This window comes from Hyla sarda, chromosome 2 (genome assembly GCF_029499605.1).
Source record: "Hyla sarda isolate aHylSar1 chromosome 2, aHylSar1.hap1, whole genome shotgun sequence".
NCBI lineage: Eukaryota > Metazoa > Chordata > Amphibia > Anura > Hylidae > Hyla > Hyla sarda.
The window spans coordinates 77279180-77351000 of NC_079190.1; the positions used below are offsets into that span (position 1 = coordinate 77279180).

At 46.8% G+C, this 71821-nt stretch overlaps 2 protein-coding genes and 3 non-coding genes across 6 annotated transcripts; 1 reads left to right on the forward strand and 4 right to left on the reverse strand.

The window, feature by feature from the left end:
- Window positions 1–5808: 5808 nt before the first annotated feature.
- Window positions 5809–33867, reverse strand: KANSL2 (KAT8 regulatory NSL complex subunit 2). 2 transcript variants are annotated; one of them, XM_056562156.1, is made up of 10 exons: window positions 33735–33867; window positions 27903–28158; window positions 23870–24048; window positions 22296–22410; window positions 21518–21681; window positions 20333–20499; window positions 19712–19808; window positions 8935–9188; window positions 8661–8843; window positions 5809–6923 (listed from the first exon to the last, which is right to left on the reverse strand). In XM_056562156.1, exons 2-10 carry the CDS (start codon window positions 28148–28150, stop codon window positions 6792–6794), a joined length of 1539 nt encoding a protein of 512 aa, XP_056418131.1. In that variant the 5' UTR covers window positions 28151–28158; window positions 33735–33867; the 3' UTR covers window positions 5809–6791. The 2 variants fall into 2 exon arrangements, with proteins under 2 accessions (XP_056418131.1, XP_056418132.1); XM_056562157.1 differs by lacking the exon at window positions 33735–33867 and adding an exon at window positions 33460–33666.
- Window positions 7004–7138, reverse strand: LOC130359762 (small nucleolar RNA SNORA2/SNORA34 family). Its single transcript, XR_008890444.1, has one exon. It is a non-coding gene; the product is annotated as a small nucleolar RNA SNORA2/SNORA34 family (small nucleolar RNA).
- Window positions 17386–17520, reverse strand: LOC130359763 (small nucleolar RNA SNORA2/SNORA34 family). Its single transcript, XR_008890445.1, has one exon. It is a non-coding gene; the product is annotated as a small nucleolar RNA SNORA2/SNORA34 family (small nucleolar RNA).
- On the reverse strand, window positions 20119–20254 carry LOC130359765 (small nucleolar RNA SNORA2/SNORA34 family). The gene has a single exon (XR_008890448.1). It is a non-coding gene; the product is annotated as a small nucleolar RNA SNORA2/SNORA34 family (small nucleolar RNA).
- A 246-nt stretch (window positions 33868–34113) lies between the features above and the next one.
- On the forward strand, window positions 34114–44593 carry LOC130358638 (nuclear apoptosis-inducing factor 1-like). The gene is made up of 2 exons (XM_056562158.1): window positions 34114–34502; window positions 44291–44593. The coding sequence occupies exons 1-2, from the start codon at window positions 34278–34280 to the stop codon at window positions 44582–44584; spliced, it is 519 nt and encodes a 172-aa protein (XP_056418133.1). The 5' UTR covers window positions 34114–34277; the 3' UTR covers window positions 44585–44593.
- Window positions 44594–71821: the final 27228 nt, after the last annotated feature.

The following is a 71821-nucleotide window of genomic DNA, read 5'->3' on the forward strand; positions in this document are numbered from 1 at the left end:
TGTCAACTTTTTTGCATCACAATAAAAGATATTTTGTACTTTTAAAGCATTATGCATGTTGTCTTGATTAAATGGTAAAAGTTTGTAAAAAAGTCCAAAAGGGAGTGAATACTTATTCAAAGCATTTGTAATTAGTTTTTTTCTTTTCAATTAATTTAGATACATTTCTAAAATTCTGCCGTCACTTTGTCATCATGGGGTATTAAGTACAGAATGATGGGAGAAACATTTAAGCTTAAGACGACAACGTAATTAAATGTGAAAAAAAGTGAAGGGGTCTGAAAACTTTCTGAATGCACAGCATCTCCGATTTGTAGTTCTTAAGGTAGTTCATAGTGTAACATCCAGCAAATTCTTTGGCATCCTGCTTTGTGACTAGCAAATAGATTGCCAGCTAACACCCAATGAATAGAGTGTGGAGGTAGCATACATCTATTAGCTGCTTTCATTATCCTCCCCAATAAACCAGCATGAGCAAGGAATAGACTATAATTCTTGGTAACAACTAATTTGGTAAATGAAGCAGTTATGTTTCTGCTCTTTTCTAACACTTTCAAAATACTAGCGCACCCTTGTGGCTTTGTGTGGAGCTGAAGAGGAATATCACCTCATTGTAATGACTGTTACATAAGTAATGTAATGTTACATAAGCCCGTCACACCATAAACTGTATGAACCATATACTGTATAGCAGTACAGTGCTCCCTCAACATACTATGGTAATCCGTTCCAAATGAACCATCGTTTGTTGAATCCATCGTATGTTGAGGGATCCGTGCAATGTAAAGTATAGGAAGTTGTACTCACCTGTCCCCGCCGCTCCGGACCGTCACCACTGTCCTGGATGTCGCCCTCCATCGCTGTTGCCGCGTCCCCGTGGTGTCCCCGATGCGCCAGATGTTTTCTTCCCCGGATCCTCGCTCTCAGTCATCACGTCACTACGCACGCACGCCGCTCCTATTGGACGACGGGAGGGCGTGCGGGCGACGTGATGACGACAAAGGAGAGTGCCGGCAATGGAGGGGATCCTGAAGGAGCTCTGGAGCCCCGCAGACAGGTAGGAGACCATCACCGGAGCACACGGGGCACAGTAAACGGCTATCCGGTGGCAGCTGAAGCAGTCAACACTGCCGCATAGCAGTTTATGCGATGGCCCCGACATACAAAAGCATCATATGTTGATGCTACCTTCAACATGCGATGGCCTCTGAGAGGCCATCGCATGTTGAAATTATCGTATGTTTGGGCCATTGTAGGTCGGGGGTTACTGTATATTAGGTGCATTGTATAAACTCAAGTTTGAGGCCAAGAGTCTGACCCAAGCAGAAACAGATACCCTGCTCCCTAACTTAAAATGAGTGCTGCACCACAAATACTGCACATAATGCTCAAAAAGTATCAAAGAGAAACAAAATTCTCTGCTTTAATTTATCAGGAAGAAAGTGATTGACATTGTGTAACACCAACATACAAGGAGGAAGACCTGTGCTTCTTGTTAGATTTAAGTTAGGTTCACATTGGAGTCAGGGCTTGGGGACAGAAAACTAAAGCAGACAGTCTCTGTCCCATGTTTCTTTTTTGTCACATCATGCAAACTGGCCTAAATCTGTGATGGAGCCCCCTGAACAGAGCTCCGACACAAATAACCCAGGCTTAGGACAGTCCACGGTCTGCTTGACTAAAATGTTTCCTAAAAGGACCAATAGGGCAAATTCAAAGCTAAAATTTTCAGCTTGTGGATGCCACAGATCTGGATAAGAGCTGATCACTAGGGGGATAGCGCCCCACCAGTCAGATATTGATGGCCTATCCTGGCAGTCTACTGACTACAGTCAGAACCAGCCTATTAGTCAATAGGGGTGATAAAGATTACTTTTGTAGATGTAGGCCAGACCAATGAGATTGATTATCAGGGAGCCCCAATGGTGGGTGATCCTGTCAGCTCTTGAATATAAGTTGCTAAAATAGGGGGGACGTTTTCCTCTGCCCACCTGAAGATCACCGAGGACAGGAGTTGGAGAGGAGCAATTTTCGAAATTCCCTGATGTCTGAGATATTTGGCGGTCATCAGATTGTCATTCAGGACATGGATGTTAGTTTTCTGCAGTACATGTTTTGCCTGAGAGATTCCAGAACTGCTCAAAGTTCTCTGTAATTTAAGGACTGATTCCTCATATTGGGAGATCAAGAACACTCAAAGGAGTTCCTACTTTGTACTCACATCGGTGGGTCATCAACACTTCTAAGGAACTCCCTTTGACAAATTCTGAATGCTCAGGCACCAGGCTAGAGGTCTTCAGCCCTGTGGAGTCATGACTATTAGTTTTTTAGGCCTCACCTGTTTGTTCCACGATGAAAGAATCTGGGTTCATAATGGCTTTAAGGGAGTCTGGCTCTATGGGACTGCAGAGATGTATGCTGTCATGGAGCATGGACATGGCCTCCCTTAGTAGGTCATCCTCTTCCTGAAAACCCATATCTTGGACTGGAGTGCTCCACACTTCTCTTCTGGTAGGAAGGACATCTGGGTTTTGGTATCTAATTGTATTCAAGAATATTTTTTGGGGTAAAAGGAAGGTCTAACTTGTCCTTGTTTATTAACCAACCTAGGGAGGTCAGCAGGTTGCCTCAATGTTCCAGTGTTGTAGGAAGGATGATTCTGCTATCAACAGAAAATCGTTCAGGTATGGTACAATGTTGAAGATGTGATATCACCTCACCTCTCCCATTTTGGTAAATATCCTCAGTGCAGAAGAGATTATGAATAAAAGAGCAGAAAATTCATAGTAACAAATCTTTCCCTTTATTTTTTTTAAAGGCAAATCTCAGAAACTACTGATAGCTATGATGGATGGGAACGGTGTAGTACACATCTCAAAGATCTAGAGTGGCCATACCTGTGTTTTTTTTTTTTTCTGGAATAAAAGGGATGGTAGATTGGACAGATTCCATCTTGAAAAGTTTGTAGGTGATAATTTTGTTTCGCATCTTAAGTTTAATAATCAAACAAAAAGGATCTGTTCAGCTTCTTTACCAGGAATAATGGGGGAGACTTTACCAAAACCAGTGGAGAGGCAAAGTTGCCCATAGCAAACTTCCAGATTGCTTCGTTCATTTTTCAGAGGCCTTTTTAAGGCTTCTTTCACACTGCTGTTGCACCCCGTTGAGAAGGGCAATCATTTTTTTTTTTTTTTAGTTTGACGTCTGTCATTTTGACTGGGCGCAACTGGTTCCAATGGACCCCATTATAGTTAATGGGGGCCGTCAGGCGTCGCGTTTTTTCAGCAGGATGAGCGAAAGAAAAAGACAGCGCAAGCGGTATTTTTTTTCTCCGACAATCTCCCCCGTGGCCATCCCACTACCGTGTTACAAGGGTAGTGTGAAAGGGACCTAGGAATGTAAGAAGCTGATTGGTTGCTATGGGCAACTTTACTTCATAGGGATTAAGGAGATAACGTTTAAAGATAGAAGATTCTGGATGTTTGCTTCCACCTGCTGTTAAAGACTCTTAGAATATTGAAAAGTGATGACATTTCTGTGAGCAGGGAATCAGAAGAAAACTGGACCTTGTAACCTTCCTTGAGAATACTGAGAATCCACAGATTTTGGGTCCTGTCCAGACCTGTAGGTAAACTAAAATCCTGCCCCTAGTCATTGCCTACCCTGTGGTCCTGGAGTTGAAGATGTTCCTTTCTTCACCCCCCTATTTGCTAACTCTAGCAACCACTTTTCCCTTGCTTCAGTGACAGGTCCACTAACCTAAAAATCTGATTTAACACAATTGAAAACTTTCCGATGTCACATTTCCTTTAACCCCCTCAGTGCCCACCTATACATGTTTTTATGTTACATAGGTAGTCACCGTGAAGCCAACTCTATATCCGGCAGATGTATCTGATATCTGCCAGCAATTTCCATCTGATCCTAGCAGTTTTCCCCTCTGGATGACATTAGCAATAGCGACCATAGTATCTAGAAGGGGGACCACCACCCCGCAACGCACCTGCAGGGTGTTTGTCTGTTGCTAAGGTAGCTAGAGACCTCCATGCCAGCAACAGTGAGATGATCTCAGGCAGATTGTACAAGTGCACATCCCACTGATCATTGCTATTTTATAGAATAGCAATGATCAGTAAAAGCAATAAATGCATTAAAGTTCCCTAGTGGAACTTAAAGGTGTGAGGGGCAACCCCTTTACTTATTTGTCACAAGAAAAAAACAAACATGTTTGGTATCGCCATGTGTGGCATTGCTTGATTTATTATGCCTTTAAAAATATTTAAAAAAAAATTTTTTTTTTAAAGGACAGGTGGTTTTTATTTTTGCATTTTCATTTTTCCCCCTCACCTTTTAAAGAGACTTTTTCCATCCACAGACCCAAATACAGGCTTTTTTTTTTTTTTTTTTTTTTTTATACCAATGTCCAGCTTTAACCCTTTGCAATGAAAATGGCTAAAATTAGGATGTCTGTAGCTCAGGACCACCGCAGCAAAACCTGCCTCCTTTCTGTCCGATTAGTGCTCCAACACAGCAGGCAGCCTCATCAGCCTGTAGTAATGGACCTCAGACAACAATGAATGATGCTGTGCTATGGCATCATAGATTGCATGTAATAGTTCTCTATTAGGATTTTTTATTTTTATTTTAATAGTGAATGTTAAAAAAAAAAAAAAAAAAAGCTAGACATGTGGTATTATTGGAGCCAACATTGACCACACTAATAAATTTGATGCATTTTTATTATGGACTCAAATATAATGGCACAATGGAATCCAGTGGAATTTCATGGATGGAATGGGTGTAGGGTGTCAGCAGGGCTGGCTCCAGGAATGGTGGTTGATGCAAACAGCTGATTAGACAATCATTTGCTTTCATCCCGTTTAAAGCCATACAATAAGCCTTACACCTGAGTGATAAGAATGGAGGTGAGCTACAGTTCCTGTTACCTCCTATCGTAAAGCCATAAAACCAGCCCCTGCGGTGTTGGACACAATGGACAACGAATCATCCTGTCAGCCCAGCAAGGTGAGGTTCTCGAGAAACTTGGATGGACATCTGTCAACACAATATGGGACAACAAAGAGGATCCCCCACTCAAGAATACATCAAAGAACAACTGATTGCAATGCAAATAAACCACCTACAGGACACAATTCAACAACCTTGAACTGTTCTGGTTGGCCATGGAGATGTCTTGGGATGGGCAATGTATGGGTTATGTGTGTGGATGACATACATTATTTATATATGTTACATTTAAGATGATGAGCTAGGAAGGGGGCAGGAAGTGCTCTCTCGATCACCTTCCCGTCTTCCTTGCACCCCTATCCCTTAATTTGTTAAGTTCCCCTTTGTATTTATATGTATAGCTTGTAATAAACCCCTATAAAAATATTCAGTTGTCCTCCATTAGTAAGGCACCCCAAAACAAAGCAGTTTCTACAGGTATCGTCCCATGCAGAAATTTCGGGACTATTAAAATATACTACTGTTAATTAAACCAAACGGTCAATGGTGTAAACATGAAAAATTACTGCTTTATGGTCACATCACTTAACAGAACAAAAAAAATGCCCTCATACAGCCCTGTGTACGGAAAAATAAAGTGTTATAGGGGTCAGAAAAAAAGAATTTTTAGCAAACAAATTTTTGTACAAAAAGATAATTAAAAAAAGTAGTGAAATAAAACCTATATAAATAGGGTATTTTAATAATCGTATGAACCTACACTATTAAGTTATGTATAATTTTTTACCAAAAAGTGTACTGCATAGACACGGATTCTCTCCCCCCCCCCCCCCCCCCCCCCCAAATATTGCTAAATGGCAGTGCTTTTATTTCCCTTCAATTTTGCCCCAAAATAATTTTGTATTCATAGTAGATTGGGGGTAAAATGAGTAATGTCAAAGTACAATTGGTGGTGCAAAAAACAAGCCCTCAGGTGGCAAAGGTGTCATTGTTATTACAAAGTAAACAGGGGTCAAAAGGGCTTCAAAAAGCACAGAAGTCCATTTGGCTCCATGCCTCAGATTTATATGAAAACCCTCTGAAGTGTGTGTAAATATGTGTCCAAATGAAAATACACTGTATACTTATTCAGAAGAATTCAGAAGTGGTACAATTTGTTTTAAGACATAGAAACAGTTTTCAAACTGTTTTAATTTGCAAATACTTTTACATTTAGAAAAGTATTCAATTTTATAATGTTAATGCCTTCACAACAGTCTGTACATAAAAAAGCATTTTGGTAAGAGCAATATTTAGGGAAAATATTTTAGTTTTAAAAGGGGTACTCTGGAAAATTATAAAAAAAAAAAAAAAAAAAAAAAAAAAAAAATGTTTAAATCACCTGATGCCAGAAAGTTAAAAAGATTTGTAAATTACTTCTATTTAAAGATCTTTATCCTTTCTGCACTTAGCTGCTGTATGCTCCACAGGAAGTTCTTTTCCGTCTGACCACAGGGCTCTCTGCTGACACCTCTGGCCGTGTCAGGAACTGTCCAGAGCAGGATAGGTTTGCTATGGGGATTTGCTCCTGCTATGGACAGTTCCTGACGCGAACAGAGGTGTCAGCAGAGAGCATGGGGTCAGACAGAAAATAACTATACAACTTCCTTTGTAGTATACAGCAGCTGATAAGGACTGGAATGATTAAGATTTTTAATTAGAAGTAATTTACAAGCCTGTATAACTTTCTGGCACCAGTTGATAAAAACAAAAAAACTTTTTTTCCACCGAAGTACCCCTTTAAAAATGAGAGTGAGTGTCAAGTTATGTAGACAAAAAGAACATTAACTTTCTTTAGCAAAAGTCAGTTGAGGGGCACCATCTGCATTTCCATTGGCCGTTGATGGTGTTTGTGTCAACACATCATCATTAATCTGTTCGAGTTGTGGCGATGTCCTTGCTGACTGGACTTGATTCTAAAAAAAAAAAAAAAAAAATATGGAGAAAGATTTTAGAGAAAGTTTTAGTCAGATTCTCTCCTCACACAGACCACAAACATTGTCTCTTCCAACTGAATTGGCTTGGCCATACAGAAAACCTGCCCAGCCAACAGACCACAGGAAGAAGTTTATTTATGCTCCTGCTTGAAACCAGCAGCTACAACAAGCTACAAGCCTTGATTCAGGGCAATGGCCATTGTTATTCCAGGAGCATAGCGTGTGATTGTCTTTAACAGAAGGGTACCAATGGGATTTTTGACCATCCTTTTGCATCAGTTATGTCTGTTTTTACTAATGTCCACACATCTCTCATCAGTTAGGCTTTTTAACATCCGTTTTTTGTACTGAGCATGTTCAGACAAGCTTTACAAAGAAAGGTTAAAAACCTGGGGGGGGGGGGGGGGGGGAGATAACGGATGATAACAGATCAGGTTTTTGTTAAGAAAAAAAACATTAAAAATAACGGATGACAGTCATCAGTTATCACCCGTCATTACCAGTTACATCCTTTTTTTATTATCAGGTTTTTAATCTTTCTTTGTAAAGCTGTACTGAGCATGTTCAGTACAAAAAAATGGATATTAAAAACCCAAACTGATGAAATGTGTTTTTTTTTTAACATTCGGTTCCCATAGACTTGAATGTTAAATTTTAACGTCCGTTTTTTCACCACTTTTTTGGCCGAACCAAAAATTAGTGCATGCACAGTCTTTTGCGTCGGCAAAAATAACTGACCCTAGTAAAAACGGACATAACTGATGAAAAAATCCCATTGACATGAATGGGATTTTTTCCGGCCGTTTTCAGGACTTTTTGGCGGGAGTAATAAGGGAGGGTTTTTTCCTCTCTTACACACACACACGTAGTGTGAAATGGGCCATATACAGACATGGACACAACTGTTGGTTACCTTCTGTTAAAAGACAATCAAACGTAAAGGGGTACTACAGTGGAAAAAAAAAAATTCTAAAAAAAAAAAAATCAACTGGTGCCAGAAAGTTATTCAGATTTTTAAATTACTTCTATTAAAAAAAATCTTAATCATTCCAGTACTTATTAGCTGCAGTATGAGCCACAGCACTTTTTTTTTCCCTTTCTGTCTAACCACAGTGCTCTCAGACAAAGAGGTTTGCTATGGGGATTTGCTCCTACTCTGGACAGTTCCTAAAATGGACAGAGGCGTCAGCAGAGAGCACTGTGGTCAGACCGAAAAGAAATTCCTGTGGAGCAGTTGATTAGTACTGGAAGGATTAAGATTTTTAAATAGAAGTAATTTACAAATCTGTAACTTTTTGGCACCAGTGGATTAAAAAAAAATATATATAAAATGAAAATTGTTTCCCAGTGGAGTACCCCTTTAAAGTTAGGGGTTGTACTACGGCTGTATGGAATGCTGCTTAGAACTGGAAATACAGTTTTTGTGATAGGTCTCCTATAATACTCATTCCAGGGTTTTCAGACCGATTTTCCTTCTAAGGCAGTGATTCCCAAAACTACAACCCCCAGGTTTTTAAACAGCAGTTGGCTGTCCAGGCATGCTGGGAGTTGTAGTTTTGCAAAAGCTGGGGGCACCCTAGTTGGAAAACACTGTTCTAAGGTATACACAAGAATGTCACTGAATAATTTCTTATCCCATTGACTTCTCACAGATGACTAAAAGGTATGTTTAGAACAGCGGAAGGGTCAGTGATATTACATAATACTAGTACATACCTGTCCCACAGATCCCACCAAGGAGTCTGCTGTCAGAAGAGTTTCATTTACAGGGGTCTGCTCAGCATCATCAAGTATTTCAAATGGTGTTTTTGAAACATCATTCAAAGCCATGTCAACAGTAGGATCAAAGAGGAGAGGAGACGGAGGACACTGCATGCCATCACCTACAACATCAAGGTCCTAAGGAAGGAAATAAGTTGTTAACCCTACAAAAACTATTTTTCCATCAATGTGACAATTGTAAATTCCCCCTTGTAACCACTGAACTTACATCACTGAACTCAAGAGGCAAGCTCTCAGAAGGCTGCAGCTCAGCCGCGCTCAGGTACAGCTCCATAGGAGCCACATCCATTGCTTCTGGCACAGGCAGTACTGGCTCAGACTTGTACATTGGTGACGGTAAACTGTAGTGAAGAGGACAGCAGGGCTCCTCAGACAGGCTCACTGGAAGGGGTTTGTTACAAGGAACTTCTTCGGATCCCGCACACATTTTGAAGAGAACTTGGTTACTGTCTTGACAAATATCTGGAAACACTGAATTAAGGCTTTTCTTACACTTTTTTATTTTTTTTTAAAATAGAACAAATTCTCTTTTTCATATTGAGCACTTATATAGAGTGAACATGCATAGGAACATAAAATGTTTAGGCAGATAACCATTTGGCCCATCTAGTCTGCCCAATAATCTGAATACTATAAATATTCCCTGGCCCTATCTTATATGAAGGATAGCCTTATCCCATGCATGTTTAAACTTCATTGTATTTGCAGCGACCCCTTTTTAAATCTCCTCTCCTCCTTTACCGTGTTGATTCCCTTTATGTATCACCTCTGTCTCTTCTTTCTTCCAAGCTTTACATGTTAAGGTCCTTTAACCTTTCCTGGTAAGTTTTATCCTGCAGTCCATGTACTAGTTTAGTATCTCCTCTGAATGCTCTCTAGAGAGCATCTATATCCTTCTGGAGATACGGCTTCCAGTACTGCGTACGATACTTTTAAAAAGCTTAAAATGGGTACTCCAACCCTAGACATCTTATCCCTTGTCCAAAAGGATAGGGGATAAGATGCCTGATCACTGGGATCCAGCTGCTGGGACTCCCACGATCCCTGGGTCAGTACTGTGGTGTTTAGGATGTCACACCGCGCCCCCTCCATTCATGTCTATGGCTAGCAAATAGCTGTCATGCCCCCTCCCTAGACCTGAATGGAGGGGGCATGATGGCTGTGGTTGCCCATCATCGAGAGGGAGTTCGATCCGTGAACCAGATGACTGGGGTGCCGCGACTGAGATTGGGGGGGGTCCCATAAGCTGCATCCCCCGCGATCACTTTTTATAATTTTAGTTATACTTTTTCCCATACAACATTTTTTTATAAACCACCTTCCCCTTAACCTTTTTGAGCCTGCATTATAGGAACCAAGTTTTAATATACAAAATCCATAGCCTCATATCTTCAACAACAGACTTTTCCTTCAATTCCACATTCGATCCATCACACCCACACATAAAATTTCTTTTAGACACCGCTATCACAGTTGATTGATGGCGTACACTTAAAAAAAAAATACCAAATTCCAAAATTGTGCATTTTTTGTCACTTCATATACCATAAAAATATTAATAAAAAGCAATCAAAAAGTCCCATCAAAACAAAAAGGGTACCTATAAAAACTACAGATGCTCTCATACCACCCCGTACACGGAAAAATTAAAAAAGTTATGGGGATCATAAGATGCCAATTTTAAACATACTGATTTTGGTACATGTAGTTTAAAAAAATTTTAAGTATTAAAATAAAACCTACATAACTTGGGTATCCTTGTAACCTTATGGACCTAAAGAACATACATAAGGGGTAATTTTTACAAAATATTGCACTGCGTAAAAATGGGAACTCCCAAAAGTTATAAAATGGAATTTTTTTGTGCATTTCACCCCACAAATAAATTTTTTGGTTTCGCCGCAGGTTATATTCTAAAATAAGTGATGTCATTGCAAAGGACAATTGGTGACGCAGAAAACAAGCCCTTATATGGGTGTGTAGGTGCAAAATTGAAAGAGTTATGATTTTTAGAAAAGAAGGAGGAAAAAGCGAAAATGCAAAAACAAAAATTTGCTGAGTCCTTAAAGGAGAACTCCAGACCATAAAAATTGTCCCCCATAGTGCCGGCAGTAAAAAAATAAAGATGTACATACCTTTCTCCGCTCCCCCGGAGCCTCCAGTAACCGGCTCCGCCGCATCCACTTCCTGGTTGCCGGTGGTCGGATGAATCAGCCAATCACCAGCCGCAGCGCAGTCCGACTCGGCCGGCGATAGGCTGAGCGGCAGTGTGAAAACGCTTCAGGACACCAAATTCTTCACTACACCGGCACCTGCGGCTGAAAACGTCACACTGCCGCTTAGCCTATCGCCGGCCGCGTCGGACTGCGCTGCGGCTGGTGATTGGCCGATTCATCCGACCACCGGCAACCAGGAAGTGGATTGCGGCGGAGACCGGAGCCGGTTACCGGAGGCCCGGGGAGGTATGTACATCTTTCTTTTTTTATTGCCGACACTATGGGGGACAAATTTTATGGTCTGGAGTACTCCTTTAAGGTGAAAAAGGAGATTTGTTTACTTACCGTAAAATCTCTCTCGGAGGATCCATTGGGGGACACAGACTGTGGATGTATGCTGCTGTCTCTAGGAGGTGTGACACTATGGTAATAAAAAAAAGTCAGCTCCTCCCAGCAGGATATACCCGCCTTCAGGCTCTGAGCTAATCAGTTTAAGTTCCAGAGCAATAGGAGGAGACCAACAGGTCAAAGAAAAACCCAAAACTGTCCGAGAACCAGAAGAAAAAACATAACTGAACACACGCTCGGACAGACAACCAAAAGGAAAATCCCAAAAAGGGTAGGAGTTGTGTCCCCCAATGGATCCTTCGAGAAAGATTTTACGGTAAGTAAACAAAAATCTCCTTTTCTCTATCGGCTCCATTGGGGGGACACAGACCGTGGGACGTACCAAAGCAGTCCCTTGGGTGGGCAGATAAGTAATCAGGTGGACGGCCGATCCACTGCCGCCTGCAACACTTTACGACCCAGACTAGCATCAGCCGATGCGAAAGTATGAACTCTGTAAAAATCGAGAAAGTGTGCAAAGACGACCAGGTAGCCGCTTTGCAAATCTGCGAGGCCGAGGCTCTATTCTGGAGAGCCCAGGATGCCCCAACAGAACGGGTAGAATGAGTCACAACTCTGAAAGGAGGAATCTTCCCCTTACAGCGATAGGCTTCCGAAATGACGGACCAAATCCACCGAGAAATGGTGGCCTTGGAAGCAGGTTGTCCCTTGCGACGACCTTCCGTAAGGACGAAAAAGGAATCACACTGATGAAACGAAGAAGTGATGGAGAGAAGACCGAACAGCCCGAACTACATCCAGCTTGTGTAGTAAGCATTCCTTAGGATGAGAAGGACAAAAGGACGGGAGGACCACCTTAGGCAAAAAGAAAGGATCTGACCGGAAAACGACTTTGTCCTGGTGGATCACCAGAAACTGAGAACGGCAGGAAAGAGCTGCCAGTTCAGACACCCTCCGGATGGAGGTGATAGCAACAAGAAACGCCACTTTCCAAGAAAGGAGGCGGAGAGACACCTCTAAGGGGCTCAAAGGGTGCACCCTGGAGGTCACTCAGAACCAAATTCAAGTCCCAAGGGGGAGAGGGTGACCGATAAGGAGGAACAGCGTGCGCCACTCCTTGCAGGAAGGTCCGGACATGAGAATTAGAAGCCAGGGGCCACCGGAAAAGAACAGCAAGGGCCGAAACCTGACCTTTAAGGGAACAGAGAGACAACCACAGTTCCAACCCCGACTGCAAAAAGGAGAGAAGACGGGGAACCGAGAAGGTTACCGGGGAGAAGACCTGAGCTTCACACCAACGAAAATAAGACCGCCAAGTACGGTGGTAAATTCTTGCGGAGGAGGGCTTATGAGCCTTGAGCATGGTGTGAATGACTTGGGAAGAGAACCCGCGGGCCCTCAAAACCGCGGTCTCAACCGCCACGCCCTCAAATGCAGCAACTGTAAATTGGGGTGACCCTGAGAGAGTAGGTCAGGGCGGAGCGGAAGTTGCAGTGGAGCGTCGTCCAGGAGCCTGACTACGTCGGCATACCACAACCTTCGGGGACAATCTGGAGCTACCAGAATGGCGGGGACGTCCTCTGCCTTGAGCTTCCTCAGCACCCTGGGAAGGAGCGGAAGAGGAGGGAACAGATAGGGTAGGGCAAACCCCGCCCAAGGAATCACTAGGGTGTCCACGGCCAGAGCCTGAGGGTCCAGGGAGGCGAAGAGGTCCACGTCCAAAATGCCCCAGAGGTTGCAGAGCTGCGCGAAGACCTCCTGATGAAGAGACCACTCGCCTGGGTCGGGTGAGGACCGACTGAGGAAGTCCGCTTCCCAGTTGAGCACTCCCGGAATGTGAATCACCGAAATGGCCGGAACCTTGCTCTCTGCCCAGGTGAGAATCTTGGTCACCTCAGCCATGGCTGCCGAGCTGCGAGTGCCGCCCTGGCGATTTATGTACGCCACGGCCGTGGCGTTGTCCGACTGAACGCGGACAGGACGGGACTCCCAATGAAGAAGACAAAGAAGAATCGCCCGTAATTCCAATATGTTTATCGGAAGAAGGGTCTCCGGGGGAGACCAGAGTCCCTGAACCGTCCAATCCCTGAACACGCTGCCCCAGCCCAACAGGCTGGCATCCCTTGTAACAACCTGCCAGTGAAAGGGAAGAAACGACCGCTCTTGGAGAAGAAGGGGGGAGCGGAGCACCAGAGCAGAGACTGATGGACCCTGCGAGGGAGAACAATCCGACGATCGAGGGACAGAGGAGACCTGTCCCATCGAGAGAGAATCGCCAGTTGAAGGGGGCGGTAATGAAACTGGGCAAAGGGTACGGCCTCCATAGTTGCCACCATCCGACCCAGGACTTCCATACAAGTGCGGATGGAGACTGATACCTGGGTCCGAAGGGACCCCCAACCGGAGCGTCAGACGTTTGTCCGGCGGAAGACAAATTCGGGTCGAGGCAGTGTCGAATCGAAGTCCCAGAAAGGTTAGAGACTGGGTAGGATGGAGAACTGACTTGTCCCGGTTGACCATCCACCCGAAGAGAGTCAGAGTGTGGAGAGCGACGTCCAGATTCTCCAGAGTCTGGGCTCTGGTTGGAGCCTTGATGAGAAGGTCATCCAGATAGGGTATCACCGAGATTCCCCCTCGACCGTAACAGGCCCATCACTGGCGCAAGGATCTTTGTAAAGACCCGAGGAGCCGTGGCTAGACCACAGGGGAGGGCTACGAATTGAAAGTGCCCCACCGGAACCGCAAAACGGAGGTACCGATGATGGCCCGGAAATATTGGCACATGGAGGTAGGCATCCTTGATGTTCACCAATGAAAGGAACTCTCCTTGTTCCAGGGACACCACCACCGAACGGAGAGATTCCATTCTGAAGTGGCGGATGAGAAGGTGACTGTTGAGACGCTTGGTCTAGGATTGGTCCCACAGAACCGTCCTTCTTGGGGACCACAAGAAGATTTGAATAGAAACCCCGAAAACGTTCCCCTGGAGGAAAGGGGACAATAACCCCCTGGAGAAGCAGAGACTGGAGAGCCGCTCGAAATTGCTTCGCCAGAGGAGGAGTACGGGGGACCCGGGATCGAAAAAAAAGAAATCCCTCGGATGGGAGGCGAATTCGATCCGGTAACCGTTGGACACCACGTCCCTGACCCAAGAGTCCTGAATGTGTGAGGTCCAGGTGTCTCGGGAAAAACAAGAGACGACCTCCCACCCGAAAAGAAACTGCGGGTGGGGGGCCTCACTTCATGCAGAAGTGGGTTTGCGGTTGCCCAATTTGGGCGCAAAACGGCCGGACCGGTTGGAGTCAGACTTCCAAGACGGGCGTGCCCAGAACGAGGGAGCCTTCTTGTACCGCGAGGGCGCCTGCCCGGACCCTTTACTGGGGCCAGAGGTCCGAAAGGAAAGGGACTTCCTTTGGGAAGTAGGGCGAGCCTTATTTTGAGGTAGCAAGGAACTCTTACCTCCCGTTGCCTCAGAGATAATCTCATCAAGGCGTTTGCCAAAAAGACGGCCACCCGTAAAGGGAAGCTCAGTGAGAGACCATTTGGAAGCGGCATCCGCATTCCAAGCTTTAAGCCACAGAGCGACGGAGAGCCGCTAGGTGACCCACAGCAAAGGCAGAACAACAGGCTGACTGCATCGAAGCTGCGCACAGAAAGTCCCCAGCTTTAGCGCATTGGAGAGCCAGAGCAGATAGAGCCTCTGGGGGGGGGGGGGGGGGGGGGGATCTCGCTAAGATATCCTGATGGAGCTTTTGGCTCCACTTCGACAGGGCCTTGGACACCCATGTCAAGGCAAAGATGGGAAGAAGAGAAGAGCAAGCTGCTTCAGAAGCGAACTTTTCTAAAGATTCTACCTTCTTGTATGTGCGATCCTTGAAGGCAGCGGCAGAGTAGTTGCCTTAGAGATCCGGGAGATTAGTGGATCCACTGAGGGAGGGGAAACCAAAGCTACAAAGTCCTTGTCAAATGGATAACGTTTTTGAATTGTCTTGATTCCCGTGAACCTCTTGTCTGGATGTTTCCATGCGAATTCCAGAATGACGTCAAAGTCAGCGTGAGAGCTGAACCTTTGAGGTGCTGGCTTAGTACGATAAAAGGATACTCCTGGATTGACATCCAAAGATCCTGGGTCCTCCAAGTGAAAGGTGTCTCTTATGGCTGTCACCAATGAGTTCACCGTTGCAATTGAGCCTGAGCGGTCCTCTGAGTCAGATGCCGGCTCGGAAGCCTCGTCCACCTCACCAGGGGAATGTGAATGAGTAGAGGCAGTCCTGGAGGGGGGCAACCCAGACCGGGTACGCGGCTCTGGCGTGGCAGAGCGGCGACTCCGAGAACGTCCTCTGGAGGAGAGACATTTGTGCCAGGATGATAGAAGGGGGGGGGGGGGGGCGGGACCCGCGAGGGGAACGCTCACGTCTATCTGAAGACTCAATGGAAGAGTCAGACGAGGCACCCCTAGCACGCTTGTGAGAACGTGAAGTATGAGGAGACGAGGAGCAGGCCCTCTCAGAGGTCCTGCGCAGGGAAGACCCCTTCAAGGCGGACACCACTTCCCGGGAGGCCTCAGCCACCGAACGGGAGACTTGGGTCAAGTCAGCCATATACTGGGTCAGGGAAAAAACCCAGGCTGGAGGAGCGGCTGAACCCACCGGGACCGAAGGGGCATCAGGGGGTCTGGGGGAGCAGTGGAGCAGGCAGGGCAAGTGGGCTCAGCAGAGCCAGACATCTTGGTATTACAGTGCTTACAGATATAATAAGTCACTGAAGTTCCAGGTTTCTGTTTAGAGGGAGGAACAGCCCTGGGTACGGACATAATGTGGGAAAAAGGAGACAGGAACTTTCTCACCCTAGTCTGTGTCCCCTGTCAGCTGCAGTGAGGAGAACTCGCTCCGTGCAGCCAGAGATACTGAACAAGCCAGCCAATAGGAAGGGAGGGGCGTGCCTGAAGCAAGGCACACAGTAACAGACCCCTTCACACTGAAAACCGCGCCCACGGCGCTGATTGGAGGCTGCTTCGCGCCTCAGAGCTCCCAGCCCTGTGGGCGGAGCTACAGACTGGCCGAGAAGAACTGTCATGGCGCCCGCTCCTTGTCCCGAGCGCCACGTCTAGCCGCATATGCGCTCGGGGGAAGAGCGGGCGGCCTAAACGCCGGCAGAGACGGCCGGCATAAGTGAAAGTAAGCCGGCACTGAAGCGCCCGTCTCGTAGCAGCGCCGCGGCTTGTCAGCCGCATATAAGGCGCTGCTGGCAAAACGAAAGTAAGCCGGCGCTGACAGCGCCCAGCCCGAAAACATCGCCACGGCTGACAGCCACATATAAGGCGCTGAACGTAGTTGCACCAAACACACACACACCATAAGTAAAGTGTCCCGTAATACATGCCCCCTCAGGTGCCACTGCTCCCCCAGAATAAAGTGCAGCCCTTGTATAAGCCAGCCCCATAACCTGAAGGTGGGCCAAAAACAGGGGGTCTCCAGAGGTTGCGAGTACGTACCTATGGAGAAAAAGGGGGGTACTTACCTCAGTCAGAAGAACTTACCTAATGGAGTCTTCAGTCAGCTTTTTGTCCCTGCATCACGCCTAGCTGCTATGCGCGAGCGAGGCGAGCAGAGAAATAGGGGGCCCCGGACCCATGAGGTACCAACCCAGATGCTGACTGTTGGCGAGGGGGGGGGTGAACAGCGCATATACGCAATTTCGGTGCCCCCTTACTCGCAATGGGGAAACAGGGAACCAGAGTGAGTCCCTGAGCCCCCACCTGAAAACAGAAAAGAAAAAGGAATAAAAAAAAAAAAAAAAACTAACACGTCCCTTTACTAGGAAAAAAAAAAATTAAAAATCAGAAGACCTGGTCTGGAGAATCCAGACCATGTCCACCTCCTTCAGACACTAAGCTTAAACTGACTAGCTCAGAGCCTGAAGGCGGGTATATCCTGCTGGGAGGAGCTGACTTTTTATTACCATAGTGTCACACCTCCTAGAGACAGCAGCATACACCCACAGTCTGTGTCCCCCAATGGAGCCGATAGAGAAATGGGCTATAAGGGGTCAAGAGAAAGTTTTAGTCAGATTCCCTCCTCACACGGACCAAAAAACATTGTCTCTTCCAACTGAATTGGCTTGGCCATACAGAAAACCTGCCCAGCCAACAGACCACAGGAAGAAGTTTATTTATGCTCCTGCTTGAAACCAGCAGCTACAACAAGCTACAAGCCTTGATTCAGGGCAATGGTTGTTGTTCTAGGTTATAAAAAGTTTTGTATGTCTAGATGCCTACACCTACAGATTGACATACAGACAATTGTTGGTCCTCTTATATTAACAAAAAACCAAAATGCTCCCTAAATTTACTTGAAACAGTAATAATGGATAACATGTACTGAAAATTAAGACATTGCTTTTGAATTGTGGTTTAACAGAATCATTTTGTATAACATCATAATTAAACTGTCTGGAATAGAATAATGGTCCCTTGAAGTTGATGTTTTGTTGAACAACCTTTTGTAACTCTGACACTTCTAGGCTTGTCTACAAGTATCTTGGCCCTCTCCTAAGATACTGCTCCAGCTGTCTGCATGTTTCAGCTCCTTCAACAGATGTTCAATAGGATTCAGATCAGGGCTCAAGAAATACCACTTAAAAGGGTACCTCTCATCAAATAAACTTTTGATATATTTTAGATTAATGAATGTTGAATAACTTTCCAATAGCATGTTAATGAAAAATATGCTTCTTTCTATTGTATTTTTCCCGATCAGTCCTGTCAGCAAGCATTTCTGACTCATGCTGGAGTCCTAAACACTCAGAGCTGCCAGCCTGCTTTATTCACAGCCAAACAGGCTGTGAACAAAGCAGGCTGGCAGCTCTGAGTGTTCTCCTTTGTGAACAAAGCAGACTGACCAACTCGTAGTGTTTAGGACTCCAGCATGAGTCTGAAATGCTTGCTGCCAAGACTGGTAGGGAGACCCCTAGTGGTCATTTCTTCAAAGTGGAAAATTAAATAGAAAGAAGCATATTTTTTAATAACATGCAATTGTAAAATTATTCTGCATACATTAATCTATAATATATCAAAAGTTTTTTTGATGAGAGGTACACTTTAAGAATAATCCAATGTCCTGCTTTTAACAATTTTTTGGATGTTTTTAGCTGTTTTTTTTTTTGGGGGGGGGAGGGGGTCTTTATCCTGTTGGAGGACCTGTGACAGACCAAGCTTTCTGACACAGGGCAGCATTTCATTCATTTGTTTTATTGGACACTAGCTGAGTACCCGGCGCTGCCCGTATTTTTTTCTACCTAATGCTTGTGGGGGAGGAAAAGCAACAAAAGGAGGAAGCTTTTGTTCTCAAATCCTAACCCCATATCCCGACCCCAAATCCCCACCTCATATCCTGCTCTAATATCTCGACCTCATATCCTTTACTCAGGTGGTTCTGAGTTGTGGTAAAGATATTTTAAGCTGAACATAAAAGGGGTGTGGCTTAAATGGTGGGCGTGTCTTTGCAAGATGAGGCATGGAATGCGGGGAGTGTGTAGCTTACCAGCCTGACTTACTCCATAAGCTCCGCATCTCCTGGTAAAAAAGGTACCAGAAGTCCAATATACTTGCATGGAACTTGAAACAAAAAACCCCATCCTTCACCTATGGAGGTAGATTAGGGTTAATTTAACTATTATATATTTTTGACATATAATTAACATGTGACTAAGTAGTAGTGAAATATCTGCAGCCATAGTAAAGTTATGTGGGAACATACATTTCCCATAGATTTGAATTGGACTTTAAACAAAACCTGACCCTCGCAAATGGGGGTAGGTTAGAGTAAATTAACTATCCTATATTTTTGTGGACATATAACATGTGACCAAGTATTATCGAAATATCTCCAGCCGTTTGGAAGTTATACAGTAACATATTTCCCATAGACTTCTATGGGACTTTAAACGAAAACTCCTCCCCTCGCAAATAGGGGTGGGTAAGGGTTAAATTACCTATCCTATGTTTGTTGTTGACATCTAAGTAACATGTGTGCCAAGTTTCATGTTAATATCTTGAGTCGTTTGGAAGTGATGCTGGAACATACACAAACACACTATGAGATATATTATAAAATCTCTCTCTCTCTCTCTATATGATAAGACAACTGATCATGGAGGGTCCGGCCACAGGGACCCCCGCCCCACCACCCCCACGTGATCTCTGAGCGAAAATATTTAAAGGGGTTCTCCTCCCCTAAACAATACCTTATGCAAATGACCCTCCAAATGGCTGCTGAAGAAATGCCCAGTGGCCAAGTGTTCTGCATTCTTGGTGGCAGCCCATCCCATGTAGGCTTAATTGACACCCAACACCTCTTATACTTGACCCAGCTAATTGTTTAAAAAAATAAATTCATAAATATCCTACAAGTGAAAGGATACGTGACAAGCAGTGTCTGCTCATAGGAAGGCTTGGATTAGAGCAACGTACATCTTCAACAAAGGCAAGGCAACGTTGACTTGATCTTGTCGTGTGAGCCTGCATTATGGGAACCAAGTTTTAGTGTACAAATAGCAATCAAAATGACAATCACACTATATCAACAGATATGCACATTAAGATTAAAGGGGTTTTCCAGGACATTTGGATTGATTGCCTACCTACAATGAATTGCTGATTGGCAGGGCACTGACACTCGACACACATAATATGATAGGCCAGAAGTCCAGCTCTGTTCATTTAGTGGCAGGTGCTAAGTAACTGCAGCTTGGCTCCCATTCACTTAATGGATTTGAGCAGGGGTTCTGGCTGTTCTCTGTCCTGGAAAATCCCTTTAACAAAAAAATGTAATTGTTTCTCCCAACTGAATTAGCTAGGCCAATATAGTGTGAACAGCACAGCTAACAGACCATAGGGAGAGTTCATATAGGCACCTGCTTGAAACCCACAGCTACAACAAGCTACAAGCCTTGATTGAGGGCCTGCTTCAGCTTTCAGACTTGTATATAATGTTTACAGACTTAGGAAATCAGTAGCACTTTCAGAAACAAATCGTAACATACCTGTTGGGATCCCCCCTCCGTGGCCAACATGCGGCGCTCTTTAAGCTGCCGATGTAATAGAGCCTCCACTCCATATCGTTTTCTATAGCGACGTAACGCTTTCAGTTTCTTCAGGTTGTCCCGCTCTTTAGAGGAGAGTCCCTCCGGACCAGTGAGAAGACTACTCCCTAGGGTAAGGGAGAGACAACATACTGACCACCAGAATAAGCTAAAAATAAACGTAGACAAGAATGTAATAAATTACACGTAGTCTGTGTTAGTGTTGTGCACTCTAAGTGTACACATTGGCCTCATCAAAATGTGTTTCTCAGTGGAAAAATATAAATTAAGTGTTAACCCCTTAACACACCGTGACGTAACTTTACACCATGATGGCACTTAGGGTGAATTGAGCAAGCTAAGCCGACAGCCCGCAGTAATAGCTAGCATGGTGCAAGGATATTAGCTATTTAAATGCTGCTGTCAAACCTAACAACCACATTTAACCAGTTATGTCAATTAAAAATCCTTCCAATAAGAACTCAAAACACATACACACCCCAAAAAAAAAAAAAAACACAAGAAATTTGGTATCACCTTATGTAGAGTAGTTTGAACTATTCAATAGGACATTAATAATCTTGCATGGTGAATGGAGTAAATAGGGAAAATGAAAACAAATGGCAGATTTTTTTATTTTTATTTTTTTTACACTAAATTGGTACTAATAAAAACTTCAACTCCATAGACTAGGATAAGTATCATAAAATCTTTGGCTCTCCCATAGAGCTTTAAGGAGGGATCGTGACGCGCTCCTGTGACGGAGAACCGGGGCTCCAAACAGGAGATCGCTCGGACCCCCCCACGATTTAAAACTTAGGGGATAGGTTTTTCTTCATGATACTCATCCTTTAAAATTTGGTGATTTATAGGTTTTTTTTAATCTTTTTTTTTTAAATAAAAAAAAAAAAATTGTGGCTATTAAATTGTGGTGTAAAAATATATATTTTTTTTCCACAGAAGTGAACTGCATGTTTTTATCACGAGTATCATTTTAGTCTAAATACATACACACAGCAAATCTTCACACATTTGTTAAGGAATTACCACAGCGATAAATCCTTGGCTTTAAATATTAATAGCTTAAGTAATACAAATCTCTGCATCATGAACAATTTTTGATCCAGAGACAGAAGAAATACATACCAATGGTTTCATGCTCCGTCTTTACACTGTGCAAGTAGTTTCTTTTCTTTTCCTTAAGCAAGTGCTGCAGTCTCTTGAACTGATCAATGTACAGAGATTGAAGCCGAATGAGCTTCTCACGCATTATAAGGGTCACCTCTTCAGCAGTGTAAATTCCTGCATGTCTACAAGTTAAGAAAAACACACTATGAAAAAGTCCATCAAAAAGTACATTTCTACATCTATAATGACAATATACTGTTCCTGTCATTTTAATGTAGTTATCACTGAGACCGCAAAAACACTTACACGTTAAGAGACCTTTTAGAATGAGCACATTGGTTGACTCCACCCGCAGTACAATGCGGCTGTAACATGAGCCAACAATTAGAATTTTTAACACTAGGTCATCTTTGGATTCAGACAAACTGAATTTGTGCAAATGTCCTGCCTACAAGACTACTTTTCCTCAGGTTGAGTGTGGTGTTGCAGCTCACTTCTATTGAAGTGACTGGAGCAGAGTTGTAATACTACATACAGCCTAAGTGTGGCACTGTTTTTTTTTGAACTACAGCAACAAGGTACCAGTGAGTATCCACCTGAATGAAAGCTGTGATTTTCCACTTTCATTGTGCGAGTTCTAACCTGTAATTATGAAAGCTCCGAGTCCTTCAGTCAAAATAATGGTAGGGTGTTGAGTTGGTAACTACATTGTGCACAGTGCTTAATATAATTATTACACCAGTAAAAATGACTGTTTGCAGATGTGAACATTAGAAATTGAATAGTTGAGACTTACTTGAGTGGGTCCTCCTGATCACTGTCTAGGCTGTCTGCTTCACTATCAAGATCTCCCATCCAGGTCTGATCCACTGTCACAGCCTCATGGTCACTATCACTGCAGCTGTCCTCATCTAAGTCATAAAATATTTTAATGGGCATTGTTAGATTCACACACTTTATTCACAATACTTTATTATTTTATTTCCTTTTTATGGGGAGGGGAGAGAGAGACAAAGATCTCAGAGAGGAGAGAGCACAGAGGGGTGCTATCCAGACCAGATAGGAGAGAGAGCACAGAGGAGTACTATCAGACTCTGAAGCACAGGCATGGACAAAGCCATGAGATAACTGTATGTAAAGTGCCATCATTAGCCAATACAAGGGGCTTTTTACTTATGAAGTAAAGCGATAGCGATAGTTATCAAACATGTTTAACGGATGTCTGTTTACTGGGGGTCCGACCCTGAGGCCCCCCCTGTGATCTCGAGCACAAGGACCTGAACCTTCCATTAAAAATGGAGTGGCCCTGCTCCATTGATCATATATGGGAGCCACGGAGACAGCTGAATGCTGTACTAAACTCTTTGGCAGCTTCCATAATGAATGAAGCTGTGGCACCTATGAGCAACCCACTGCCCCATTCTAAAGTGTGACTGAGGCCCCTGATCAAGATTGTGAGTAACCCCAGTGGTTGTAAACCCCATGATGAGATAGTTATTAATATACACAATATACGGGATAACTAAGTTGGGAAAACCCCTGTTTGTCTACAGCTATTCCACTTATTTACCCTAAGATAAGCATGCATGTGTTTTCACTGAAAAGAAAAAAAGGAAAGCACAGGGTGTAGCAGCTTTTCTCCCCCAGAACACATGGACTGAACATGGGGCGATCCCACTTCCTGATCCCAATCTTCTAATATCTGCCATCTGGGGAGAGTTAGACCTTCTTAACATAAGACTGGCCTGACTTTCCAAAATGTGTGCATTCAGACAACATCTATCTAATGGGAATGGTCAGCTTCAAAATGTCAACACCCCTGAGGAAGTTGCTGACGGGCAACGGAACGCGTGGGGTCTCTAGGGGGGCACCTGCCGTACTACTCCTCCATCTATTGTCCTCCATTGCTAGTCCCCTGTGTCATTTATGAAGGATACTCAGGTTGTATATACATTATCAGTGTTGTGGGGATAGGACTGTATTGATTTAACATTCTTGTTACATGATAGGCTAACAACCTATTTACTTGTGGAGGCAGGTGCCCTGGGTGGGGTTCCCCCCCCCTGCAGTGGCCACTTGGGCCTTTTTTAATTGGTTTTAATTGTATTGTCTGCGTTTTGTAATACTTATGTGTAATAAAGATAATATTTTTTGGATTACAGTAACTGTTGGTGTGCATTATATTGCTTATTTCTTTTTCTTCTTTGGTGTAGCTTCAAAATGTAACATGATCAACTGACATACTAGCCACTTCCACATAATGCAGTCCATTTTAAACCCATATTTTTAAAACCTTTAAACCCTTGTTACACACTGACATTCATAAAGTTACAGTAATAAAATAGGAAGAGGTAAAACAAGGTAACATACCAAGGATGCGACTGGCTTCGCTTCTGCTGCTTTCTTGGGACTGGGTACCGAGATCACCTCGGGCATATGAGCTTAACTGGTATAATAAAGACTCACTGGTTGGCCCTGGGTTGGACTTCTTAATTTGAGCCTGAAGAGCTAGGGCATTTCTACGTGCATGCTCAGCGCAGAAAGAAACACTGTAAAGATTAACATGGAAGATACAAATTAGAGATAATGTAGTGAACAAAAATATAAATAAAAAAGATTTTTGTACTTGTCATCTCTCCAGCTGGCACTGCACAGTAACAACATGCAGAAAATTGACCCACTGTATTATGGGAGCTAAACCCAGATATCAGGGATTGTATGATTAAAAGTTTGCTGACTTAAGAATTGCAAAACACAGGACTATAGGTAATGCAAAGGTTTCAATTTTTAATTTTATAAAGATGTTAATGCAGAATATGAAAAACAAAAAAAAAAAACAAAAAAAATAAAAAACAAACATTTATACCCACGGTTCCCGTTTCCCCCAATCAATCCGTTGGGACCCCCAGCTCTACGGTGGCTCTCCCATGCAGGAGGCGTGCCGGCCGCAGCATGATGACACGCCCCCCCCCTCCATGTATCTCTATGGGAGAGTCGGGGAGGCAGCGATCGTGCCTCCCCGCCTCTCCTATAGAGCTGTATTGGGAGGGGCGTACAGTCGCTCTCACAGAGAGACAATGCAGGGGCCAGTTTTGGAGATCGCAGGGGTCCCAACAGTCGGACCCCCCCGCAATCAAACACTTATCCCCTAGTCTGTGGATCACTTTCTTGGACAATCCATTGGCAGACACAGGAATCGTGGGTATATCTTGCTGACACTAGGCATTAACAAAAAAAGAAGTTGGCCTCTCCTGGCAGGATATACCCCGCCCACTGACTGAGCTAATCAGTTTAGTCCCAAAGAAGTAGGAGGGAACGGAAACACAGACAAAAACAACCGGACAAAACCACTGACAAGCAACCGACCCTCAGGTCAAACAAACAAAACCAAATGGGGTGGGTGCTGTGTCCCCAAATGGATCCTCCTAGAAAGATTTTACAGTAAGTATGAAACAAAAAAAAAAAGAAAAAATCTACTTTTCTCGTTTGGCACCATTGGGGGACACAGGGACCATGGGACATACCAAAGCAGTACGCAGAGTAAAATCAGGCGAAGGGCAACGCTACTGCCGCCTGCAACACTTTATGGGATATTTATCAATACCTGTGCAGAGTAAAGGTTGCCCATAGCAACCAGATTGCTGCTTTCATTTTTCAAAGGCCTTGTTAAAAATGAAAGGAGAAATCTGATTGGTTGCTACGGGCAACTGCACCACTCTTCCTCTACACTGGTTTTTATGAATCTCCCCTTTTATGCCCAAACCTGGCATCAGCAGACGTGGAAGTATGCACTCGGTAGAATTTGGTAAACGCGTGCACAGACGACCATGTGGCCGCCTTACACACCTGCAGTGGCGAAGCCCTGTTAAAGACCACACAGGAGGCCCCAAAATAATGTGTGGAGTATGCCGTAACCCGGAAAGGAGGAACCTTCCCTTTAGAACGATAGGCATCCGAGATGGCAGATCGGATCCCCGAGGAGATGGTCGCCTTAGAAGCTGGAAGCCCCTTGCGCCGGCCTTCCGGAATAATGAACAGTGAATCACTGTGCTGAAAAGAAGAGATGGCGGAGAGACACTCGAAGAGCCCTGACCACATCCAAATTGTGCAGAGAGCGCTCTTTAGGGTGAGAAGGGGCCGGGCAGAAGGAGGGAAAGACAATATCCTCATTCAGATGGAAAGCAGAGACTACCTTGGGGAGAAAGGACGGCACCGGCCGAAGCACAGCCTTGTCCTGATGAAGGACAAGAAAAGTAGTGTGGCAGGAGAGAGCCGCCAATTCAGACACCCGCCAGATGGAGGTAACAGCATCGAGAAAGGACACCTTCCAAGAAACAAAGCGGAGAGAGCCCTGAGGGGCTCAAATGGGGAGCCCTGCAAGGCACCGAGTACCAGATTCAGGTCCCAGGGTGGAGTGAAGGGACCTGTATGGAGGAGCCACACCTTGAAGGAAGGTGCACACGAGGGTCGGATGCTAAGACCTGCCAACACAGTGGGAGAAACGAGCGTCCCTCCCAGAGAAGAGCGGAGCTACCAAAAGGAGAGACTGGCGAGCTGCGAGAGGCAGATGGATCCAGCAGTGGAGGGACAGTGGAGATTTGTCCCACAGAGACACGATGGCCCATTGAAGAGGGTGACACCGGAACTGGGCAAAGGGAACAGCTTCCATGGCTGCCACCATCTTGCCCAGCACTGCCATGCAAGAACGGATGGCCACTGGTTCTGGGCAGCACAAAAGGCGAATCCCAGACAGCAGAGCATGCCACTTGTCTGGAGGAAGCAGAACTCGAGCCCTTGCGGTGTCGAAATGAAGCCCCAGAAAAAACAGCGACAGAGGTTGGATTTCTCCCGATTGATCACCCAGCAGAAACTGGTCAGGGTCTGAAGGGTGATGTTGAGACTCTCCTGGTTTTGGGCCAAGGACAAAGCCTTGATCAACAGGTCATCCAGATAAGGAAGTACCGACACTCCCCAAGAACAGAGAATAGCAATCACCAATGCTAAGACGTTGTTGAAGGCCCTGGGAGCAATGGCCAGTCTGAAGGGCAGAGCCACAAACTGAAAATGTCCTGCAGGGACTGCAAACCGGAGGAACCGTTGGTGGGCTGGAAAAATGGGGATGTGGAGGTAAGCATCCCAGATGTCCACTGAAGACAGAAAATCGCCCTGGTTCATGGACGCAACAGAACGGAGAGGTTCCATCCGGAAGTGCCGCAGGTAGAGATGAGCGAACTTACAGTAATTGGATTCCTCACAAACTTCTCGGCTCGGCAGTTGCTGACTTTAGCCTGCATAAATGAGTTCAGCTTTCAGGTGCTCCGGTGGCTGGAAAAGGTGGATACAGTCCTAGGAGAGAGTCTCCAGCCCACCGGAAAGCTGAACTAATTTATGCAGGATAAAGTCATCAACTGCCAAGAAGTTTGTGATGAATCGAATTACTGTAGGCACCGATTGAGGAGCTTCAAATCGAGAATCGGACATACCATTCCCCCTTTTTTGGGAACATCAAACAGATTTGAATAAAACCCCCAAAAAATGCTACTGGGGTGGAACTGGCACAATGACCCCGTGTGCAAGGAGAGTGTAGAGCGCCGACTGAAAAGCCGGGGCAGGAGAGCTGGGAAGACGGAAATGGAAAAAAAAAAAAAAAAAAGAAACGATCCCAGGGAAAAGAACCAAACCCGATTCGGTAGCCGTCGGAAAGGACGTCCCGAACCCAGGAATCATGGACCTGCGCCAACCAAACATCCCGAAAGAGGGACAGGCGACCTCCAACCCAAGAGGAAGACTAGGGTGGGGGCACCCCTTCTGGCGGGAGGTAGGCTTGCAGGTACCTGGTTTGGCAGAAAAACATCCAGAACGGCCGTCCTGCTTCCAGGAGGGAGGCTCTTTGATGGAAGGAGCCTTCCTAGAATGCGAAGCCGCTGGCTTGTCCTGGCTGCCCTAGGCAAAAGGAGTGAAAAGAAAAGGACTTGCGTCAGGAAGCTGTGCAACGCTATTCTGAGGAAGCAGAATGTCACCCCAACCTAGATAAAGGAGAGAAAAATCTAGTACTCTGAAAAACTAGAAAACTATTTAAAAAAATAAAAAATAAAAAAGGACCAGGTCTGGAGAGAGCTCCAGACCTATGTCTGCCTCCTACTGACACTAAGCTAAAACTGATTAGCTTAGAGTCAGTGGGCGGGGTATTTCCTGCCAGGAGGGGCAGACTTCTTTTTTGTTAATGCCTAGTGTCAGCAAGATATACCCACGTTTCCTGTGTCCCCCAATGGAGCCGAACGAGAAAAGTTGTTATGGCTGCAGTTGTCCTTTAAACTCTCGGGTTTTAACATTGCTTTTTCGAATTTCAGATAACCCTTTTAAAAGCATACAAACATGGATACTTCAAAGCAGTCCTACTTACCCATCCTTTTTGTCTGGCTTAGGAGCGGCACTACTACAGCGTCGGCTGTTCTTACTGGACACATAGCTGCACTGTTTGTATGGTGCATTTCTGTCTTCTAGAATGTGTTTAATGCAGAACTCATAACCTTCAAGGCGAGGCTGAGAGCATGGCCGTTGAGTGTAGCCACAAGACAATGCTTCATAGGTCCTTGGAACAGGAGTCAGGCGGCCTCTGCTGGGCAGCACATGGATTCGAATTCTGTTCATCTGAAATACTAAGGGGAGAATACTAAATCTAAATAGTCAACTGAGAATGTCCTCCCTGCACACTCCACCATGCTCTCTATAGACAGATATACATACGTGCGCCCTGTATATTAAATTACACATGTTCATCTATAGAAGGATACACATGTACTCCCTGTAGTCTACATCCTGCCCTCTATATACACATGCACTCCCTGTAGTCTACATCCTGCCCTCTATATACACACACACACACACACACACACGTGTACTCCCTGTAGTCTACATCCTGCCCTCTATACACACACGTGTACTCCCTGTAGTCTACATCCTGCCCTCTATATACACACACACACGTGTACTCCCTGTAGTCTACATCCTGCCCTCTATACACACACGTGTACTCCCTGTAGTCTACATCCTGCCCTCTACACACACACACACACACACACACACACGTGTACTCCCTGTAGTCTACATCCTGCCCTCTATATACACATGCACTCCCTGTAGTCTACATCCTGCCCTCTATATACACACACACACACACACACACACACACACACGTGTACTCCCTGTAGTCTACATCCTGTCCTCTACACACACACACACACACACACACACACACACACACACACACGTGTACTCCCTGTAGTCTACATCCTGCCCTCTCTATACACGTGTACTCCCTGTAGTCTACATCCTGCCCTCTCTATACACGTGTACTCCCTGTAGTCTACATCCTGCCCTCTATACACACACACGTGTACTCCCTGTAGTCTACATCCTGTCCTCTATATATACACACACACACACGTGTACTCCCTGTAGTCTACATCCTGCCCTCTATATATACACACACACACACGTGTACTCCCTGTAGTCCACATCCTGCCCTCTATACACACACACACACACGTGTACTCCCTGTAGTCTACATCCTGCCCTCTATACACACACACACACACACGTGTACTCCCTGTAGTCTACATCCTGCCCTCTATACACACACGTGTACTCACTGTAGTCTACATCCTGCCCTCTATATACACACACACACACACACACACACACACACACACGTGTACTCCCTGTAGTCTACACTCCGCCCTCTATATACACACACGTACTCCCTGTAGTCTACACCCTGCCCTCTATATACACACACGTACTCCCTGTAGTCTACACCCTGCCCTCTATATACACACACACGTGTACTCCCTGTAGTCTACTCCCTGCCCTCTATACACCCGTGTACTCCCTGTAGTCTACACCCTGCCCTCTATACACCCGTGTACTCCCTGTAGTCTACACCCTGCCCTCTATACACCCGTGTACTCCCTGTAGTCTACACCCTGCCCTCTATACACCCGTGTACTCCCTGTAGTCTACACCCTGCCCTCTATACACCCGTGTACTCCCTGTAGTCTACACCCTGCCCTCTATACACCCGTGTACTCCCTGTAGTCTACACCCTGCCCTCTATACACCCGTGTACTCCCTGTAGTCTACACCCTGCCCTCTATACACCCGTGTACTCCCTGTAGTCTACACCCTGCCCTCTATACACCCGTGTACTCCCTGTAGTCTACACCCTGCCCTCTATACACCCGTGTACTCCCTGTAGTCTACACCCTGCCCTCTATACACCCGTGTACTCCCTGTAGTCTACACCCATGTACTCCCTGTAGTCTACACCCTGCCCTCTATACACCCGTGTACTCCCTGTAGTCTACACCCATGTACTCCCTGTAGTCTACACCCTGCCCTCTATACACCCATGTACTCCCTGTAGTCTACACCCTGCCCTCTATACACCCATGTACTCCCTGTAGTCTACACCCTGCCCTCTATACACCCATGTACTCCCTGTAGTCTACACCCTGCCCTCTATACACCCATGTACTCCCTGTAGTCTACACCCTGCCCTCTATACACCCATGTACTCCCTGTAGTCTACACCCTGCCCTCTATACACCCATATACTCCCTGTAGTCTACACCCTGCCCTCTATACACCCATATACTCCCTGTAGTCTACACCCTGCCCTCTATACACCCATGTACTCCCTGTAGTCTACACCCTGCCCTCTATACACCCATGTACTCCCTGTAGTCTACACCCTGCCCTCTATACACCCATGTACTCCCTGTAGTCTACACCCTGCCCTCTATACACCCATGTACTCCCTGTAGTCTACACCCTGCCCTCTATACACCCATGTACTCCCTGTAGTCTACACCCTGCCCTCTATACACCCATGTACTCCCTGTAGTCTACACCCTGCCCTCTATACACCCATGTACTCCCTGTAGTCTACACCCTGCCCTCTATACACCCATGTACTCCCTGTAGTCTACACCCTGCCCTCTATACACCCATGTACTCCCTGTAGTCTACACCCTGCCCTCTATACACCCATGTACTCCCTGTAGTCTACACCCTGCCCTCTATACACCCATGTACTCCCTGTAGTCTACACCCTGCCCTCTATACACCCATGTACTCCCTGTAGTCTACACCCTGCCCTCTATACACCCATGTACTCCCTGTAGTCTACACCCTGCCCTCTATACACCCATGTACTCCCTGTAGTCTACACCCTGCCCTCTATACACCCATGTACTCCCTGTAGTCTACACCCTGCCCTCTATACACCCATGTACTCCCTGTAGTCTACACCCTGCCCTCTATACACCCATGTACTCCCTGTAGTCTACACCCTGCCCTCTATACACCCATGTACTCCCTGTAGTCTACACCCTGCCCTCTATACACCCATGTACTCCCTGTAGTCTACACCCTGCCCTCTATACACCCATGTACTCCCTGTAGTCTACACCCTGCCCTCTATACACCCATGTACTCCCTGTAGTCTACACCCTGCCCTCTATACACCCATGTACTCCCTGTAGTCTACACCCTGCCCTCTATACACCCATGTACTCCCTGTAGTCTACACCCTGCCCTCTATACACCCATGTACTCCCTGTAGTCTACACCCTGCCCTCTATACACCCATGTACTCCCTGTAGTCTACACCCTGCCCTCTATACACCCATGTACTCCCTGTAGTCTACACCCTGCCCTCTATACACCCATGTACTCCCTGTAGTCTACACCCTGCCCTCTATACACCCATGTACTCCCTGTAGTCTACACCCTGCCCTCTATACACCCATGTACTCCCTGTAGTCTACACCCTGCCCTCTATACACCCATGTACTCCCTGTAGTCTACACCCTGCCCTCTATACACCCATGTACTCCCTGTAGTCTACACCCTGCCCTCTATACACCCATGTACTCCCTGTAGTCTACACCCTGCCCTCTATACACCCATGTACTCCCTGTAGTCTACACCCTGCCCTCTATACACCCATGTACTCCCTGTAGTCTACACCCTGCCCTCTATACACCCATGTACTCCCTGTAGTCTACACCCTGCCCTCTATACACCCATGTACTCCCTGTAGTCTACACCCTGCCCTCTATACACCCATGTACTCCCTGTAGTCTACACCCTGCCCTCTATACACCCATGTACTCCCTGTAGTCTACACCCTGCCCTCTATACACCCATGTACTCCCTGTAGTCTACACCCTGCCCTCTATACACCCATGTACTCCCTGTAGTCTACACCCTGCCCTCTATACACCCATGTACTCCCTGTAGTCTACACCCTGCCCTCTATACACCCATGTACTCCCTGTAGTCTACACCCTGCCCTCTATACACCCATGTACTCCCTGTAGTCTACACCCTGCCCTCTATACACCCATGTACTCCCTGTAGTCTACACCCTGCCCTCTATACACCCATGTACTCCCTGTAGTCTACACCCTGCCCTCTATACACCCATGTACTCCCTGTAGTCTACACCCTGCCCTCTATACACCCATGTACTCCCTGTAGTCTACACCCTGCCCTCTATACACCCATGTACTCCCTGTAGTCTACACCCTGCCCTCTATACACCCATGTACTCCCTGTAGTCTACACCCTGCCCTCTATACACCCATGTACTCCCTGTAGTCTACACCCTGCCCTCTATATACCCATGTACTCCCTGTAGTCTACACCCTGCCCTCTATATACCCATGTACTCCCTGTAGTCTACACCCTGCCCTCTATATACCCATGTACTCCCTGTAGTCTACACCCTGCCCTCTATATACCCATGTACTCCCTGTAGTCTACACCCTGCCCTCTATATACCCATGTACTCCCTGTAGTCTACACCCTGCCCTCTATATACCCATGTACTCCCTGTAGTCTACACCCTGCCCTCTATATACCCATGTACTCCCTGTAGTCTACACCCTGCCCTCTATATACCCATGTACTCCCTGTAGTCTACACCCTGCCCTCTATATACCCATGTACTCCCTGTAGTCTACACCCTGCCCTCTATATACCCATGTACTCCCTGTAGTCTACACCCTGCCCTCTATATACCCATGTACTCCCTGTAGTCTACACCCTGCCCTCTATATACCCATGTACTCCCTGCCCTCTATATACCCATGTACTCCCTGTAGTCTACACCCTGCCCTCTATATACCCATGTACTCCCTGTAGTCTACACCCTGCCCTCTATATACCCATGTACTCCCTGTAGTCTACACCCTGCCCTCTATATACCCATGTACTCCCTGTAGTCTACACCCTGCCCTCTATACACACATGTACTCCCTGTAGTCTACACCCTGCCCTCTATATACCCATGTACTCCCTGTAGTCTACACCCTGCCCTCTATATACCCATGTACTCCCTGTAGTCTACACCCTGCCCTCTATAATATATATATATATATATATATATATATACATACAAACACACACGTGTACCCCCTGCCCTCTATATACACACACGTGTACTCCCTGTAGTCTACACCCTGCCCTCTATACACACACACGTGTACTCCCTGTAGTCTACACCCTACCCTCTATATACCCATGTACTCCCTGTAGTCTACACCCTACCCTCTATATACATATACACATACATACACACACACACACACACACACACACGCACACGTGTACCCCCTGCCCTCTATATACACACACACACGTGTACCCCCTGCCCTCTATATACACACACACACGTGTACCCCCTGCCCTCTATATACACACACACACTTGTACTCCCTGCCCTCTATATACACGTGTACTCCCTATAGAACATATTATATAACAGATTATTTCCTGAAGCACTGTATGTAACGTATAAAGCCTGTGTCACTGACGACCATTGTAGATGATATACAGGAATCCATAGCCTCTATACTCCCCAATAAGCAGACTACTTTATTACGAACACGTACATTATAATACGCAATGTCGGTATCTGTAGGAAGGAAACAAGCCGAATGCGCTAGGTATCACTGCTCTGAGGCTTGGGCGACAAAAACACCGCAAGTGTCTGAGGAACTATCCACACAAAGACTTCTCTAAACTTCACCAGCGGACACGTATTTCATATTACAACACAAGCCGGGACTTGATCCCCTCACACCCCGTCACGTTGATATGTAACGCGGCCCACAGGCGCTGCCTGCTCACTGACTCAGCACACATGCAAATCCATCCGCCATTTTACCTGCACGGCCGATCTTCTCTCACTGAGGCAGAGAAAAGAGACGGTGCAGAGAACATCCCTGTAGGACACGCCCCTAAGGCTCTGATTGGCTACTAAGGACAAGACAGCGCCACTATTTCCCGCCTTCAAGTTTCGCGGCCTTCTCTGATAGGCTAGGCCTACAATCGCGAGACTACGTCAACCAATCAGAAAGAATGAAGGATGCGGCTGTCGTTCCAGACTGCAATTTTTAGCCGCCATACTTGTTCTGTAGATAGGGAGTAACGTTTTACGCACTCGGTGACGGCTCCAGACAGAATGCCTTTGCAATAACGACGTGTCTTGTAATTACGTCATTACGTTAAGTGTGTCTTTTGCGTGATTGTGGGCGGGTTTACAGTGTTTGTTGCACGGCCTGTAAACTGTCGCATCTCCTGCGACAAAATTGTGTGTATATAAATAGAAAATTGGCTGCAAAGACTTCAATTTCCTGAGTAGAGGCAGCCATGACCGATAGGTCCCAGTACCCAACATTCCCAGTAACTACAATTGCAACCAAGTATAATGAATATTTTGGGAAATTATGTTAAAATAGAGAGGAGAGTCGCTGTTCAGACCCCAGGGCCACGTCTACTGCATCATCATGTAGTTACATACCTTACCACAGCAAACCCTAAACAGGGCAACGTCTCTGAAGGAAATCTAAGAACCTATGGCGCAAAACTGTGGGAAAGTAGAAAGAGGAACCTAAACTTCTCCTACAGGGAGATAGAAATATTAGTTGATGAGGTAATGTCTGATAATTCCCCCCTTAGTAATCAGAAAGTCCCTCCCATTGAATAGTTAGGTCGCTCCAGTGAGTACACAGGTCCCTTCAGGTAGTTACTCCATCACATAGGTGCCCTGAGTAGTAAGGGCACCCCCCAGAGGGAGTTGTCTCAGGTAAATCCCCCAGATAGCTGTCCCCTGTATGAAAACTCTCATATGAAGGTAGGGCACCCCCCCCCATTAGCTAGTTAGTCTTTATAATAGCTTGTAGGTAGTAGATAGCCCCCCACATTAGGTAGGCAGTGGAAGTCCCCCATAGTAGGCAACAGTTCCCCCATAGTAGGCAGAGGTCCCCCATAGTAGGCAGCAGCAGTCCCCCCATAGTAGGCAGAGTTTCCCACATAGTGGCAGCTCCCCCCCCCCCCCTTTGTAGCAGAAGTTCCCCCCATTCCCCATATAGTAGTCAGCAGCAGAGTTTCCCCCATAGTAGTCAGCAGCAGTTCCCCCATAGTAGGCAGAGGTCCCCCATAATAGTCAGCAACAGTTCCCCCATAGTAGGCAGAGGTCCCCCATAATAGGCCGCAGCAGTTCTCCTTTAGTAGGCAGAGGTCCCCCATATTTGGCAGCAGTAGTTCCCCCTTAGTAGGCAGAGGTCCCCCCATAATAGGTAGCAGCAGTTCCCCCCTTAATAGGCAGAGATTCCCCATAATAGGCATCAGCAGTTTCACCATTGTAGGCAGAGGTCCCCCATAGCAGGAAGATTTTCCCACAGTGGCAGCAGTACCCCAGAGTAGGCAGCAGCACGGTCCCCCTTAGAAGGAAGCAGCAGCCAAATCGCAGCCCAAATCCCACCCCCGCTCCGGCATACTTACCATCTGCTGGTTTTCTTCACGGTCGGCTCCTGCAGCTCAGCTCCGCCTCTTCTTTCCTCTGCGCTCTGGCTTCTGATGAGGTTACTCCTGCGCTTGAGCACAGAGGAATGGTCCAGCCTCTTGCGTCTGCTGGCTTATAGTAGCCAGGGACACGAGAGATTGACAGGGTGAGGTGCCAATGACTCTTTACCCTGTCAAACTTTTCATTGGCTTTTCACTGGCACATTTAACTGTAGACTTAGGCATTTACAGTTAAATGCAGGACATTTGGGGGCCATTCCGGGACAGCAGGACATCACCCCAAAAGCGGGAATGCCCCGCCCGATCTGAGACGGTTGGGTGGTATGTGAACAGGCCGATATTGTCCTGTGGTACAGAGCCAGCGAACAGTTAACGAACACAACAACGTTAATTCTTTAGCTGATCGGGTCATTTTGACCTTCATAAAAATCATCGGCAGTCGGACGCTTATCTTTCTGGGTAACGGGGATGCACAGCTGACTGCTTAAAGCAGGAAAGGGCCATATCACAATCCAGGCTCAAGCCTTGCAATAGTCTATGTCAACGAGCGCTGGTCTATGAGATTGGCGCTTGTTTATAGTGCTGTTCATGCTGTCTAATAGGTTTCCTACAGTGTCAGCAGCACTTTGGAAAGTGAATTGCAGCTGACCGATTCAGTTTCAAGAGGTATTCCCGAAAATATTTTCATGACGATGTATGCGCAGGCCTCTGTAAAATAGAAAAAAAAGCTCCCCTGTCACCACTGTTGTGTTGGCATCTACTCAAAAGGGTACTCCACCGAAAAATATCTTATCACCTATTCAAAGGATAGGGGATAAGATGTCTGATCACTGGGGGCCTGTCGCTGGGGACCCCCGCGATCTACGACGCGGCACCCCAGTCATCTGTGTACAGAGTGAACTCCGCTCCATGCTGGATGACTGGCGACTCTAGCCGTCATGCCCCCTCCCATAGACATGACTGGAGGGGGCGTGGTGGGATGTCATGAACACGGAAGCTCCAAGCTGTTCCCCAGTGGCAGGACCCCCGCAAACAGACATCTTGTAAGATGTTTTTCGCTGGAGTACCCCTTTAAGGAAATGCTGAGCAGCAGGGTCAGGTAGGTAGGTATATAAGTTATTTTTCGGTTCTACAGGGGCCTGAGCCTAAATCTTCACAAAAATATCTCCCAGAATACCCCTTTAACAAATGTATATATGTACAGAAAAGTGCCTGAATGTAGTCACTAGCTGACATAGTTCAGTATATTCAAGTGGATGGGGCCATGCCAGTACATCTGCATCAGCCTCCCTTTTGGACAGAAAGGCCCCTTATACATGTGAAATAAGGACAAATCGTGACGTGAGTGAGTCCTAACAGGTACTGGTCCTCAACCTTGTGACTGTCAGTGCACAGGGCCTCTTTCACAAAGTTCCTGTTTTCATCAATGGGAGCTTCAAAGTAGGATGGAGCTTGAAAGAGCAATGAGCTATTTCTCTATCGGCTCCATTGGGGGACACAGACCGTGGGTGTATGCTGCTGTCTCTAGGAGGTGTGACACTATGGTAATAAAAAAAGTCGGCTCCTCCCAGCAGGATATACCCGCCTTCAGGCCCTGAGCTAATGAGTTTAAGCTTAGTGTCTGAAGGAGGTGGACATGGTCTGGAATTCTCCAGACCAGGTCTTCAGATTTTTTGTTTTCCTAGTATAGGGACGTGTTAGTTTTTTTATTCCTTTTTCTTTCCTGTTTTCAGGTGGGAACTCAGGGACTCCGGTTCCCTGTTTCCCCATTGCGAGTAAGGGGGCACAGACATTGCGTATATGCACTGTTCACTCCCCCTCGCTAACGGTCAGCGCCTGGGTTTGTACCTCATGGGTCCTAGTCCCCCTATTTCCCTGCTCACCTCGCTCGCGCATAGCAGCCAGGCGTGATGCAGGTAACTAAAGCTGACTGAAGATTTCACTGAAGACTCCATTAGGTAAGTTCTTCTGACTGAGGTAAGTACTTTCTCCCCTTTTCTCCTTAGGTACTGGACTTGCAACCTCTGGAGGCAAGGACTTTGTCACTAAGGTGGTTTCCCCTCCCTCAGTGGATCCACCAATCTCCCAGATCTCTAAGGCAACTACACTGCCACTGGCAGATGCCGCTGTCTTCAAGGATTCCACGGAGAAGAAGGTAGAATCCTTAGCGAAGTTTGCCTCTGAAGCAGCTGTCTCTTTTCTTCTTCCCATCTTTGCCTCGACATGGGTGTCCAAGGCCCTGTCGGAGTGGTGCCAAAAGCTCCATCAGGATATCTTAGCGGGATCCCCCCAGAGGATCTATCTGCTTTGGCTCTCCAATGCTCTAAAGCTGGGGATTTCCTGTACGCAGCTTCCATGCAGCCAGCCCGTTGTTCTGCCTTTGTTGTGGGTCACCTAGCGGCTCTCCGCTGCTCTTTGTGGCTTAAAGCTTGGAATGCGGATGCCGCTTCCAAAAGGTCTCTCACTGAGCTTCCTTTTATGGGTGGCCGTCTTTTTGGCAAGCGCCTTGATAAGATAATCTCTGAGGCAACGGGAGGTAAGAGTTCCTTGTTGCCTCAAAATAAGGCTCGCCCTACTTCCCAAAGGAAGTCCTCTTCCTTTCGGTCCTTCGGACCTTTGGCTCCAGCGGGACAAGAAGGCTCCCACGCTCCGGGCGCGCCCGTCATGGAAGTTGGACTCCAACCGGTCCGGACGTTTTGCCCCCAAATCAGGCAACCGCAAACCCACTTCTGCATGAAGTGAGGCCCCCACCCGCGTTTTTTTCTCGAGTGGGAGGTCGTCTCTTACTTTTTCGAGACATCTGGACCTCACACATTCAGGACTGTCACGATTCGGCTGGCAGGAGGTGGATCCTCTGTGCCAGAGAGGGATTGGCGTGGACCGTGCTAGTGGACCGGTTCTAAGTTACTACTGGTATTCACCAGAGCCCGCCGCAAAGCGGGATGGTCTTGCAGCGGCGGTAGTAACCAGGTCGTATCCACTAGCAACGGCTCAACCTCTCTGACTGCTGAAGATAGGCGCGGTACAAGGGAGTAGACAAGAGCAAGGTCGGACGTAGCAGAAGGTCGGGGCAGGCAGCAAGGATCGTAGTCAGGGGCAACGGCAGGAGGTCTGGAACACAGGCTAGGAACACACAAGGAAACGCTTTCACTGGCACAATGGCAACAAGATCCGGCGAGGGAGTGCAGGGGAAGTGAGGTATACATAGGGAGTGCACAGGTGAACACACTAATTAGACCAACTGCGCCAATCAGTGGCGCAGTGGCCCTTTAAATCGCAGAGACCCGGCGCGCGCGCGCCCTAGGTAGCGGGGCCGCGCGCGCCGGGACAGGACCGACGGAGAGCGAGTCAGGTACGGGAGCCGGGGTGCGCATCGCGAACGGGCGCCACCCGCATCGCGAATCGCATCCCGGCTGGGGGCGGTATCGCAGCGCACCCGGTCAGTAGATCTGACCGGGGCGCTGCAGTAGCGGGGATGTTGCGAGCGCTCCGGGGAGGAGCGGGGACCCGGAGCGCTCGGCGTAACAGTACCCCCCCCTTGGGTCTCCCCCTCTTCTTGGAGCCTGAGAACCTGAGGACCAGACTTTTGTCTAGGATGTTGTCCTCAGGTTCCCAGGATCTCTCTTCAGGACCACAGCCCTCCCAATCAACCAAAAAAATTTTTTTCCCTCTGACCGTCTTGGAGGCCAGTATCTCCTTCACGGAGAAGATGTCAGAAGAACCGGAAACAGGAGTGGGAGAAACAAGTTTGGGAGAGAAACGGTTGATGATGAGTGGTTTAAGGAGAGAGACATGAAAGGCATTGGGAATACGAAGAGAAGGAGGAAGAAGAAGTTTGTAAGAGACAGGATTAATTTGGCACAAGATTTTGAAAGGACCACTGCGCCACTGATTGGCGCAGTTGGTCTAATTAGTGTGTTCACCTGTGCACTCCCTATGTATACCTCACTTCCCCTGCACTCCCTCGCCAGATCTTGTTGCCATTGTGCCAGTGAAAGCGTTTCCTTGTGTGTTCCTAGCCTGTGTTCCAGACCTCCTGCCGTTGCCCCTGACTACGATCCTTGCTGCCTGCCCCGACCTTCTGCTACGTCCGACCTTGCTCTTGTCTACTCCCTTGTACCGCGCCTATCTTCAGCAGTCAGAGAGGTTGAGCTGTTGCTAGTGGATACGACCTGGTTACTACCGCCGCTGCAAGACCATCCCGCTTTGCGGCGGGCTCTGGTGAATACCAGTAGTAACTTAGAACCGGTCCACTAGCACGGTCCACGCCAATCCCTCTCTGGCACAGAGGATCCACCTCCTGCCAGCCGAATCGTGACAGTAGATCCGGCCATGGATCCCGCTGAAGTTCCACTGCCAGTTGTCGCCGACCTCACCACGGTGGTCGCCCAGCAGTCGCAACAGATAGCGCAACAAGGCCACCAGCTGTCTCAACTGACCGTGATGCTACAGCAGCTACTACCACAGCTTCAGCAATCATCTCCTCCGCCAGCTCCTGCACCTCCTCCGCAGCGAGTGGCCGCTTCCGGCCTACGACTATCCTTGCCGGATAAATTTGATGGGGACTCTAAGTTTTGCCGTGGCTTTCTTTCGCAATGTTCCCTGCACTTGGAGATGATGTCGGACCAGTTTCCTACTGAAAGGTCTAAGGTGGCTTTCGTAGTCAGCCTTCTGTCTGGGAAAGCTCTGTCATGGGCCACACCGCTCTGGGACCGCAATGACCCCGTCACTGCCTCTGTACACTCCTTCTTCTCGGAAATTCAAAGTGTCTTTGAGGAACCTGCCCGAGCCTCTTCTGCTGAGACTGCCCTGCTGAACCTGGTCCAGGGTAATTCTTCCGTTGGCGAGTACGCCATCCAATTCCGTACTCTTGCTTCCGAATTATCCTGGAATAATGAGGCCCTCTGCGCGACCTTTAAAAAAGGCCTATCCAGCAACATTAAAGATGTTCTGGCCGCACGAGAAATTCCTGCTAACCTGCATGAACTCATTCATCTAGCCACTCGCATTGACATGCGTTTTTCCGAAAGGCGTCAGGAGCTCCGCCAGGATATGGACTTTGTTCGCACGAGGCGTTTTTTCTCCCCGGCTCCTCTCTCCTCTGGTCCTCTGCAATCCGTTCCTGTGCCTCCCGCCGTGGAGGCTATGCAAGTTGACCGGTCTCGCTTGACACCTCAAGAGAGGACACGACGCCGCATGGAGAATCTCTGCCTGTACTGTGCCAGTACCGAACACTTCCTAAAGGATTGTCCTATCCGTCCTCCCCGCCTGGAAAGACGTACGCTGACTCCGCACAAAGGTGAGACAGTTCTTGATGTCAACTCTGCTTCTCCACGCCTTACTGTGCCTGTGCGGATATCTGCCTCTACCTTCTCCTTCTCTACTATGGCCTTCTTGGATTCCGGATCTGCAGGAAATTTTATTTTGGCCTCTCTCATCAACAGGTTCAACATCCCGGTGACCAGTCTCGCCAGACCCCTCTACATCAATTGTGTTAACAATGAAAGATTGGACTGTACCGTGCGTTACCGCACGGAGCCCCTCCTAATGTGCATCGGACCTCATCACGAAAAAATTGAGTTTTTGGTCCTCTCCAATTGCACTTCCGAAATTCTCCTTGGACTACCGTGGCTTCAACGCCATTCCCCAACCCTTGATTGGTCCACAGGAGAGATCAAGAGCTGGGGTACTTCTTGTTTCAAGGACTGTCTTAAACCGGTTCCCAGTACTCCCTGCCGTGACCCTGTGGGTCCCCCTGTGACCGGTCTCCCTAAGGCTTATATGGACTATGCTGACGTATTTTGCAAAAAACAAGCTGAGACTTTACCTCCTCACAGGCCTTATGACTGTCACGATTCGGCTGGCAGGAGGTGGATCCTCTGTGCCAGAGAGGGATTGGCGTGGACCGTGCTAGTGGACCGGTTCTAAGTTACTACTGGTATTCACCAGAGCCCGCCGCAAAGCGGGATGGTCTTGCAGCGGCGGTAGTAACCAGGTCGTATCCACTAGCAACGGCTCAACCTCTCTGACTGCTGAAGATAGGCGCGGTACAAGGGAGTAGACAAGAGCAAGGTCGGACGTAGCAGAAGGTCGGGGCAGGCAGCAAGGATCGTAGTCAGGGGCAACGGCAGGAGGTCTGGAACACAGGCTAGGAACACACAAGGAAACGCTTTCACTGGCACAATGGCAACAAGATCCGGCGAGGGAGTGCAGGGGAAGTGAGGTATACATAGGGAGTGCACAGGTGAACACACTAATTAGACCAACTGCGCCAATCAGTGGCGCAGTGGCCCTTTAAATCGCAGAGACCCGGCGCGCGCGCCGGGACAGGACCGACGGAGAGCGAGTCAGGTACGGGAGCCGGGGTGCGCATCGCGAACGGGCGCCACCCGCATCGCGAATCGCATCCCGGCTAGGGGCGGTATCGCAGCGCACCCGCTCAGTAGATCTGACCGGGGCGCTGCAGTAGCGGGGATGTTGCGAGCGCTCCGGGGAGGAGCGGGGACCCGGAGCGCTCGGCGTAACAAGGACCCTTGGGTCAGGGACGTGGTGTCCAACGGTTACCGAATCGAATTTGCCTCCCTTCCGAGGGATCGCTTTTTTCGATCCCGGGCCCCCTGGGTTATCGTTCCCGTTCCTCCAGGGGAACGGTTTCGGGGTTTCTATTCCAATCTTTTTGTGGTTCCCAAGAAGGACGGTTCTGTGTGACCAATCCTAGACCTCAAGCGTCTCAACCGTCATCTTCTTATCCGTCACTTCCGAATGGAATCTCTCCCTTCGGTGGTGGCGTCCCTGGAACAAGGGGAGTTTCTTTCATCGGTGGACATCAAGGATGCCTACCTCCATTTGCCAATATTTCCAGGCCATCATCGGTACCTCCGCTTTGCGGTTCCGGAGGGGCATTTTCAATTCATAGCCCTCCTTTTTGGTCTGGCCACGGCTCCTCGGGTCTTTACCAAGATCCTTGCGCCAGTGATGGGCCTGTTACGGTCGAGGGGAGTCTCGGTGATACCCTACCTGGACGACCTTCTCATCAAGGCTCCAACCAGAGCCCAGACTCTGGAGAATGTGGACGTCACTCTCCACACTTTGAATCGCTTTGGGTGGATGGTCAACCAGGACAAGTCAGTCCTCTGTCCTACCCAGTCTCTAACCTTCTTGGGACTTCGCTTCGAGACGGCCTCTGCCCGAATTTGCCTCCCGCCGGACAAACGTCTGGCGCTTCTGTCGGCGGTCCGCTCCCTTCGGACCCAGGTCTCAGTCCCCATCCGCACTTGTATGGAAGTCCTGGGTCGGATGGTGGCAACTATGGAGGCCGTACCCTTTGCCCAGTTTCATTACCGCCCCCTTCAACTGGCGATTCTCTCTCGATGGGACAGGTCTCCTCTGTCCCTCGATCGTCAGATTGTTCCCCCTCGCAGGGTCCGTCAGTCTCTGCTCTGGTGACTCCGCTTCCCCCTTCTTCTCCAACGGCGGTCATTTCTTCCCCTTCACTGGCAGGTAGTTACAACGGATGCCAGCCTGTCGGGCTGGGGCGGTGTGTTCAGGGATTGGACGGTTCAGGGACTCTGGTCTCCCCGAGAGGCCCTTCTTCCCTTAAACATATTGGAATTACGGACGATTCTTCTTTGTCTTCTTCATTGGGAGTCCTGGCTTCAGTCCCGTCCTGTCCGCGTCCAGTCGGACAACGCCACGGCCATGGCGTACATAAATCGACAAGGCGGCACTCGCAGTTTGGCAGTCATGGCTGAGGTGACCAAGATTCTCATCTGGGCGAAAAGCAATGTTCCGGCCATTTCGACGATTCACATTCCGGGAGTGCTCAACTGGGAAGCGGACTTCCTCAGTCGGTCCTCACCCGACCCCGGTGAGAGGTCTCTACATCCAGAGGTCTTCGCGCAACTCTGCAACCTCTGGGGCATTCCGGACGTGGACCTCTTCGCGTCCCGGCACAATTGGAAGATCCTTCCTTTTGTGTCAATAGTCATAGTGTAACTCATCGTAGAGGCGGTGCTGAGCTGCAGCTTGTACACCTCCTCCCTTCAACACATATGCCTGCCCTGTGTGATTGATGTACAAGTGTTGTTCTGGAAACCAAACCCTGTACATCAATCATGCAGGGCAGGAGGTGTGGGGGAGGAGGAGGCATGCATTCTGCAGCTCATCCAATCCTCTGACTCTTGAGCTTAGAAGAAAGATTTTATAACTTTGCAAACAGCCATTTTCTATATCATCCTTTTAACTTTCTATGTTTGCAGCTCTAAGCATTTTATAGAGCTTATAGATTCCCTTCAATGTTGTTGCCTATGTTTTAGTAATTGATGGCCTAAGGATAGGCCATCAATATCTCAATGGTGTGGTGGCAGCACCCAGTGATCTTGCTGAATAACGGTTTGGTTGAGCTGCAGCTCCCAGATATACACAGTCAATGGAGCTGGAAGCAGACTACTCAGCTCATTGTCTGGTGGCCATGCAGATTTATTGCAGCGAAATGGAAATAATTGGAAGATGAGCTGTTGTAACCATACATGGCCAGTGGACTAATGAAGCATTGTGCACACGTGGCAATTGTGCCTTTCGCATAAATTTTTGCAGAGTTGCAACACTCAACTGAGCAAATATAGCTGCCAACTCCTAAGGAGTGTGAATGGGAAGGGACATTACCTGACCTAGGATGGTATTGGTCCTTTCAAGACATTGGGCTTCTAGATACAGTAAAGTAAACCTTGTTGCCTCTTTATTTTATATACTTTCACACTTGTGGGTAATCTCATAGTGTTGTGTTGGCAATCAAAATTGATTCCACATCATGCGAGTTCTGCACTATGCATTAAAAAAATGTATGTTTATTTTGAAAATGCTTGTGTTGTAATGCAAGTTTTAATTTGTCTTGGTACCTTTTTATTAATTTTATAGGTTGTTGAAAGATATGACATCTTATTAGGCCGTCTAGCACGGCGAACACCTCTGTCACAGAAAACCTACATATGGAAAGGTATTTTAAAGAAAGCAAATGCTGTGGGGGTGGAATGCCGTACTGTGAAGTGTCTTAAAAAGAAATGGTATCATTTAAGAAGACACACCAAGCAGAAATTGGAGAGAATTAGAGAATATGCAGAAAAAACAGGGGAAAGTCCCCAAGCAAATCTAAAATTAGATGGCGTAAAAAAAAATCAGAAAAAATTGAGGGAATTGGCAATTTTGATCTGATGGTTTGCGATGAAGGTGAGTTTTCTTGTAAAAAAAATAAATAACTAATATTACATTAAAATAAAACTTGTAAAAACTAATAATCTCCTTACCTATGTTGGTAGTAGCAAAAATGTTTGGCACAATTTCAGTAAAACTGTCGTAATGTCTTAAGGATGCTGGTGGTGCAACTTTTTGTGGGAGTTTTTTTATTCTGTGTAGCGAGCGGTACAGCCATCTTCTTTGGGCCTCTGTGTACCAAAATCGTACTAGCATTTAAAAATATGCACAATATCTATAGTGCATAAACAAAGCTTTAGTTGTGTTGGTGTCTCCACCAGCCTGTGCTTGTTAAAACAAACAATGATTTAAGTGGATCACTTTATATTAAAAAAGTACATGTAAATGTAGAGGTTATTTATTCACTATAGTAGTGTTAAAAAAAACTGCTATCTGTAGTTAATGTTCAAGAATGTACATTATTATCATAAAAACATGCAGATAGAGGGTTGGCCTTGGCTTGACAATGAGATCAAATAATAAATAAACTCCAGATGGTGTTTCTAAACAGTTCTTTGGTTTAGACCTTTTTAACTTTCTTTTGCAAGTTTTCACTAAAGGAGAGGATACCAGGTTGCTATCTCAGGAAGTGGTTCCCATGTGGGTGGCGGCTGGCTAAGCTGACAAAGAGACAATTGTGTGAAGCAATGAGTGGTGAGTTTGAGGCAGTCTGGGTGCAGGCAGAGGTCTAGTGCAGGCAGAGACAAGCACATACTTTGGGATGAGCAGCACAAGTTAATAGTAAACAGCTCGGCCTAAACAGTGGTAAGGCGATGTGGCACTGAGATCTATGCAGAAGTGGAGTGTGGAGGACTTGCAGGGATCACAATTACCAAACACAAGCAGCATCAACTTTATTGGGAACCTATTAGTCAGGCAGCTTACTGTGGGTATAGTTTTGATATAGCTGGGGTGCACCTACTATTTGGCTGAGACCAACAATGTGTGCACTGTTAATGGGCACAAGCTATGAAGGCAGAAGGTGTGTATACAGGTGAAACTCGAAAAATTTGAATATCGTGCAAAAGTCCATTCCTATTTCATTAAGGATGAGCAAATCGTTTAATTAAACTCCTTTTAGTGCGGTCCAGGCTCCAGGGCATCTAAAATGGCAGATCCACATGTGAGGACATGGGGCAAGGAATCCTGGGGTAGGCGGAATGACCCTGAATCACATGCAGCATGAAGCCTATCAGCAGCCAGTCACCCCTGTGATGTCACAGCCCTATATAATCGGCAGCCATATTGCGGCCAGTCACTTCAGCCTTTCATTGCAGAGAGATAGATAGGGACAGAAAGCACTGTGTGTTGGCCAGAAAAGCTTTTTTCCAGCAGCGATTCACCTCCTAGTGACATCAGCATTCTGTTGCACAGATGGACAGAGAGCAGTGTGTGTTGCACAGAAAAGCATTCTTAATGCAGCGATTCACCTCCCAGTCACTATAGGGTTCTATTACAGAGAGGGACAGAGAGCAGTGTATTGCACAGAACAGCAGCGATTCAGCTCAAGCACAAATCCTGCCTAGAAGCACTGATAGGAAAGGGAGTGAGATTGAGAGAGAGTGCAATTTTGAAGTAAACAGCGACTGTGTGCTGCAGCACTGGTGTGTACTGCTGGTGTTGTACACAAATACTTTTTTTTTAAGCGTACTGGAGCACATTGTCCTCCCCTGATAAGTACTGCCAACCACATATGTACATCTAAGTGGTTAGCTTTAAAAATGCAGGTGCCGCCGGGAAGTAGCGCACGCAGGGACATCACTGATGTCCCATGCATGCGCCCATAGCAACAGCAGAGCGGAGGAGGATGGCCATAGCAGTAGATTGTGACCCCGGACCGGAGGAGCGGTGGTCGGAACACTGAAGTGGGGCAGTACACAGGCATACAGCCTCCAGCTATACACTGTATATGGCTGAAGGCTGTATGTCTGTGGGGGAACTATACTGCACATAATGAGGGGGAACTATACTGCACCTAATGTGGGGAACTATACTGCACCTAATGTGGGGGAACTATACTGCACCTAATATGGGGAACTATACTGCACCTAATGTGGGGGAGTTATACTGCACCTAATGTGGGGAAGCTATACTGCACCTAATTTGGGGAGCTATACTGCACCTAATGTGGGGACCTATACTGCACCTAATGTGGGGGAACTATAATGCCAACCTAATGTGGGGGAACTATACTGCACCTAATGTGGGGGGAACTACAACATAATGTTGGGGAACTATACTGCACCTAATGTGGGGGAACTATACTGCACCTAATGTGGGGGAATTATACTGCACCTAATGTGGGGTAACGATACTGCACCTAATGTGGGGGAGCTATACTGCACCTAATTTGGGGAGCTATACTGCACCTTATGTGGAGGAACTATACGGCACCTAATGTGGGGGGAACTACAACCTAATGTGGGGGGATTTATACTGCCAGCCTAATGTGGGGAAACTACAACCTAATGTGGGGGGAACTATACTGCACCTAATGTGGGGGAACTATACTTCCAACCTAATGTGGGGGAACTATACTGCACCTAATGTGGGGGGAACTACAACCTAATGTGGGGGGACTTATACTCCCAGCCTAATGTGGGGGAAATGTGCTGCCAATCTAATGTGGGGGAACTACAACTTAATGTGGAGGAACTATAAAAAAAAAACAAAAAAAAAAAACACGTTTGGATCACTGAACTCTGTTGTTGTGTTCTTCTTTTAAAACAAAAGATGTTAATTATTTTTGGCAGCTGTATGAGTTGTTTTTTTCTAAACTTAAACCTCAGTATTCTGATTTAATTGCTGTGCTGGCACTTTGAGGGGAAAAAAGTTGGCGAGCATTACGGTTTGGGCACTCGGGCTCAAAAAGGTTCGCCATCACTGGCCTATATACTGTGAAAGGCCAGGCAAAAGTACAAACCTGCTGGTGTTGTAGACAAATACTGTTTTAAGCATAGTAAAGTGTAATGTACACCTCTCATATACGCACTAAGTGTGTCAGGCAGAGAAGTGAGAGGACGTGCACAGAGGAGTGGCAGAGGCCTAAATTAATCAGGCAGAGGTCGCAGCAGACTAGGGGCAAGTGGCAGCAGGAGTCGCAGCAAGAGGCCTGAGCTCCCGGTATCAGCTAGCAGTCGTGTCTCGAACCAGCAACCCATCTGCCATCATTGATTGGTTAACACTGTCATGTACTTCATCACAAGTGACATCTGACACCCCCAGTCAACAGTTGGTGGGTTCCTCAGACACAACCCTCAGTTGGCATGGCCCGGGAGCAGTCCCTGTCCTCCCATTGCCTCTGTCCTATGCTGTTCCCTCCCCCACAGAAGTATCTTATGCTCCACTATTTAGTGAGGATCTAGAGGACAGTCTGCAGCTGCTGCCCAGCCAAGAAGTGGAGGAGACATCCGCCGCTTTCTCCGCTAGGCGGGCAAGTAGGGATGAGGAGAGAGGCATGGGAGGTGGTATTGTGAGCATTCAGGCTCCTGAAGCAGACACTGTTGAGGGACCTGAGGAGGACATCTGCACAACTCGATTATTGATAAAGTCGATCGCACTTGGGAGCCGGGTGCAGAAGGGGCTTCATCATCATCATCAGGAGAAGATAGTTGCAGGTTGCATCGGTATTCATGGGTGTTAGGATTCGGCTAGCTGGATGTGCATCCTCTGTGTCAGCGAGGGATTGGCGTTGACCGGTTCTAGGGTTGCTACTGGTTTTCACCAGAGCCCGCCGCAAAGCGGGATGGTCTTGCTGCAGCGGTAGCAACCAGGTCGTATCCACCGGCAACGGCTCAACCTCGCTGACTGCTGAGAAGGCGTGGGACAGAAGGACTAGGCAGAGGCAAGGTCAGACGTAGCAGAAGGTCGGGGCAGGCGGCAAGGTTCGTAGTCAATGAGGATAGCAGGAGATCTGGAACACAGGCTTTGGACAACACTAAACGCTTTCACTGGCACAAGGCAACAAGATCCGGCCAGGAAGTGCAGGGGAAGTGAGGTAATATGGACAGGGAGCAGGTGGAAGCTAATTAGGCTGATTGGGCCAGGCACCAATCATTGGTGCACTGGCCCTTTAAATCTTAGAGAGCTGGCGCGCGCCCTAAGGAGCGGAGCCGCGCGCGCCAGGACGTGACAGCCGGGGACCGGGACAGGTGAGTGACTTGGGATGCGATTCGCAAGCGGGCACGTCCCGCTATGCGAATCGCATCCCCGCCGGCAATGTCAGTGCAGCGCTGTCAGTGCAGCGGGTCTGACCGGGGCGCTGCAGAGAGAGAGATGCTGCGAGCGCTCCGGGGAGGAGCAGGGACCCGGAGCGCTCGGCGTAACAGTACCCCCCCGTTAGGTCTCCCCCTCTTTTTGTCTCCTTGTCCCTTCAAAAGAGACGAGAACATCGGGGATGCCTCTTGAGTCTCCTTCTGAAAAAAGAAGTCCTGGGTAGCTATACCAGCGGCAGGTAGTTCAGAAGAAGTGGGAATGGGGAGGGGGGGCAGAGGGTGAAGCTTGTCACGGGGCAGAGTGTCACCAGGACGGGGGCTATGAGGAGGCACGGCACAGTCCTGATAGGCCTTGGGGAGACCAGGCATAGGAGGAGACACTGAGGCCCGACAGACGGGATTGGGAGCAGACATGAGGCATTTCTTGCGGCAAGCAGAACCCCAATTCTTGATCTCCCCGGTGGTCCAGTCAAGGGTGGGAGAATGATGCTGGAGCCATGGCAGACCGAGGAGGACTTCAGAGGTGCAGTTGGGAAGGACGAAAAATTCAATTTTCTCGTGATGCAGTCCAATGCTCATAGGCAAGGGCTCTGTGTGGTAACGCACAGTGCAGTCCAACTTCACTCCGTTGACCGAATAAATGTAGAGCGGCTTGACGAGACGGGTCACCGGGATGCAGAACTTATTCACCAAAGAAGCCAGAATACAATTTCCAGAAGCACCAGAGTCCAAGCAGGCCACGGCTGGGAAGGAGGAGTTGGCAGAAGTAGAAATCCGCACGGGCACAGTGAGACGTGGAGAAGCAGACTTTGTACCAAGAGACGCCACACCCACGTGAGCTGGGTGCGTGCGTGCGTTTCCCAGACGTCGAGGACGAATAGGGCAATCCACCAAGAAATGTTCGGTACTGTCGCAGTACAGACATAAATTTTTATTCCTACGGCGAGTACTCTCTTCATGGGTCAGGCGAGACCGATCCACTTGCATAGCCTCCTCGGCGGGAGGCACAGGGGTAGATTGCAAAGGATACTGTGAGAGGGGTGCCCAGAGATCAAGGTCTTTTTCCTGGCGGAGCTCCTGGTGTCTTTCAGAAAAACGCATGTCAATGCGGGTGGCCAAATGGATAAGTTCTTGCAGGTTGGCAGGAATCTCTCGTGCGGCCAGCACATCCTTGATGTTACTGGATAGGCCTTTCTTAAAGGTCGCGCAGAGAGCCTGGTTATTCCAAGACAATTCGGAGACGAGAGTACGAAACTGGATGGCGTACTCGCCTACTGAAGAATTACCCTGGACCAGGTTCAGCAGGGCAGTCTCGGCAGAAGAAGCTCGGGCTGGTTCCTCGAAGACACTACGGACTTCAGCGAAGAAGGACTGGACTGAGGCTGTGACAGGATCATTGCGGTCCCAGAGCGGTGTGGCCCAAGACAAGGCCTTTCCAGACAGAAGACTCACTACAAACGCCACCTTAGACCGTTCTGTAGGAAATTGGTCCGACAACATCTCCATATGTAGGGAACATTGAGACAAGAAGCCACGGCAGAGTCTAGAGTCCCCATCAAATTTGTCCGGCAGGGACAAGCGGAGGCTAGGAGCGGCCACTCGCTGCGGAGGAGGTGCAGGAGCTGGCGGAGGAGATGGTTGCTGCTGTAGCAGTGGCAGAAGTTGCTGTAACGTGGCGGTCAACTGCAACAGCTGCTGTCCTTGTTGGGCAATTTGCTGCGATTGCTGGGCGACCACCGTGGATAGGTCAGCGAGACTTGGCAGCGGCACCTCAGCGGGATCCATGGCCGGATCTACTGTTAGGATTCGGCTAGCTGGATGTGGATCCTCTGTGTCAGCGAGGGATTGGCGTGGACCGTGTCGGTGGACCGGTTCTAGGGTTGCTACTGGTTTTCACCAGAGCCCGCCGCAAAGCGGGATGGTCTTGCTGCGGCGGTAGCAACCAGGTCGTATTCACCGGCAACAGCTCAACCTCGCTGACTGCTGAGAAGGCGTGGGACAGAAGGACTAGGCAGAGGCAAGGTCAGACGTAGCAGAAGGTCGGGGCAGGCGGCAAGGTTCGTAGTCAATGAGGATAGCAAGAGATCTGGAACACGGGCTTTGGACAACACTAAACGCTTTCACTGGCACAAGGCAACAAGATCCGGCCAGGAAGTGCAGGGGAAGTGAGGTAATATGGATAGGGAGCAGGTGGAAGCTAATTAGGCTGATTGGGCCAGGCACCAATCATTGGTGCACTGGCCCTTTAAATCTTAGAGAGCTGGCGCGCGCGTGCCCTAAGGAGCGGACAGCCGGGGACCGGGACAGGTGAGTGACTTGGGATGCGATTCGCGAGCGGGCGCGTCCCGCTATGCGAATCGCATCCCCGCCGGCAATGTCAGTGCAGCGCTCCCGGTCAGCGGGTCTGACCGGGGCGCTGCAGAGAGAGAGACGCCGCGAGCGCTCCGGGGAGGAGCAGGGACCCGGAGTGCTCGGCATAACAATGGGGAACCCTGTCCTTCCTACCTACAATGGAGACCCCTTCCCCTTGAGGGATTTCAAAGAGAGAATCCAGAGTTTGTTTGTCTTTTACTCTTTCCCTCCTAATTAACAGGTGCAATTGCTCACAGGACAACTCCAGGGGCCAGCGCTAGAGGAAGTCCGCACCTGGCTAGCCTCCGAGAAGGCAACTGTAGAGCAGATCTTTGAAGGACTGTATCAGGTATTTGAGACAAATTCTCCATCAGAGATATGTCTCTGGCTGTATGAAAGGTGACAAAAGCCTGGTGAGACCTTGAGAGCATATGCCGTAGCCCTGCAGAATGCCCTAGAGACTGTCCAAAAATGAGATGGTATAACTCCTGAGCAGGGCAATAAGGTGTTTATGGACAGATTTATTGATGGGGCTCATAATAAGTAAATTTGGGGGGAGTGGCTCCCTCTGTAGCCGTGCATCCCCTCCCCTATTTTCACAGGAGGTGGTTTGGATCATTAGTGGATCCAACATGTCACCCAGCCTGAGGTAGGTGAGTGTTTAGGGACCCATCCGATAGGAGGCCACCTCCGCGTGGTGGATGGGGGACACGTTTTGATCAAAAAGTGCGCTAAGAGCCTCCATTTTGTTGACCAAGTGTGCTGCTGCCATTTTCTTTTTTTACATGTTTTGTACTTGCCACAGCAGCGTGCACCCGTGTATTGGGTTTAGCTGCTGGCTACATTTTCATTTTTTTTCTTTGCTGTGCAAATTTGGGGGGAGTGGCTCCCTCTGTAGCCGTGCATCCCCTCCCCTATTTTCACAGGAGGTGGTTTGGATCGTTAGTGGATCCAACATGTCACCCAGCCTGAGGTAGGTGAGTGTTTAGGGACCCATCCGATAGGAGGCCACCTCCGCGTGGTGGATGGGGGACACGTTTTGATCAAAAAGTGCGCTAAGAGCCTCCATTTTGTTGACCAAGTGTGCTGCTGCCATTTTCTTTTTTTACATGTTTTGTACTTGCCACAGCAGCGTGCACCCGTGTATTGGGTTTAGGTGCTGGCTACATTTTCATTTTTTTTCTTTGCTGTGCAAATTTGGGGGGAGTGGCTCCCTCTGTAGCCGTGCATCCCCTCCCCTATTTTCACAGGAGGTGGTTTGGATCGTTAGTGGATCCAACATGTCACCCAGCCTGAGGTAGGTGAGTGTTTAGGGACCCATCCGATAGGAGGCCACCTCCGCGTGGTGGATGGGGGACACGTTTTGATCAAAAAGTGCGCTAAGAGCCTCCATTTTGTTGACCAAGTGTGCTGCTGCCATTTTCTTTTTTTACATGTTTTGTACTTGCCACAGCAGCGTGCACCCGTGTATTGGGTTTAGCTGCTGGCTACATTTTCATTTTTTTTCTTTGCTGTGCAAATTTGGGGGGAGTGGCTCCCTCTGTAGCCGTGCATCCCCTCCCCTATTTTCACAGGAGGTGGTTTGGATCGTTAGTGGATCCAACATGTCACCCAGCCTGAGGTAGGTGAGTGTTTAGGGACCCATCCGATAGGAGGCCACCTCCGCGTGGTGGATGGGGGACACGTTTTGATCAAAAAGTGCGCTAAGAGCCTCCATTTTGTTGACCAAGTGTGCTGCTGCCATTTTCTTTTTTTACATGTTTTCTCATAATAAGTAAGACAAAGCCCAGCGGAGAATGTTATCGGTCCAAAACCCCAACTTGTCCTTCCCCGCTTTCAAAAGACCGGCTATCCAAGTGAGTCCGCGACTGAGTAAGAGGAAGCTTCTGCACCCCTTACAGCTGTTCCAGAGCCACTAGGGGCAGTAGCCAGATCTATACCACCTCCATCACCAGCCCACCATCGGCCGCTCCAACTGGCCATGAACCGCCCCTGCCTATAAAACCTGCCCCTGCTCCCTGCAATTTCAATCACCGCAATCCTCCGTTCAATAGACCCTCGGGGACTCAAAGACTCTTTTGCACTTACTGTAACAAATCAGGACATTGGAAAATGCAGTGCTGGGATTAAAACAGATTTCCCCTTAGATCATGGACCGGCCCTCAGAAAAACAGACATCAGGTCCAATCCCCAAACCACCTAAGTCAGGACTCTCACTATGTCGCCTCCTGCCCCTATGTAAAAGTTAATGTAGAAGGTGTACCGTCTGAGGCATTGATTGATACAGGGTCACAAGTGTCTACTATACCTAAAAGTATTTTCTATCAGCATTAGGATGCTAGTTTATTGTGTGAGCCTGATGATGTTAACTTCCGAGTAGTTGCGGGTAATGGGCAACCAGTCCCCAGACATGGATACTAGAAACCATTCAGTTGGGAGAGCCTGTACTTTGAGGGCAGGGAGTGATTGTAACTAATGTGACATATGTGGAGTCAAGAATAGGAACTATCAAGCCCTGCTGGAACCTATGCAATTGGAAGATCATCCTCTTGTTCGAGCTGCGAGAAGCCTTGTCACTGTCACTAACGGGAGAGTCCCGGTGCGGTTAGTAAACCTGCCTGACTCTGCTTCTGTTTTGCCCAAATTCACTCCAGTAGTCCAGCTGTACCTCCTAGAGTTGAAAGACATTGTGACAGATAGTCTGGTGGCCTGACAGCGTGCAGCTCAAGTTGCTGAAGGATCCAGTGTGAGCCCTCCAGAGCCCTGGTGGGCGCAACTCCAGGTTGGAGGAGACACTACCCCAAGGGACCAAGTCAATGGAATCATCTTAATTCTCCACCCTGGACTAATCAGTGGATATTGGCAAGTGCCCATGGCCGTGGAAGATCGGGAGAAGACCGCCTTTGTGACACCCATGGGACTGTTCGAGTTTAGTATGCCGTTTGGGCTATGAAACACCCCTGCTATGTTCCAGCATCTGATGGAAAGGTGCCTGGGTCATCTGAATTTTCAAACTGTCCTATTGTACCTGGAAGATGTCATTGTGTATTCCATGTCCTACCAGGAACACCTTAGCCACCTGTCAGACTTCTTCCAAGTCCTGATCAAGCATGGGCTGAAGATCAAACCATCAAAGTGTCACTTGCTCAAACCTCAGGTCCTCAACCCCGTGTACGGTAAAGGATGTCAGGAGCTTCCTGGGGTTTGCCGGCTACTACCGCCGTTTCATTCCCCACTTCGCCCAGATTGCAGAACCCCTCACAGCTCTCTTACGGGGTACGGCGAAGGAGAACTACAATGGAAGACTACTTGTTGAATGGGCCGAAGAGCAAGATACAGCGTTTCGAGCTCTCAAAAGTCTGCTGACAGAATCACCCATCTTGGCGTATCCAGACTACAGTCAGCCATTCCGGCGGTATACTGAGGCCAGTTTTGAAGGTCTGGGAGCTGTCTTGTCCCAGGTCCAGGAAGAGCAAGAGCGAGTAATTGCCTATTCCAGTCATAACCCACAAGGAGCAGAGAAGAACAATGCGAATTACAGCTCATTCAAGTTGGAATTTTTTGCCCTGGTGTGGGCCGTGACCGAAAAGCTCAAAGACTATTTGGCTTCTGCGCCATTTACTGTCTACACGGATAATAAACCATTGGCTCACCTGAACACTGCAGAGTTGGGTGCCATCGAGCAGCGTTGGGCTTCAAGATTAGCCAATTACAGTTTCACCATCAAGTACAGAAGCGGCGAACCTACTGTCTAGGATGCCCCCGGCGAAGAAACCTCTGTCGAAGACGTGTGGAGATGCCCCCATTCTACCAACGGTTCGTGAACCAGAATGTTGTGACCGCCCTCATGGACGGTGAACCCAGGTCCAAAAAGGTTAAAGAAGACCCTATACACCTGGAAGACTTTTCAGGAAAAAAGCCGAGTCATGGGGAATCTGTTGGACTACCTTCTGGCAAAAAAGGTAGCAACCCGTCTATGCCGGTCCCAGTGTGACTACGAGCTGAAACATCTGTGGTGACAGAGGAAACGACTGTTAGTGCACAAATAACTGTTGTTTGGATCCGGTCTCTGGCGATAGGTAGATTCTGGTTCCCCGAAGAGATGCGACGATGGTCCTCAACGCATACCATGATCAGTTGGGACACTTTGGAGTCCACAAGACCGAAGCTACTGTCAGGCGAAGATACTGTTGGATCGGAATGCGGAGCGCCATTGAGAAATGGTGCAGTGAATGTGCTGTCTGTAACGTCACCAAGAACATGAGCACCCCTTCATTCCATCCAGGGTGAAAGGCCTAACCAGTTGGTCGTGCTAGACCATGTCAAGTTGTCTCCTACCCGGTCCGGGTACCCCTATGCTATCACCATGGTGGATCTCTACTCTAAATGGCTTGTCGTTGTCCCCGTCAAAGATCTCACAGCCAAGACAGTGGCCCAGATTTTCTACTCCTATTGGGTGCAAACCCTTGGGTGTCCGGAGTCTGTCCTAATGGACCGTGGAATGGCCTTCGAGGCCCAACTCTTTCAAGAGCTGTGTCAATTCTATGCCTGCAAGAAACTCTCGACTACTGCTTATCACCCCCCAGGGGAATGGGCTTGGTGAGCGCATCAATCAAGTCTTTATCCGTATGTTGCAAGCAGCCTCCATGTCAAGACAAGAAGAGTGGCCCCGACTGCTGGCCGAACTATTGGAGATCTATAATAACACAGTCCACTGTTCTACAGGGTACACCCCTTACTTGATGATGGGGCGACATGGACAGCTGCCTAAAGACCGAATATTTGGGCTTCAAGCCCTGTTCAACAACTCTCCGCAAGCCTCCCTGGAGTGGGTCTATGATCACCAGAGAAGAATCCAGGAAGCCAAAGACATTGCCGGCAAGAAGATGGGGGAGGCTTAGCAAAGACAATGACAGGACTATAATAGTCATGCCTCTGCCAAAGTACTTCAATTGGGAGACAAAGTGTGGCTGCAGAAGTTTCCAAGAACCCATAAGTGAGACTCCATCTGGGAGACAGAATCGTACACGGTGACGGCCATACCCTATCCAGATTCTGATGTGTACGATGTACAAAAGCATGGGTATGAGCCGCAAGTTGTTCACTGAAACCGGATCAAGTTGTGTCTAAAAGAAGGTCTGCCAGTGCTCCCAGCACCATCTCCTCCAGCCATCAGACCTGCGAGACAGTACGTCCCAGGCGAAGGGATCCATCAATCTATGGATTTCCTCATGTTTTCTCCGAGTCAGCCTGCGATCTTCTGTGTCTCACCAACCCCAGGGCCGATCCAACCGACACTAATCTCCACACCAGTCCCAGTCTTGTCACCGTTGGCTCCAACTTATACCCCCGTCTCTAGAGTGCCGACCCTGTCACCGGTCTCTTCAGCACTGCTGCCAGCAACTCAAAATCCAACTAGTCCCTGATTAATACCAGCTCCTGAGTTCGCTGAGGAAGAGCCAGCTGCCGTTCCAGAGGTTCCAAGAGCTCCTGAAGACGAAGGTGTTCCAGACTCTCCAGAAGTGTGTTGCGCAGGTCCCAAAGGTCAACACAAGGACAAATTCCCGCAAGGTACAAAGATTAGCTCACAATATAGTGTACACGGTTATGTACCACACATAGTCAGTTCATATGTAAACAATTAAGTTCGGACTGTAACATTACTTGTAGTCCCAGTCCACAAATGTCCAATGTATATACAGTATATCTGTCTAACATTTTTCTGTCCTCGTGTACTCTACTGGCCAGAGGGTTCCCCTGAAACTAAAAGTAAGACACATGTAGAGGCAGAGTACATTATGCAGAGGTAAAATGGTAATATAGTATCACACTTCTTGTTGAGTTCTGGGGAGAAGTGTTAAGAACCGAAGGGGCCCCAGCAGCCAAAGCATTGGGTAGATAGCCTCCGGCAGCCCAATCTTCAGATTGTGTGTATTATGGTCTAAAATGTGTTCCTAGAGCAGTTACAAAGCTTGTTAATCCAACATGTTTACCAAACCAAAGCATGTATGGACATTTACAGTGCTACATGGACTCGTTTCTACCTTGCTCTATAACCAGACCTGTGAAGGACATTTTGCATAATGCCTCAGGAACTCTCACTAGGCCCCAGTGGCCACTTCAGTCCTCTGCCCTCCAGGACTGGGCAACGAGGATGACAATATTTAACCCCTTAAGGACCAAGCCCATTTTGACCTTAAGGACCAGGCCAATTTTATTTTTGCGTTTTTGTTTTTTCCTCCTCGCCTTCTAAAATCCATAACTCTTTTATATTTCCATTTACAGACCCATATAAGGGCTTGCGTGACCAATTGTACTTTGTAATGAAACCTCTCATTTTACCATTAACCCCTTAAGGACGCAGCCCTTTTTCACCTTAAGGACTGAGCCCTTTTTTGCAATTATGACCACCGTCACTTTACGAATTAATAACGTGAAAAAGTTTTTACCGAATATTCTGATTCTGAGATTGTTTTTTCGTGACATATTCTACTTTATTTTGGTGGTAAATTTTCGGCGTTAATTGCATCCTTTTTTGGTGAAAAATCCCCAAATTTCATGAAAATGTAGAAAATTTTGCATTTTTCTAACTTTGAAGCTATCTACTTGTAAGGAAAATGGATATTCCAAATACATTTTATTTTTTTTCACAAATACAATATGTCCACTTTATGTTGGCATCATAAAATGGACATATTTTTGCTTTTTGAAAAAATTAGAGGGCTTCAAAATAGAGCAGCAATTTTCAAAAATGTCATGAAAATTGCTAAATCTGAAGGGACAGATGTTACAGAACTACAACTCCCTGCATGCCTGGGCAGTCGAGGCATGCTGAGAGTTGTAGTTTGGCAACATCTGGAGGGCTACTGTTTGGGCACCACTGTAACAGTGGTCCCCAAACTGTGACCCTCCAGATGTTGCAAAACTACAACTCCCAGCATGCCCAGACAGCCTTTGGCTGTCTGGGCATGCTGGGAGTTGCAGTTTGGCCTTCCTAGTGGTTGCCACAGTAAAGATCGTTTTACTTTCACTTACTTAGCCCCCCTCATGTGAATCGGAATTGACATGCGATTTTCTCCGATCGCCGACATGGGGGGGTCTCAGGACCCCCCTGGGCGATGTCCCGGGCTGCCTGCTGAATGATTTCAGCAGGCATCCGGCTCTGGTTCCCAACCGGCTAGCGGTGGGGACCGGATTTCCCACGTGCGTAGGGATACGCTCTCGGTCCTTAAGGACTCGGAATGCAGGGCGTATCCATACGCCCTGTGTCCTGAAGAGGCTAAATGTACGGCGAACCCTAAAAAATATTTTTTTAGGGAGGAAATTTGAATGAAAACCACAATTTTGCACATTTTGGAGGGTTTCATTTTCACACTGTACAATTTACGGTAAAAATGACATGTGTTCTTTATTCTGTGGGTCAATACTATTAAAATGATACCCATGGCTAGATACTTTTATACTGCTTAAAAAAAATCGAAAACTTTTTGTACAAAATCAGTAATCTAAAATCGCCCTATTTTGACCACCTATAACTTTTTTTCATTTTTCCATATATAGGGACATCCGAGCGATCGCAGATGTCGGCCATTACTGGCGTGTCCCCGGCTGCTAATAGCAGCCGGAACCTGCCGTGTATGACGCGAGCACCGCTCCGATGCTTGCGGTCATACACAGAACGTAAATGTACGTCCTGGTGCGCGAAGTACCATCAAACCAGAACGTACATTTACGTCCGTGGTCGTTAAGGGGTTAAGAGGTGGAGTGTGTGGTGGCCGAGTACGGGAGATGTTACCCAGTACCCTTGCTGCCCTGTCAGGCAGCCTCCTTCAGTGTCCCCAGGGCCCCTTGCACCTGTTTCCCCCCTGTACATATGTTCTGCAGTGTATTGTTTTATAAAATGTGTTGTAACTTTCAGAGTTATGTCATGTGATTGTTACCCAGGAGGTACCAGTGACCAGGTGATCCCAAGAGTGACCTATGGGCTCCCTACTAGTCTCATCCATATAAGCCCTGGGTGGAGCTAGCTTCTGTCTTCTCTCTTGGAGCTTAAAGCTCTTGCTTCCTGCTGAGTTCCAGTGCAGTCGTGCCTAGTGTGTGTGTCCAGAGTGTTGGAGGCCTCAAAGTCAAGTCCTGCAGCCACCATCAATTCAAGTGAGCTAAAGTCACAGCTTTATGAGTCAAGTCAAGTCAGCCCAGCGAGCCCTTGAGGTCTCTGAGTCACTGGTCACCTCCTTGGGCCTTGGCTAAACTGTATAGGCTTTACCAACTGTCTACCCGTAATAAATCTACAGTTGTCCGTGACTTGGCGGTGGAGTCTGTATTGCCCCTGTGCTTAGCCCAGGATCCAGTGGTATACCTTCGGGTGGTTTTAGGCTAAACCACACACTGGCGTCACGAATTCAAGGGGTTAATGCCATCTGCTGCTAGGGTAACAACATCTGCCCTTATCACATCCCGCTACCACAAATATTCTTCTGGTGGAATCAAATTCTCCATTGGAATCCAATTCCAACATCCAAACTAAGCAGCAGAATCAAATGTAAATCAATGGGAGACTACTGCAAGCAGATTCTGCTTGGAATTTCCTTGTTTGTACATTATGTGTCTACTCTGGGTTGGACTGGCTCCTACTTATTTCCAAGACAACGCAAACCTTTAGGCAGTCATAGTCTAGTGGCTGACTGTTGTTGCATATTGTGTCATCTATGGACTTCACAGCTCCCAGTCCCATGTGCAGGTTGCAGCATAGTAACAGCCAGCCAAGAGAAGAATTGGGCTAGAAGCAGGTCAGGCGTTACTTTTCTTTATTTAAAGGTACTGGCTCGGCACTTACAAAAAAAGTACTACCTATCCTTGACCGTATATGTGGTATTTTTGTCTGTTCCACTTTTAGTTTCCTTGTAAAATGTAAAAAAATTTAGTTTTTGCATATTTAGATGAGGGGGTTGGAGGGACAAGGTTGAGCACTGGCCCACTGGGATAACAGGACACCGCTCCAGTGGACTGATTTGCTGAGCCCGCCCATAACAGAGCAGCTGCTCTTCTGTGAGCTGGATTTTTTTTTAGGCTCCATTGTGATGTGCCTGTGGTGTTCTGACCCATCAGCAGTTTGCCCCATTATGACACATCATCCAGTCAACAACTGCTCTGTTTTTAGCTACAAATATGTTTAGGGCCCCATTATAACACTTAGGGGGAGATTTATCAAAACCTGTCCAGAGGAAAAGTTGCTGAGTTGCCCATAGCAAACAATCAGATCGCTTCTTTCATTTTTTAATAGGGCTCTGAAAAATGAAAGAAGCTATCTGATTGGTTGCTACGGGCAACACAGCAACTTTTCCTCTGGACAGGTTCTGATAAATCTCCCCCTTAAAGGGGTACTCCACTGGAAAACATTTTTTTTTTTAATCAACTGGTACCAGAAAATTAAACAGATTTGTAAATGACTTCTATTAAAAAATCTTAATCCTTCCAGTACTTATCAGCTGCTGTATGCTCCACAATAAGTTATTTTCTTTTTAAATTTCCTTTCTGCCTGACCACAGTGCTCTCTGCTGACACCTCTGTCCATTTTAGGAACTGTCCATTGTAGGATAAAATCCCCATAGAAAACCTATCCTGCTATGGACAATTCCTAAAATGGACAGAGGTGTCAGCAGAGAGCACTGTGGTCACACAGAAAATAAATTCAAAAAGAAAAGAACTTCCTGTGGAGCATATAGCAGCTGGTATGTACTGGAAGGATTAAGATTTTTAAATAGAAGTAATTTACAAATCTGTAATTTACAACTTTCTGGTACCAGTTGATAAAAAAAATAATAAAATAAAAAATGTTTTCGAGTGGAGTACCCCTTTGTAAGTATTGAAACAAGAAGGAGGGGGAGGGGGCGGCTCAATCCACAATCAAAGAACGGGTGCTACTCAGTGAAAAATTTAATAACCCTTTCCTAAGAGCCACACAACATTGAAATACAGCAGCACACCAGAAATGTATACGAAAAAAAAGGTTCAATTCTTTATTACACATTACATTACATAGACAGACCATATATCAATGATACATATAGGGACAATAGAATAAAAACAATGAAAATGGCTTACTAGCCAAAGCACAACCCTGGGGAGGGGCCATGAACCCCCTCACCCAAGAATTGGCACCCGTCCTCAAGTGTTACAGACACAAGATGCACAGAATATAGATCTTATGCAGGTATAAATACTGTACTGGAGTTTATACACCTCCAAGTATAAGATTTGAACAACAAGAAAAAATGTGGTTTCAAATACTTGGAGGTGTATAAACTCCAAATCTAATGCGCCTTAAACACTATTATAGGTAGTATTTAGGTGCACCTGTGAGGACGGCAACATATCAGCCTACTTGGGTGGGGCTCCTATCCTCCTTCCCTCCTCCCACTGTATGTGTGCCCAGTCACACTGGAGTGAACTTAGAGCAGGCTGTGAGACGGACCTAATGCCTCTGTAATTGCCCACTGGCCCCTGGTATTGCCCATACGGTAGGCACAGGTAGGTTTAGTGTTAGGTCCCGTGCCAATTGAGAAACCTTGGCGTTGGTGTTCGGGCTCCGGTATGCCCTTCATATAAGGATACACTGGCTAATGTCTCAATTTTAACATCAGTTTGAGGGTTAGCCAATGTAATTGTATACATCTACCACAGTAGTGCACCTAAATGTATGTATAAAACCAGCATGATAAGGATCTGGCCCTGCCCCCCAGACAGTTTCTTATGCATAAACACTTTTTTGTCAGTACGGTATATTCTGGTATATTTGCATAAGATCTATATTCTGTGTATCTTGTGTCTGTAACACTTGAGGACGGGTGCCAATTCTTGGGTGAGGGGGTTCATGGCCCCTCCCCAGGGAGAAAATATGAATATTAATATGCGCAGCTGGGGAGGGTCAGTATATATATAAATATGCGCAGCGGGGTCAGTATAGATATAAAATAGCACTGGGGGGGGCAGTACACTTATTCAAGCACAGCGGCACTATGTTTGATATAGCGCAGCAGGGGGAAAGATATATAGAAACGCTGGAGGGGCTAGATATATACCCCCCCAGCAATTCTATACATCTTTGCCCACCACAGCGCTTCTATATTAAAACCTTGCCAGGAGCCCTGATTGGCTCCTCGGTCCCGGCCATTCAGGGCTTCTGGTGGACTGGTGGGGAATTTAAAAATGAAAGTTTACATCTGATCGGATCGGGTCTCAGAAGTGAGACCCGGTGCGATCAATCCCTCAGCCCCCTCTACTACTACCCCCAACATGGAATAGGGAAATTGGGCGACAGATTAGTAAATAGCATCAGAAAAAAAGGAGTAAAGGACTTGCAAAAACACAAACCGACACTCCACTCTTAGTAAATGAGGGCCATTGTGTACCTAATATCTACCCAAATTCAGCATATTGCTACTCAGCATTCTGAGATCCTGTGTGCACTCACACGCCTCTGAACCCCCTACAGCTACTGTTTCGTTCTTTCCTCAGTGGGCTTGCTTTTACTTGTTCTCTGTCCCCTTTTATACAGCTCCTATTGCCTCATGTTCTGGAACGCTAATCCTGTTTCCGGTTCTCCAGTGACGTCGGCGCCTACACAGCGTCCTGCCGGAGAATCATGCCGCCCTCATTTGGCGTCACAACGTCTGTACGCATGTCCTATTCTCCTCACTGTGACATGCGCACTTTGCTTACAGTGCACCATGGAGATGTGCTGATAAAGGACTATGCAATGAATATTAACCCCATACATTCCATGAATTAGTCAAATGCATGAACTAGTAATCACATTACATGCAATAAATAAGAATAATCCACACATTAATATTACACAGTTTTAAATACCACCAACTCTTCTTCTCACTCTCTTTAAAAGGGTTATCCAGGAAAAAACTTTTTTTTACATATATCAACTGGCTCCAGAAAGTTAAACAGATTTGTAAATTACTTCTATTAAAAAATCTTAATCCTTTCAGTACTTATGAGCTGCTGAGGTCGAGTTGTTCTTTTCTGTTGTCTTTAAGTGCTCTCTGATGACACGTGTCTCGGGAACCGCCCAGTTTAGAAGCAAATCCCCATAGCAAACCTCTTCTACTCTGTGCAGTTCCTGAGACAAGCAGAGATGTCAGCAGAGAGCACTGTTGCCAGACAGAAAACAACAACTCAACTTCAGCAGCTGATGATTATTGAAAGGATTAAGATTTTTTAATAGAAGTAATTTACAAATCTGTTTAACTTTCTGGAGCCAGTTAATATAAGAAAAAAAGGTTTTTCCTGGAATACCCCTTTAACTCCCAGTGCATTATCCATACAATTCATATAAGTGTACAACCATGATTTACAGTCTCTTTTAAAACACATAACATTATTTAAGACATGGTATCAATATTTGTGTCATCATATAGTGAAAATATTGCACAAATATCTTATTGTACTAATACAACGATTTCCCTAGAACTTACATTATTTCTAATAGCAGCTGCCTTTAGGCTCTGTGATATGTTCCAATGTTTTCATATGAAGAAAATAAGGAGAGATCCAGCGTGGTTTTTCAAGCAATGCAAAATAGATTTATTCAGCAATCAGCTAGTATAAATGTTTTAATATATTGTCCATATGGGACCATATACCCTATATACCCGTGATTAAAAGAAAATATGAAAAAAAAAAAAAAAGAAAAAATAACAGTGAACACGATGTGTTAAAATGAAAAGTGATTTATGCCAAATACCAATAGTGACAATAAATAATGAGTGAAAAGAACGTTAGGCATTTTTCTCTACCATGTATACCATTTTCAAGAGTAATATGCATGTATAATACATTGTGAATCACAGTTCCTATGCCATTATCCCCCCCCCCCCCAAATGTACTTATTGCTTTGCTTATGTCAAAATTATTGCATACCCCCTATTTTTCAACGTTGTTCTTTCAAGCTATTCCTCCGGATTATCCAAGGCGTAGGCTGTAACGGGACACCATAGGGAAAAATCATCTAACTAAAAAACATATAAAAGAAAACAAGCTAAAATCATGGTGGATGCATATTGAAGAAACTGTACAAAACTTAATTGCTCATTTAAGCCACTGGGGGCCATCATGACAAGGGTAACAATCCAGTGGCATTCCTTCTTTGCCAAAATTTGCTTTGCATTGCCCCCTCTGATGCCACTTTTCACTTTTTCTATTCCTCTTATTTGCAAGGATTTTGGGTCGCAGACTTGGGCCTGTTTAAAATGACGAGGTAAAGTCTTAAGTAGAGTAGTCTTCTCCACGTCCCTTGCCGCTAAGATGTCTCTCACATGTTCTCTAGTGCGGATTTTTTATTCCCTTGATGTGAGACCGACATATACCTTCTTGCGTTCACATGTGGCGTAATACACAACATGTGTGCTGCGGCATGTTATAAATTGTCGGATCTCAAAGACCTTTTTACCATCCGTGGATCTAAAATCCTTTGCTCTCTCCATATTTTCACACGCATGGAAAGAATCCTATTCTGGGTGGTCCCGTCCTGAATGGATTTTCCCCATAGTGGCTCCGCGCTAAGGAGTCTTTAAAATTTTTGTCCCTTTTGGGACATAATCAGGAATAAATGTTGACACAATTGGATCCACTTGCAGGACATTCCAATGTTTTTTGATTGCAGCTCTCATCATGTCCCATTGACAGTTAAAGGAAGTAATAAGCCTTGTCACCTTTTGTTCACAGTGTGTTCCATGCTGGGAGTAGTAGTACTACCTAAAAAAATGTAAAAAATAAAAAAAAGGGGAAAAACATACACACACACACTACATTTTTATTATTGTCGCCTACATTTTTTGTGCCCTGCCCGCCCACATAAATGGATCCCTGTTTAAAAATTTATAAAAATGTTGTTATAAAAAAGATAAATTTCATTAAATACTATTTTTTCCATCACTACTGTATCTATTTTATTTTTATTGTACCCTACGAAATGTTATTTTAAAAAAAGTATCTCTTTTTTTTGGATCGCTAAAGTCCAAAAAATACTAAAAACTGCCGGCAAAAACGCCAAAGTTCAAAGCCACATGGCATTTTTCTTCTATGGAAGAAAAACGCCACAATTTCAGAGGAAAAAACGCCATAGGTTCAGCATGCTGCGATTTTGCAAAACCACCAAGGAGCTGAAAATAAGTGAAAAAACACCAAAAGGGTTAAAAAAAAACGCCAAAATGAAAAACGCAAAGTGGAAAAAGAATTTAGCAATTTCTCATTGATTTACAGCTCACATCTGGCCGCAGCATTTTTGGCTGAAAAAACGCCATGCGGCAGAATTAGCATTTTTCTTGGCGTTTTTCCCCCCAAAAAAGTGGAACTCCAGCCTAAAGCCATGTTTACAGATTTGACAAAAATTTGTTTTTTTAGACCAAGAGCAAGACCCCCACAGGTGTGTGTGGGGGTCTTGTCACGCCCCCTCCCATAGACTTGCATTGAGGGGGCAGGGCGTGACGTCATGAAAGAGCGGGGCTATGACATCACAAGCTCCCGGCTCCAGCGTTCGGAACAGTTTGTGCAAAATGCTGAGCAGTGGAGTGCTCTTTTAAGGGATAAATGGGGTATCTCTGTAAGTTTGTATGATTGCATATAATGTATTTACTGAAGCAATAAATAAATAAAATAAATATTGTTGACTAAATGTTTGTGTAGAGCTAAATTAAATGTACTTTTATGGAAACAGTAAAATAGAGACAAAAACAGTGTGAGTCCACCTTAACGATTATACTTGGTTGTGTTCCCACTTGGCCACTAGATGTCATCCTCCATCCTAAAATCATATACATTTGAGCCATAGCCATTACAATGCATTTGGAAAGTCTTCAGACCCTTTCACTTTTCTTATAGGGAGAGTGAGCCCTAAAGCAAAGGTAGAGTGAGCCTTAAACTGACCCTAAATCATCTCTCCCTACCTACTTGCCCACTCACCCTAAACGGTGAGTCAACAACTGAGAGCCGGTCCCTTCCTGCGCTAAAGTGCAGTGGCGTAAAAACAAACAATAAACATGGTCGGTCACAGGCCAGAAACAGAAAACTATTAAACATTCAGATATACCAGACAATACAAATACTAACAAGGCAGAATACTGTATAAACTCACAAACAGAGCAGACTATAGTGAATTAACAAACAGTTCACAAAACCGGATATAAGATAAATGGCAGACATGATAAAAATGAACAAGACTAGGATGATATGAGTATACAGCAGAATCCAGGAGATGAAGGGGATAGCGGAAGAACGGAGAGCCAAAACACTAAAACTGAACGGGTAAAATAGAACACTATTCATATACAGATACAAGCAGGCCCGTCGTTACAGGACAGGCAAACCAAGCAATTGCTTGGGGCCCCGAGCTGGCCAGGGGCCTCGAACAGAGCCGGTGCTTGCCCGTCCTGTAGCGACGGGGCAATTCCCCCCATCACTATTAAGGACATCCCTGTGTCCCGAAAGATGTTTTCGGGACACAGGGATGCCCCCATTAACGCTCGGCGGCCCCGCGTTAAGTTTAAAAACGCAGGGGCTGCCGGGAGAGAGTGCAAGCCGGGACATCACTGACGTCCCGTGCGTGCGCCCATAGCAACGGAGGCGCAGAAGACCAGAGCATCAAGGAGGAGGAAGACGTGCGCTGGCCAACTTGGTAAGTGACCAGCGGGACGTCATCTTCGGTGTTCCGACCACCACTTCTCTGGTCCCAGAACTAATGCTATGGCCTGACCGGAGGAGCGGTGGTCGGAACACTGAAGTGGGGCAGTACACAGGCATACGGCCTCCAGCCATACACTGTATATGGCTGGAGGCTGTATGTCTGTGGGGAACACTGCCTACCTAATGTGGGTGAACAATGCCTACCTAATGTGGAGGAACACTGCCAGCCTAATGTGGGGAGAACTATGCTGCACCTAATGTGGGGGGAACACTGCCAACCTAATGTGGGGGGAACTATGCTGCACCTAATGTGGGGGTAACACTGCCTACCTAATGTGGGGGGAACTCTGCTGCACCTAATGTGGGGGGAACTCTGCGGCACCTAATGTGGGGGGTACTCTACTGCACCTAATGTGGGGGCCTCGTATAGACGTTCGCTCACGTCGCACTCCCAGAATTCAAGGGCCAGCGTTACTACGTCCTGACGCTGGCCCTAGAGCGTGACGTGTGTGAACATCAAGGGGGGGGGGGGGGGGGCTCCATGTCCATTTTGCTTGGGGCCTCCAAATTCCTTCAAACGGCCTTGGGTACAAGTACAAAGAATAGATCAACCAAACAGAATATAAATATAGACACTGTTCACACTGGGAAACAGAACATACAAACTGGCTTCATAAAAACGGATACAAGAACACCAAACTCTACAACGTAGAGGAACACTGGTCAGGATACTAGACAGGATATTTTTCAAGATACAAGACTGGTACAAGTACAAACTAGACTCAGACACAGTGTGAACACAGACAAAGCTGAACAGACATAATCCTAAAACCGACTAATCTAACACAGACTAAAAGCTATAATGAACAAGACTATTTAACCATGGCTAAAACTCAGATGATAGCACAAGATAAATACAAGGTGCAAGCTCAAGCAGACATGGAAGTGTATTGCACAAACAGACATGGTGGCATTAAACTAAAATAACCAGCACCAGGATTACTCTGGCTAAATAACTCCACCTAAGTTCCTATTCGCAAACTGCTCTGAACAAACTAGTGTGTGAATGCACACCTAAACAGAAAAATACAAAAACAAATAAATGGACATTACAACTGTATTTTGTTATATACAAAAAGGTTCAAGTTTTCTGTCATCAATCTGCTCTCAATACCCCATAATGAGAATGTTAAACCAGAATTTTAAGAAAAATTAAGAAAAAACTAATATTTCAAATGGACAAAAGTATTCAGACCCTTGGTATAACATTTGAAATTTAGCTCTGGGGGCCTGCCATTTCTCTTGTTCATCTTTGAGATGTTTCCACACCTAGATTGGACAGCCACACAGCAGCCTTCCTTTTATTAAATGGAAGACATTTGGAACAACCAAAGAGCTTGCTGCCCCACAAAACTAAGTAATCAGGGGAGAAGGGCTATTGTTAAGAGTGGTGACCAAAACCCAATGGTCACTCTGGCTAAACCAAATATCTTGTATGCACAAGGGGGAATCTTTAGAAGGTTAACTATCACTGTAGCATTCCACCAATCTGGGCTTTATGAAAGGGTGGCAAAAAAGGCTCTTCTCAGTAAAAGACACATGAAAGCCCATCTTGAGTTTGCCAAAAAGAACATTTACTCAATACTTAGTTGAAGCCCCTTTGTCAGTGATTACAGCCTCTTGTCTTCTTGAGGATGATGCCACAAGGTCTGCACACCTGGATTCAGGGATTTTTTACACTCTGTCAGGCTGGATAGGGATCATCGGTGGACAGCCATTTTTAGGTTTATCAACAGGTGTTTAATTAGGTTCTGGCTGGATCATTCAAGGACATTTACAGAGTTGGCCCAAATCCATTTGTTTCTACTGTTACAATTGAATTCTATAAGAGACATCCCTACATAAATTGTAACACATCATATATCTGGCGACATGTACAGATTGCCACCTCCAATATGTAGGGTGTACATCTACACCCTTAAAAGTAAGTATAAGATTCCGACTCCTGTCCCCTTTCTCCCCAATGCAGTCTTTCCTCTACCACCCTGACTTCCCTCCTGGAGGCACCTCACTTATGGTTCGGGAATGGGGCTCGAGAGGTTTGTTCTGCTGGGCTGATGTGGTACATCCTATTACTCGGACTCTTCTATCTTTTGATGACCTGAAATCTCGTTGGGAACTCCCAGCCTCTGCGTTCACTCACTATACCCAGCTCCGACATTACCTATCCTCTCGGAGGGGCTCGCTAGTGGTTTCGCTCCCTACGAGTTTTGAGAGGTTGTGTAGGAGTGGACCACAGATGAAGGGACTGCTCTCGAGTATTTACTCCCTTCTAATCTCCCCCGCGGACGGAACCCTCCCCTCCCATCGTTATATGGATCGCTGGGAGGAAGTCCTTAACACTTCTATTACAATTCCTCAGTGGAGGGTAATTTGGGATAGGGCTTCTCGGGCCTCCATATGTACAGCTTACAAAGAGACACAATACAAATTGCTCATGGGTTGGTACCATACCCCTGTCCTCCTCAATAAATTGAACCCTGACATCCCCCCGCAATGTTGGCGTTGTGGTGTGGGGCTGGGGGACACTTACCATATATTCTGGTCCTGCCCGCTGATCTCTCAATTTTGGGTAATGGTGCAGCGGCTTATCCGTGACATATTGGGAGTCGGGGTGCCCCTAGACCCTTTAATCTATCTCTTACATTTGTCGACAAGGGCCTTGTCTGGTCGACCATTTAAGCTATTTCTACACATCATTCTGGCAGCAAAAACTCTCATTGCAAAACACTGGAAACAGACTTCCCCCCCGTCTGAGGGTGAACTCCTGGCCCGGGTCCGTGAGATTCGCTCTATGGAATCACTTACTGCCTCTTTGAATAACACTATCTCACAATTTCTTTCAGTATGGGACCCATGGGACAGATTCACGGATAGGCAACCTCCCTGATCTCTTAGCTCCTTTTGGACCTTTTCCTCTCTTCTTGCTTCTCTCAACCCACTTTTCTATTTCTTTGTACGTTCCCCCTTTCTGTTCCCTCGCCCCCTCTGTCTGATGTTGTTGTCTTAGTCACCCCCCCCCCCATGTCTTGGACTACTTGATCCAAATGTGCGGTTGTTAACTATAGCATTACTGGGTCACAGTTGTGACTACCTGACTTGATTGTTGTGATTTGAATTATTACTTGCTTGCATTTCTCACTTACTGTGGGGTACGTCACCCCGATCATTCCTACTGGTGTGTATTTTCCTATCTGAATATAATAAAAATTTACAGTTGAAAAAAAAAAAAAAAAAAAAAAAAGTAAGTATAAGACGGCATCTATCAGATGGAAAAAATGTTGTATTTAAAGGGGTTCTCCACCATAAGGTGATTTTAGTATGTACCTGGCAGACAGTAATGGACATGTTAAGGCAGGATCTGCGCTTGTCTGCGATTGAGGCTAAATGGCTATGTTGTGAGATTACCATAACACTGTGGCTAGCTTTTTGTGAACTAGTATTTCCTGTTTGAGTTTTCTTCTTTTGCCTACAAATCCCACAATTCCATTTTCCTCCCTCCCACACATCAGCCACCCCATCCATTGAAACATAAATGAGCTGCATCTATTCAAAAGTCCTGTGATTTTCAATCGGGGTGCCTACAGCTGTTGCATTAGTTGCAGATTGATCTCTCTCCCACCAAGTGATCCCTCCACCCATTGAAGCAGACACGCTCCCTGTCATCAGCTGACTAGTGAATCAGGTCCCGGCCACATTGCAACCTGGGAAAAATCTGAGACAACAGTCATTTTGTATGCTGATAAAAATAAATATTGAGCTGAAAATCACATAAGAATTGTGAGAAAACTGTCACACACAGGTACAGACACTATATTATGAACTACACTGACTTTACAGCCCCTGTAGCATAGTCAAATAAAAAAATTCCTGGAATACCCCTTTAATGTGTCAGCATTGTCTCGGCACATTAGAACATACCATTCTGCCTATAAAGGCTATGTCCACACAACAAAGATTCTCCGGGCAGACATTCCGGACACTACGGGGTGCTGGCATAATATGCCGGTGCTAGGACTGCACAGGAATGCGCCGTTGCATATACACAGCTATGCATTCCATGCAGACTCTGCACTAAGAAGGAATATGTTCATCATTTGTGCGGACAAGGAAAATGTAATTTCCATGCCTCAAACGCAAGGCACGGAAATTCCGCACAGCGCAGCAGAATCCTGTTGAAATTCTGCCATGTGTACATGGTCTAAAAATGTAGGGAATTGAAAACATACATCCTGCTATTAGAAGAGGTTACACTAAACAAAAATGAATTAACAGAGAATTTTTTTAGATACTGATTTTGTGCTCCAGACAACCGCAGGGTAAAAACCCTATATACTTGATCTATATATTGTTGTGGAATAGTCCATTATATCTACAAAAACATAAGCTCATAACTATGATAAGCAATACTTGGACATACATAGCACTGCACTATTAAAAATATGTCTAATACAATGAACAAATGCTATGTAGGGGAGATTGGTCTGTTTTATTGCCGTGACCAGTAATCTGCTATGTAGGGATTATTCTTTGAAATTCAAGTGTTTGTATAGTGAACCATGCATTAGCCAAGGAGTGTAAATAAAATAACACAAGTTCAATTAATTGAAACTGAGTAAATTTTAACATGTATCTTATGTTGCAATGTATAAAAGTCTTAAAGTTACTATGTATTATATCTATGACAAAGGCTGGGTAAACCGAAACGTGCTACATCTCATCTTGTGACCACAGCTTAAAGGGGTACTCCGCTGCTCGGCATTTGGAACAAACTATTTGGAACACTAGAGCCGGCGCCGGAAGCTTGTGATGCCATAGCCCACCCCTTCATGACGTCACGCCCCACCCCCTCAATGCAAGTCTATGGGAGGGGGCGTGA

What these genes read in the sequence shown, in the direction of transcription:
- LOC130358638 (XM_056562158.1), top strand. Translation starts at nt 34,278, where the DNA reads ATGAATATTTTGGGAAATTATGTTAAAATAGAGAGGAGAGTCGCTGTT. An exon ending in TAGAAATATTAGTTGATGAG is followed by an intron (nt 34,503 to 44,290) that starts GTAATGTCTGAT and finishes TTAATTTTATAG; the next exon opens with GTTGTTGAAAGATATGACAT.
- KANSL2 (XM_056562156.1), bottom strand. Translation starts at nt 28,150, where the DNA reads ATGAACAGAATTCGAATCCATGTGCTGCCCAGCAGAGGCCGCCTGACT. An exon ending in AAGCCAGACAAAAAGGATGG is followed by an intron (nt 24,049 to 27,902) that starts GTAAGTAGGACT and finishes TAATCTTTACAG; the next exon opens with TGTTTCTTTCTGCGCTGAGC. An exon ending in TGGTGGGATCTGTGGGACAG is followed by an intron (nt 6,924 to 8,660) that starts GTATGTACTAGT and finishes TTTTTTTTTTAG; the next exon opens with AATCAAGTCCAGTCAGCAAG.